The following is a 72,089-nucleotide window of genomic DNA, read 5'->3' on the forward strand; positions in this document are numbered from 1 at the left end:
AATCAAATTATTGTCCAAATATTCTATATTCTAGACAGTTGTTTATCTGTTTCATATAAAACTTCTGGAAAATTTGTTAAAATTTTTATCATTGTAAAATGTTTTTTCTAATTCTGTATTTTTTTGTTTTATATATTTCAATTATAAATTAATAGGTATCTGCAAGTTTGCTATTGAAATATCTTTTTTATAAATTTTATTTTAGCTTTACATTGTTTTTATCCATAATAATATGGCTATTTTTGCTAAAATTCTATTTTGAAAAATATTACTATTTTGTTCTAATGTATATTTTATTGTATATTTTTCTTTTTTTCTGTACCCTGATGTTTTAACTGTATTTCTTGTAAGCACAAATGATGGAATCTAGTTTTAATTTTAAAATATATTTCATGTGCTTCAAATTTTAATAGATGAGTTTGATTCATTTAGAGTTATTATGATTGCTAATATATAAAGTCTATCTTGTTGTTTACCAATAATTTATTTTTCCTACATGTCTTCTATCAATTTGGTAGTGTTTATCCCCTCTTCTTTTTTGCCCTCTACTGCAGATTATATTCAGAGTAGGCAATGGCACTCCACTCCAGTACTCTTGCCTGGAAAATCCCATGGACAGAGAAGTCTGGTGGGCTGCAGTCCATGGGGTCGCTAAGAGTCGGACACAACTGAGCAACTTCACTTTCATGTTTCACTTTCATGCATTGGAGAAGGCAATGGCACCCCACTCCAGTACTCTTGCCTGGGAAATCCCAGGGACAGCGGAGCCTGGTGGGCTGCTGTCTATGGGGTCGAATAGAGTTGGACACGACTGAAGTGACTTAGCAGCAGCAGATTATATTAGAAGCTATAAATTGCATTTTCATCCATATAATCATGTAAATGATTACCCTAAAGTTTTAGTTTGCAAGTTTTATTGCACATTTCAAAGTTTAAATGTCTCTACTTTCTTCAGAAAAAAAAAAAATTCTCAGATTATTGTTTCTTATTGTACTGGGAAAGCCTATCTTTAAAAAAGAACTCTATATGAGCCAGTCCAGGTTTGATGCACGATACTGGACACTTGGGGCTGGTGCACTGGGACAACCCAGAGGGATGGTATAGGGAGGGAGGCGGGAGGAGGGTTCAGGTTAGGGAACACATGTATACCTGTGGTGGATACATGTTGATATATGGCGAAACCAATACAATATTGTACAGTTAAAAAAATTAAATTAAAAATAAAAAAAAAAACTCTATTTCTTTTCATTTTGTTATAAACCAGACAGTAGTTGTTCATTTGCTAAGTCGTATCCAACTCTGCAATCCCATGGACTACAGCACACCAGGCTTTCTTGTTCTTCACTATCTCCCAGAGTTTTCTAAAATTCATGTCATTGAATCAGTGATGCTAACTATCTCATCCTCTGCTGCCCCCTTCTCCTCTCACCTTCAATCTTTCCCCAAATCTGGGTTTTTCCAGTGAGTTGGCTGATCACAACAGGTAGCCAAAGTATTGGAGTTTCAGCTTCAGCCATCAGTCCTTCTAATGAATATTCAGAGTTGATTTCCTTTCGGATTGACTAGTTTGATCTCCTTGCAGTTCAAGGGACCCTCAAGAGTCTTCTCCAGCACAGTTTGAATGCATGAATTCTTTGGCACTCAACATTCTTGATAATCCAACTCTCACATTCGTACACGACTACTAGAAAAAACACAGCTTTGACTAAACTGATCTTTGTCAGCACCTTCATGTCTCATCTGGAGAAGGAAATGGCAACCCACTCCAGTACTCTTGTCTGGAGAATTCCATGGATTCAGGAGCCTGGTAGGCTACAGTCCATGGAGTCACAAAGAGTGGACATGACTGAGCGACTTCACTTTCATTTTCACATCTCATCATTTGTGTTTGATGCAGTCCATGATCCATTATTCAGAGAAGGCAATGGCAACCCCACTTCAGTACTCTTGCCTGGCAAATCCCATGGACCGAGGGGCCTGGTAGGCTGCAGTCCATGGGGTCGCTAGGAGTCGGTCACGACTGAGGGATTTCACTTTCGCTTTTCACTTTCATGCATTGGAGAAGGAAATGGCAACCCACTCCAGTGTTCTTGCCTGGAGAATCCCAGGGACGTGGGAGGCTGGTGGGCTGCCATCTCTGGGGTCGCACAGAGTCGGACACAACTGAAGCGACTTAGCAGCAGTAGCAGTAGCAGAATGATCCATTATTAAGACCATTTTGTGTTTATTCTCTAGTCATCTCATCAAGTATTAAGGCTTTGATACTATCTATATACTGATGACTTCCCAAAGTATATCCTCAATCCCAAAGATCCTAAGCTCCATATTTGTTTTTTCTAACTATTTCTTTGCCATATCTACCTGTATTTCAAATAGCTTGCTGCTGCTAAGTCGTTTCAGTCGTGTCCAATCTGTGCGACCCCATAGACAGCAGCCCACCAGGCTCCCCCGCCCCTGGGATTCTCCAGGCAAGAATACTGGAGTGGGTTGCCATTTCCTTCTCCAATGCATGAAAGTGAAAAGTGAAAGTGAAGTCACTCAGTCATGTCCAACTTTTAGTGACCCCATGGACCGCAGCCTACCAAGCTCCTCCATCCATGGGATTTTCCAGGCAAGAGTACTGGAGTGGGGTGCCATTTAATGTGCCCCAATTTGAATTTCTATTTTTATTCTTTTATATCATCCTCCTTTAATCTTCTTTAGCTCAGTAAATGGTAATGTTAACCCTCAGTTGCTCATATCAAAATCTCGAAATCATCCTTGACACCTCTTTCTCTCCTACTCTACATCAGACTTATCAACAAATTCTGTTAAATCTGATTCAAACCATAGATGCAATCCTATCATAGAACCATCACTACTCTCATCCTGACTGATGCTATCAGATTGTTGCAATAGCCTTCTAACTCAGAGGTCAGCAAACTATTGCCTACAAGCCAAATTATAATTTGCATGTTTTGATATGGATTTTTTAATATTTTTATTCACTGATATGTAGGCAATAGTCAAATATTCTGGATACTAATCCTTTATCTACTCTATATCTTACAACTCTTGTTTCCTAAGATGTAACTTACTTTTTAATATTAATATTATAGTTTTTTATATATGATTTTTACATTTTTTAAATTGCCAGCTAGCTAAGTTTTAAACTTCCTGAGGGAATGTGTCTAGCTTACTACAACTTTAATATGCTACTCTGACTAAAACATCATGGGTGCTCAATCAACATTTGCTGACTGATTGATTCAAAATACTGTATTTCACTTGAGTTTCAATACACAGCTCACAGGTAACAAAGCAACAGAATTCACAGTCTATACTAGCACTGACCTATACCCCATCAGCAGTCAGAAATGAGCTTTAGACGATAAGCTGGTTTCTCATGTTCCACTGTGTCAGAACTCGGGTACACAGGCCAAGAAGTAGGAAGCAGCGTATAAATGCACAGAGGATTCCAGACAGAATCTTAAAGTAGTAAATGCACTTTCAAAAATGAAAAGGTTTACTTCAAGGTCCCAGTTCCTTACACTGTTAGAAATATTATTCAGGAAGTCTTTTAAAGAAGTTCTGTTCACACAGTATGCAATTTCATACACACAGGACAGTCAGGCTACCAGGGACTAGTTTTGTATTCTATAATTCATTTGCCACCTTCAACTGTTAGCTTATATGTATGTTTATGTAAGACTATATTTTACATTTATTACCAGATCAAATAATATATATGCAGCACCAAGAGAGAGTATTCCTACTGCCCCAGCAATAATATCATTCACTGCAAATTTAAAGAGTAGGAGAAATGCCTGCCTAGCCAATACATTTCTTTCCCTCTCTAAGAAGTAACTACACTGGAAGTTCACTAAGTTCATAAGCCCATAAATGAGTTATACAGATATAAGAAAAGTCAGGAGGGACAACCTCTGAACAAAATAAATCTGAAGGAAGAGGAGAGGAAAAAGTGTACAATGCTCCAAAAACTATGTATTAGCGTGAAGTTCACCTTGGTTTTTATAAATAAGTTTCAGTTGGCTATTGCATCTGCAGGTATGGTTAAAAAAATTAAAAATGGCTTCTGAACATCACTAAGTATACTGAAAAACTACCATATTACATAGAAATAGTAAATTTAAGAGACTACTCTGGAGGTGGCAGACATTAGAAAAGTGGAAATTGATGTTAGGAAGAGAGGTACTTGAAAAGAAAGACAGAGAAAGAGGAACAGAGGTGTAGAGAAAGAGAAGTTAGAGATAACCAGTTCTGAAATAAAAGTGAGACAGTAATAACCTGATACTGACTGATCTATATACTGAAGGTATTATTACCAGTTATTTACTGCACTGTGAAGTATGCTATGCTGTGCTCAGTCATGTCCAACTCTTTGCGACCCCATGAGCTGTAGCTCACCAGGCTCCTTGGTTCATGGCATTTTCCAGGCAAGAATACCGGAGTGAGTTCAGTGAATCATTTTTCACATTTTTTTTCCAGTTCTTTATTCCATCTGCTTATAAGGAGAAAGAGAAAATCATCTTAATTTTCATTGTTGAAAATAGTCTCTGAAATGCATCATCAGTTTTCAAAGCAATACAATTTTATAGTTGGAACTTTAGTTTACTGATCCAAAGTAAAAGGGGAAGAGAAAAATGTAAGTACATATTTCAAAAAGAATTTCATACGATTTACCAAAGAAATCTCACTATCTTATTAGCTATGTATATTTTCAAATATTTAACCTTGTTAGGCCTCATTGTCTTCACATTTAAAACTTTCACAGTGATCATTCCTGCTACATTTGATTGTTATAAAGATTAAATGTCATAATTTACATAGTATGAATACTATAGTTCTTGGCATATTTTAAATGCTATGCAAAAGTTAGCAATTTTGTTTATTCTTATTGTCAAAAAGGATAGAATTCAGGCTCTAATAAAATTTATTGAGTCTTCTCATTGCTCCCACAGTTATTCAGTACTTAATTATACATATAAAATTTATTTCAAAGTATGTATTTTAATAATTACAAAATTAGGAGGGTTGTTTTATTTTCAAACCAATAATCCTTAATATAAAACATAGTATGGTAATATAAATATATTATACCCTTTAGAAATAAATGTCAGTAAACTGTACTCAATTAAAAATATAAAAATATATTAACCAGTTATTTATTTCTCCAATAAAATGATACCTACCTTGTTGAGAATTGCATGTGGTAACAATCATCCAAACAAGAAGCTAACACAGGTCACCATGGAAACAGCTGTATAGAAATAGCCCAAGCCCACAAGGAATGGTTTGGGTTTTCTGGACTCTGTTTTTCTGGTAAAGGAACCTTAAAGACTGATCAGCACTAGCAAGTCTAAAGCCATGACCCAGAGACCAATAACATACACAGATGTGATCATAGAGTTCTTTTACATGAGAGGAAATTCATTGACATTTGTTCAGAAGAAGTTGTACCCTGATGTGATGATGGAGAAGTGTAGTAACTTGGTCTCAGTGGACCATTCCATTCCTAAGCCAGACATAATTGTGCTAAAGCAAGGAAAAGAACCCTGGATGGTTGTGAGGGAAGAAAAAAGAAGCTGGAGTATAGATTTGGACTCAAGGTATAAAATAATCAGCTATAGAAAAATATTTATATCTTGAAAACATTAATTTCTTTTTCTGCATCAGAGAATTCATACGGTGAGAAAACCCATGAAGATTAAAAATGTGGAAAGGCCTTTAGTTATGCTTCAAACCATGCTCAACATGGAAGAGTTCATACTAGAGGAGATAGCCAGGACTCCAAGATGGTGTCAGTTGCGCCACTGAAGGAGAAGTTCCTGGATGTTGAATTAAGGGAGCTGCCAAGCAGGATACTAATGTGGGATTTCATTCCTAAGCTCTGCTGGAGAATTTCAAAAAGGTCATTACAGGTATTACAACAGGTATTTTAACATAAAGGGATTAGATGTCAAACAACTCAATCTTTGGGTTAAATCAGTGGTCTCCAAAATTATGGCACCAGGGACTGATTTCATGGAAGACAAATTTTACATAGAAATGGGTCAATAGGCCACAGACCAGTGCCGGTCTTGTGTTTTTTTTTTTTTTTTTAAATCTACTCTGACAGCCTCTGTTTTTTAATTTGCACATTTAGTCAACTCACATTTGAAATAATTGGAAATACAGCTCATTAATATCTACCATGTTTACAAATGTTGTCTAATCATTAAATTTTTACTTTTAATTTCCCCTCTTTTCTGCCTAATTTTCATGACGCATTCTATTAATACATTAGTCCATCTTTTCTCATCTTTTAGCATATCAAATATGTACGTGTGTGTTCTTCGCTCAGTCATGTTCAACTTTTTGTGACCTTAAAAACTATAGCCCTCCAGGCTTCACTGTCCATGAGATTTTGCAGGCAGGAACATGGGAGTGGGTTGCCATTTCCTTCTCCAGGGGAATACTCCCCACCCAGGGATCAAACCCGGGTCTCCTGCATTTCAGCAGATTGTTTACCATTTGAGCCACTGGGGAAGCTTATCAATTATATTTCTTTTAATTTTTTTTAGCAGTTGCTTTAGAGTTTACAGCACACATTTAGAGCTAATATAAGTCTACTTTCAAATAATTCTGTACTGCTTCAAAGATTGTATTGGTAACTTAACAGAATATTTGCAATTCCTTCTTACTGTACCATATAATATATTACACCTTTGTGTTATAATCTCTCAGTAATCACCCAATATTGTTGCTACTAATACTTTGAACAAAAGGTTATGTATTAGATCAATTAAGAATCAGAAAAAAATATAAGATTCATTTTATATTCATTTCTACCTTTTCCATTTTCTTCATTTCTTAATGTACACTTGAGCTTCTGACCTGTATCATTTGTCCTCTCTGAAGAACTTTTAACATTTCTTGCAGTGCCAGTCTACTGGTGACAAATTTCCTTAGTTTTTGTTTTTCTTACACAGTAATTCTTCACTTATTTTTTAAATTGGGGGAATAATGTAAATTTTTTTATACTGGCAAAAACATAAAATTTATCATCTTAACCATTTTTAAGTGTACGATGGCTTCCCTGGTGGCTCAGATAGTAAAGAATCTGCCTACAGTGTAGGAGACCTGGGTTCCATCCCTGGGTTGGGAAGATCCCCTGGAGAATGGAATGGCAACCCACTCCAGTATTCTTGCCTGGAGAATTCCATGGACAGAGGAGCCTGGCAGGCTACAGTCCATGGAGTCGCAAAGAGTCAGACACGACTGAGCAACTAACACTAATTGAATAGTGGTAAGTATTTTTACATAATTGTGAAACAGATCTCCAGAGATTTTTTATCCTGCAAATCTGAAGCTTTACACTCATTAAACAAGAGCTTTCCCCAACCCTGATTCCAGCCATTGTTAACCACCACTCTACTTTCTGACCCTATGATTTTTACTACTCTAGGTACCTCATATAAGTGGAATCATGTAGTATTTGTCTTTTTTGTGACTGACTTACTTTATTTGGCATAAAGCCTTCATCCATGTTGTAACATGTGATGGAGTTTTTTCCCTTTTAAAGACGTGACAATATTCTACTGTATGCATATACATACTTTGTTTATCCATTCATACAATAATCAGTTCAGTTCAGTCGCTCAGTTGTATCTGACTCTTTGTGACCCCATGGACTGCAGCACACCAGGCTTCCCTGTCCATCACCAACTCCCAGAGTTACTCAAACTCATGTCCATCAAGTCAGTGATACTATCGAACCATCTCATCCTCTGTTGTCCACTTCTCTTGCCTTCAACCTCTCCCAGCATCAGGATCTTTTCCAATGAGTCAGTTATTTGCATCAGGTGGCCAAAGTAACCAAAGTATTGGAGTTTCAGCTTCAGCATCAGTCCTCCCAGTGAATATTCAGTATTGATTTCATTTAGGATTGACTGGTTTCATCTGCTTGCAGTCCAAGGGACTATCAACAGTCTTCTCCAACATCACAGTTCAAAAGAATCAGTGCTTCAGCACTCAGCTTTCTTTATAGTCCAACTCTTAAATCCATACATGACTACTGGTAAAACCAAGCTTTGACTAGATGGAACTTTGTCAGCAAAGTAATGTCTCTGCTTTTTAATATGCTGTCAAGGTTGGTCATAGCTTTTCTTCCAAAGAGCAAGTGTCTTTCAATTTCATGGCTACAGTCACCATCTGCAGTGATTTTCAGTTCAGTTCAGTTCAGTCGCCCAGTCATGTCTGACTCTGTGACCCCATGAACTGCAGCACACCAGCCCTCCCTGTCCATCACCAACTCCTGGAGTCTACCCAAACCCATGTCCATCGAGTCAGTGATGCCATCCAACCATCTTATCCTCTGTCGTCCCCTTCTCCTCCTGCCCTCAATCTTTCCCAGCATCAGGGTCTTTTCAAATGAGTCAGTTCTTCTCATCAGGTAGCCAAAGTATTGGAGTTTCAGCTTCAACATCAATCCTTCCAATGAATACCCAAGACTGATCTCCTTTAAGATGGACTGGTTGGATGTCCTTGCAGTCCAAGGGACTCTCAAGAATCTCCTCCAACACCATAGTTCAAAAGCAGCAATTCTTCGGCACTCAGCTTTCTTTATAGTCCAACACTCACATCCATAGATGACTACTGGAAAAACCATAGCCTTGACTAGACGGACCTTTGTTGGCAAAGTAATGTCTCTGCTTTTTATTATGATGTCTAGGTTGGTCATAACTTTCCTTCCAAGGAGTAAGCGTCTTTTACTTTCATGACTGCAATCACCATCTGCAGTGATTTTGAAGCCCAGAAAAATAAAGTCAGCCATTGTATCTACTGTTTCCCCATCTATGTGCCATGAAGTGATGGGACCAGATGCCATGATCTTAGTTTCTGAATTGAGCTTTAAGCCAACTTTTTCACTCTCCTCTTTCCAAAGAGTAAATGTCTTTTAATTTCATGGCTGCAATCACCATCTGCAGTGATTTTGGAGCCCCCAAAATAAAGTCAGTCACTTTCCATCGTTTCCCCATCTATTTGCCATGAAGTGATGGGACTAGATGCCATGATCTTAGTTTTTTGAATGTTGAGTTTTTTTTCTTAATTTTATTTTATTTAACTTTACAATATTGTATTTGTTTTGCCATATATCAAAATGAATCTGCCACAGGTATACATGTGTTCCCCATCCTGAACCCTCCTCCCTCCCCATACCATCACTCTGGGTCGTCCCAGTGCACCAGCCCCAAGCATCCAGTATCGTGCATCGAACCTGGACTGGTGACTCGTTTCATATTTGATATTATGCATATTTCAATGCCATTCTCCCAAATCATCCCACCCTCTCCCTCTCCCACAGAGTCCAAAAGACTGTTCTATACATCAGTGTCTCTTTTGCTGTCTCATATACAGGGTTATTGTTACCATCTTTCTAAATTCCATATATATGCATTAGTATACTGTATTGGTGTTTTTCTTTCTGGCTTACTTCACTCTGTATAATAGGATCCAGTTTCATCCACCTCATTAGAACTGATTCAAATGTATTCTTTTTAATGGCTGAGTAATACTCCATTGTGTATATGTACCACAGCTTTCTTATCCATTCATCTGCTGATGGACATCTAGGTTATTGTCCTGGCTATTATGTCCTGGCTATTATAAACAGTGCTGCAATGAACATTGGGGTACACATGTCTCTTTCAATTCTGGTTTCCTCAGTGTGTATGCCCAGCAGTGGGATTGTTGGATCATCAGATCAGATCAGATCAGTCGCTCAGTCCTGTCCGACTCTTTGCGACACCATGAATCACAGCACGCCAGGCCTCCCTGTCCATCACCAACTCCCAGAGTTCACCCAGACTCACGTCCATTGAGTCAGTGATGCCATCCAGCCATCTCATCCTCTGTCATCCCCTTCTCCTCCTGCCCACAATCCCTCCCAGCATCAGAGCCTTTTCAAATGAGTCAGCTCTTCGCATGAGGTGGCCAAAGTACTGGAGTTTCAGCTTTAGCATCATTCCTTCCAAAGAAATACCAGGGCTGATCTCCTTCAGAATGGACTGGTTGGATCTCCTTACAGTCCAAGGGACTCTCAAGAGTCTTCTCCAACACCACAGTTCAAAAGCATCAATTCTTCAGCGCTCAGCCTTCTTCACAGTCCAACTCTCACATCCATACATGACCACGGGAAAAACCATAGCCTTGACTAGACGAACCTTTGTTGGCAAAGTAATGTCTCTGCTTTTCAATATGCTCTCTAGGTTTGTCATAACTTTCCTTCCAAGGAGTAAGCGTCTTTTACTTTCATGGCCACAGTCACCATCTGCAGTGATTTTGGAGCCCAAAAAAATAAAGTCTGACACTGTTTCCACTGTTTCCCCATCTATTTCCCATGAAGTGGTGGGACTGGATGCCATGATCTTCGTTTTCTGAATGTTGAGCTTTAAGCCAACATTTTCACTCTTCACTTTCATTTTCATCAAGAGGCTTTTTAGTTCCTCTTCACTTTCTGCCATAAGGGTGGTGTCATCTGCATATCTGAGATTATTGATATTTATCCTGGCAATCTTGATTCCAGCTTGTGTTTCTTCCAGTCCAGCGTTTCTCATGATATACTCTGCATATAAGTTAAATAAACAGGGTGACAATATACAGCCTTGACGAACTCCTTTTCCTATTTGGAACCAGTCAGTTGTTTCATGTCCAGTTCTAACCGTTGCTTCCTGACCTGCATACAAATTTCTCAATAGGCAGATCAGGTGGTCTGGTATTCCCATCTCTTTCAGAATTTTCCACAGTTTATTGTGATCCACACAGTCAGAGGCTTTGGCATAGTCAATAAAGCAGAAATAGATGTTTTTCTGGAACTCTCTTCCTTTTTCTATGATCCAGCAGATGTTGGCAATTTGATCTTGGTTCCTCTGCCTTTTCTAAAACCAGCTTGAACATCATAAGTCAGTTCTATTTCCAGTTTTTTAAGGAATCTCCACACTGTTCTCCATAGTGGCTGTACTAGTTTGCATTCCCACCAAAAGTGTAAGAGGGTTCCCTTTTCTCCACACCCTCTCCAGCATTTATTGCTTGTAGACTTTTGGATCGCAGCCTTTCTAACTGGCGTGAAATGGTACCTCACAGTGGTTTTGATTTGCATTTCTCTGATAATAAGTGATGTTGAGCATCTTTTCATGTGTTTGTTAGCCATCTGTATGTCTTCTTTGGAGAAATGTCTATTTAGTTCTTTGGCCCATTTTTTGATTGGGTCATTTATTTTTCTGGAGTTGAGCTGTAGGAGTTGCTTATATATTTTTGAGATTAGTTCTTTGTCTGTTGCTTCATTTGCTATTATTTTCTCCCATTCTGAAGGCTGTCTTTTCACCTTGCATATAGTTTCCTTTGTTGTGCAGAAGCTTTTAAATTTAATTAGGCCCCATTTGTTTATTTTTCCTTTTATTTCCAATATTCTGGGAGGTGGGTCATAGAGGATCCTGCTGTGATGTATGTTGGAGAGTGTTTTGCCTATGTTCTCCTCTAGGAGTTTTATAGTTTCTGGTCTTATGTTGAGATCTTTAATCCATTTTGAGTTTATTTTTGTGTATGGTATTAGAAAGTGCTCTAGTTTCATTCTTTTACATGTGGTTGACCAGTTTTCCCAGCACCACTTGTTAAAAACATTGTCTTTAATCCATTGTATATTCTTGCCTCCTTTGTCAAAGATAAGGTGTGCATATGTGTGTGGATTTATCTCTGGGCTTTCTATTTTGTTCCATTGATCTATATTTCTGTCTTTGTGCCAGTACCATACTGTCTTGATGACTGTGGCTTTGTAGTAGAGCCTGAAGTCAGGCAGGTTGATTCCTCTAGCCAGCTTTTTCAGCTCTCCTCTTTCGCTTTCATCAAGAGGCTTTTTATTTCCTCTTTGCTTTCTCTCATACGTTAATAGACATTTGCACTGCTTCTACCATTTGATTATAGTGAGTACTGCTGCTGTGAACAAGGATCTATAAATATATCTTTAAGACTATGCTTTCAGCTCTCCATACTTTCAGTTCTTTTGAATATATTTCCAGAAGTAAGATTGCTGGGTCACGTGGTAGTTTTAATTTTCTGAGGAAACTTCGTACTGTTTTTCATAATCGTCGTATGATTTCACAATTTCTCCAACAGTGCACAAGTGTTCCAATTTTTCATATCCTTACCAATACTTTTTTTTCCCCTATTGTAGTTACACTAGTAGGTGTGTCTCCTTTATTTATGAAATTTAATCTCACTGGTACAGAATTCTAGAGTGTGACTATTTTTTCTTTCTTTCAATACATATTTCAGTCCATCCTCTTTAGTTTCTGAATTCTTATAATTTGTAATTACAAGAAATATATAATTATTTTAATAGGTAATTCTTGTACACATATGTATACATAATTCCTCTATACATAAGATATTTTTTCCCCTCTAGCTATTTTCAAGATTATCTCTTTTTCTTTGGTTCTCTGCTATTGAGCATGATATTCCTACATGTAGACTTTTGTCTTTATGGTATTTTCTGAACTTCCTGGACCTGTAGTTTTGTGTCTATCCCCAGTTTTGGAAAATTTTCATCAATTATTACTTCAGTTATTTCTTCTCCTTTTCTTCTTTCTTCTCTCTCCAGTATTCCCATTACATGTACATCATGCCTTTTGTAATCATCTCATTTTTGGATATTCCATTCCATTTTGCTCATTCTATTTTGTTTATTCTATCTTCTTTTCATTCCATTCAGGAAGTCTATTGACATACTCACTCACTGATTCCTTTGTCATATTCAACCTAAGCCAATAAACCCATCAGAGGCAATCTTCATTCAGTTACATTCTTCCCCCAGAATTTCCTTTTTTATTCACTATAATATTTTTCATTTTCTATTTACATCATCCATCTATTCTTATATGTTGTCTAATTTTTGCATTAATGCTTTAACTTATTATCAGAGCTATTTTAAATTTCTAATCTGTTAATTCTAAAATCACTATCATTCTTGTCTTGTTGCTTGCTTTATCACTTCAGATTTTGCTTTTAGGATTTCTTATAATTTTTTGTTGAAAGCTGGTGATGACATGATATATCTGGTAATAGGAATATGTACGTTTTTCTACAAATTTCTGGTTCCAATGTTATTTCCCAGTAAACTGAACTCAGTTATAATTCTGTCCTCACCTGCATCTTTAGCTTTTAAGGTGGAATTTTGTCCTGTTTCCTCAGTTCTCTTATAAAATTAAGGAAAATCAATGATTCTAAGTTTGTTCAATTTTTTTGCTTTTATAAAAGAATGGTAGTTTTATAAGCTTTATATGTTAGAACTGAGACTAGAAGTCTTGTGTTGTTTTAAGACTGTTTTTATCCGTATGACTGAGAGCTAACTTTTTAATACATATGTTCACTTCATACTTTTGATTTAAAAATATTTAGTATATAAAAATACAATTCAATAATAATCCCATCCCTTTTATCTGAGTAATATAAAATGAGAATGAAGTGCTCCTACCTACTCAGCCCCTTAGTATTTCCACTTCACCTCACTCAGAGCTAAGAGTATCTTTCCTGAGTTCTACCTGAATGTATACAGGTGCATGCACACACACACACACACACACACACACACACTTTTCAAACAAAGATTTAATCGTGACATGGATTAGTCTTTTATTTCAAGACACTGAGCTCCATATAGCGAGCTAATCAGATGAATGAAAATAATGACATTAATTTATATTTTAGTATGTAATAACTTTATTGTGATTGGCTACATTTATGCAAGATCTTTACAGCATCGGACATTGCTTCTCTCGCCAGTCACATCCACAGCTCCAATCCCAAAGAAAGGCAATGCCAAAGAATGCTCAAACTACCGCACAATTGCACTCATCTCACACGCTAGTCAAGTAATGCTCAAAATTCTCCAAGCCAGGCTTCAGCAATATGTGAACCATGAACTTCCAGTTGTTCAAGCTGGTTATAGAAAAGGCAGAGGAATCAGAGACCAAATTGCCAACATCTGCTGGATCATTGAAAAAGCAAGAGAATTCCAGAAAAACATCTATTTCTGCTTTATTGACTATGCCAAAGCCTTTGACTGTGTGGATCACAATAAACTGTGGAAAATTCTGAAAGAGATGGGAATACCAGACCACCTGATTCGCCTATTGAGAAATTTGTATGCAGGTCAGGAAGCAACAGTTAGAACTGGACATGGAACAACACACTGGTTCCAAATAGGAAAAGGAGTACGTCAAGGCTGTATATTGTCACTCTGCTTATTTAACTTATATGCAGAGTACATCATGAGAAACTCTGGGCTGGAGGAAGCACAAGCTGGAATCAAGATTGCCGGGAGAATCACCGGTGATTGCATATCAGTCACCTCAGATATGCAGATGACACCACCCTTATGGCAGAAAGTGAAGAGGAACTAAAAAGCTTCTTGATGAAGGTGAAAGAGGAGAGTGAAAAAGTTGGTTTAAAGCTCAACATTCAGAAAACGAAGATCATGGCATCTGGTCCCATCGCTTCATGGGAAATAGATGGGGAAACAGTGGAAATAGTGTCAGACTTTATTTTCTTGGGCTCCAAAATCATTGCAGATGGTGACTGCAGCCATAAAATTAAAAGATGCTTATTCCTTGGAAGAAAAGTTATGACCAACCTAGATAGCATATTGAAAAGCAGAGACATTACTTTGCCAACAAAGGTTCATCTAGTCAAGGCTATGGTTTTTCCCGTGGTCATGTATGGATGTGAGAGTTGGACTATGAAGAAGGCTGAGCGCCAAAGAATTGATGCTTTTGAACTGTGGTGTTGGAGAAGACTCTTGAGAGTCCCTTGGACTGCAAGGAGATCCAACCAGTCCATTCTGAAGGAGATCAGCCCTGGTATTTCTTTGGAAGGAATGATGCTTAAAGCTGAAACTCCAGTACTTTGGCCACCTCATTTGAAGAGTTGACTCATTTGAAAAGACTCTGATGCTGGGAGGGATTGTGGGCAGGAGGAGAAGGGGACGACAGAGGATGAGATGGTTGGATGGCATCACTTGACTCGATGGACGTGAGTCTGGGTGAACTCTGGGAGTTGGTGATGGACATGGAGGCCTGGCATGCTGCGATTCATGGGGTTGCAAAGAGTCGGACAGGACTCAGCGACTGAACTGAAATGAACTGATGCAAGATCTACTGCATGCAAGCCACCCTATTGGATATTGTGATAATAAGGGTGGTTTGAGGAAAAGAAAACACACAATTCTGAATGCTGTACTAGAAATTAAAGAAAGCATAATATTAAAAGTCAAATATCTGATGGATATTTATGATTATTCCAAGTTTCAGGAGGAATCGATCACTATCTTATGCAAGAAAAATGTCTTCACTTGGTTAGGACCTGAGGTTGAATAATTAGGGAATAAGAGACGTATGATATGGGGAAGAAATTTTAAACCAAATAAACAGTAAAACATTTTTTGAAGCTAATCTGTACTAAGCACTTGTGCCTGTTCTGTTCTAGGAACTTTCCATTTATTAACACATTTAATGATCAACAATCCTATGAGATAAATACTCATTATCTCTATTATAACTCTGAGGAGACTGAGACTTACAGAGAGAAATAACAGGCCCATGTTCATGCAAGCTTTGAAGTAAAATAGTCTCTAAAGCCAGTGCTTTTAAATTCTGCTAAATCCCACAGGTGGGCATTTAGGGAGGGAAGAAACATGGAGCTATGTTTTGCAGGCTTCTGAATGCCCGGCTAAGTATTTTGAATATTGTCCTCCAAACAATAAAAAGTCAATGAAGACTCGACCAGAGGAATAGCTTGTACAAAGAGTGTTTTAAGATAATTAATTTAATAGCAGTGTGTAGAATGGACTGAATTTGAAAAGATAAAAAGCAGAGTAATTATTGAGAAATCTGGCTCAATAGTTAAGAAGCAAAGGGGTGAATGCCTGTTTCATGGTAATAGCAAGAAATAACAAAATCAAAGGATAGACATTACAGTCATATTACTCTTAATTCTGTCAGAAGCACTATTATCACACCAAAAAGGGGGAAAAAATAGCTTTCTTGAGTTTAAAGTCTTAGATCTCAAACACAGAGATCTTACCTCTTAGTCAAGCCAAATAAAAGATTTGTGTATATCACACTTAAAGGCAGGTGGAGAAAGTTCCAATTGCCATTCAGTGCATTTACTAGTATTCAGCATTTCCTGAAAAGTGTTTTATAAAATAAAATTGTAAACTGCTATACATTCGAAAAGTTGAAAAATAAAAATACTTGTGATGGGGTCAAAGTACATATGTTGATGTACCGTATATTACATTAAGTGAAAGAACCATTCTCAAAGAGGTAAGCAGGAAAAAAATCTTTTAACTGAGGCAGCACAAATCAGGGGAAACTTATTAAAGCATAAGCACCTGAGAAAATGAAAGAATACAAAAATAAAAGCAAGATCTTAAAAAGAGATATTTTCAGTCAGAGAACAGAGCATTCAATATAATAATAAGAAAAGGCATCATAATAGAAAAGGGAGAAAGCATAAACACCTCCAGTACACACACAAAAATAATAATTGTTTTTAGCAACTAGGAGATGGGTTCCAATTTCCATAAGTTAATAAAAAGACACTTTACATGCAAAAGAGCCCTAGAAAAGATTAGAGACTGAATGACCTAAAATAATGCCTTAGAATCGCCCTTTTTTGTCAAAATCTCATATTATTCAATATAATCATATATACAAAAAAGTAATCTAGCAACAGATTAATTTCTAGGTGTCTGAATATAATAGAGAAGGACATGTGCAAATAAACCCAGCAGGTAGTTAATAGCCAGCTTCTCCAAAGGACTGATTGTCATCTTTATATGTGAAGAAAAAAATCAAGGTACTGCCTTTGGGAATATCTCTAACATATTTATACTGGCTATTTACCTTAGTGGTTAATGGACATCAATATCCTGGCACCAAAATAGAAGTACTGGAAGGAGATTGAAACGAGCTCAAAGGAAACATTTCACTTTGAGATAAATACCATGAAAATATAGCTGATTGCAGTTTCTTGGGCATAAATTGTCATGAGTACACACTTCATTAAAAATGAGCTTAATATAAAAAACTATTCTTGGTGCTCCACTAATGTATCATTCTTCCCCCTTTCTAGAGCATCTTAGCTTAGCTGATGAATTAAATGATAACAAAAATGGTAGTGCAATAGAAATGGGACCAAGAGCTGTTGGGGTGGCTTAAGGATCAGGATTAGAGTACCCAGTTTTCCTGGAGAAAAACCAAATCTAAATCCCAGTAGCAATTTCACCTTCTATTCTTTAAAGATAAATGAACTGTGTTGCAAGTAACTCATTTTATGAAAGTGCTTTAGGCAGGACTATGAACATATAACATTGTCTTAGGGAACACATGGTAAAATGTTGATTCTAATTTGAAAAACTATTTTCAAAAGATACTTCAAAGTACAAAACGTTTAAAAAAAAAAAAAAGTAAAACATGCGATTTTTTACCATTGTTCTGTCTTTTCATGGACTAATGATATAACCTCAGTTTAAAATATGGAACTTTATGATTCTATCAATGAGTGATTGTTTTAAAATAAAATATCTGGTCTTACTTAGACACTCCTGCTAGTCTCATAGGCTTTCTGTGTTGTTGTTCTTAATTAGCTCATCTGGCTGTCCACATGATTGCCACTTACCACATGTCAAAGAAAAGCCATAAACCAAGTTTCTAGTACCCGGAGAAGTGTAAAAAATTGTACCATCTTGGACAAGTTATGTTAGCTCTGTGGGCTGTATTTTGACTGTATTTGATAATCTAAAGTAGCATGGCTGCTATACTGTCGTGGTGCACATCAACATTTTCAGATTCCAAACTGACCAAAAACCTCAAGTGTGATGAATTGAGTATTTCATGGTATTCAAGCACTGAAATCTTACCAAGTATCACTAGGACAAAGTAATCCATGATCAAGCTACTTTCAACTTGTATGAAAGTGCAAGTTTTTGTATGCCAAAGTGCCTCGCAGCTTGTAATACACAAATAAAGGTGCTTTCATAAGATTCTATCAAAGTCAAATTCAACTAATGTTGATTGAGCAAAATCTGTATGCAAGGAACTATGCTAAGTCTCACCACATAATTTATTTAACTTGCTGCTGCTAAGTCACTTCAGTCATGTCCGACTCTGTGTGACCCCAAAAATGGTAGCCACCAGGCTCCCCCATCCCTGGGATTCTTCAGGCAAGAACACTGGAGTGGGTTGCCATTTCCTTCTCCAATGCAGGAAAGTGAAAAGTGAAAGGGAAGTCTCTCAGTCGTGTTCGACTCTTTGCGACCCCATGGACTGCAGCCCACCAGGCTCCTCCATCCATGGGATTTTCCAGGCAAGAGTACTGGAGTGGGGTGCCATTGCCTTCTCCTTATTTAACTTAATCCTATGCAAATTCCTAAATGTCTTATAGTATCACTATTTTACTACTGTAAAAACTGATGCTTATAGAATGAAATTTTAAACCCTAATCTTCTGGTCCATATAGTTAAAGAGACTATTGTGTGTGAATGCGTGCATGTATGTGTAGTACTTATGTACTTATGTATGTATCATTATTGAACACTTGTTATTGACTATGCATGGTGTAGCATGTGCCTGCTCAGTCTTAACTCTTTGTGACCTCATGGACTATAGCCCGCTCCTCTGTACATGGAATTTTCCAGGCATTGTGTTAAGTGGGTTGTGTGTGTGTGTGTGTGTGTGCATTGCAAGAGTGACATTATTTGACCATTAAAACAAAGAGATTTAATAACCTGCCCAAAGTAGCAAAGCTCTTAGGTGTCTAGGCTTTTTTAAAAAATTTATGAAATGGTTTTGCTTATAAAATAATGTGTCCATTCTCTTTAGAACTGGGCACAGCTCTTTATCGACTATAGCAGGGTTTATGAAGACCTTATCATTCTGCTCTTGTGATTCTTTCATATTGTTAAATATGGAGGGTGGGGCAAAGGAGCATACATATATTGTTGTCCTCCATTGTCTGATCTTTCAGCCAGCATCCAGAAGAAATAGTCTGCAGGAATAGGGCTCTGTTTAAATGCAGATTGTTTTCAGACAATCTTTTGGATGACCAGCCACACATACATGCATATTTTTTTCTCACAGATATACTCTCCAATTGCAGCTGTAATCTACCTTTAAATACCACATTTTCCCTTTGGTAAAAATACTTTCAGCTTTGAAAACTTAGCCTTAGTTCCTCAAAATAAAAGTTATCAATATCCCTTGTGTTTTTAGTACCAACAATGAAAAGAGACAATTTCTTAAATAGAGAATTGACAAGTGACAGTGATTAATGACATTTTTGTTTATTGGTTTGGCTGTAGGCCAAATATGAAGCCCTGCTTCCCTAGACCCCATGTTGGTAAATTGCAGCAAAAAACAGGTGCAAAAACATTACACATAATGTAGTAGAAAAGGGCTTACTTCCAAGAAAGTCTGCCCATATTAGTTTCTATATTTTGTACTTCCCTAAAGGAGAAATGTGGATCAAATTTGTTCCAAAACAGTTGCAAGCTCTCTATTTTCTTTTTTGATATGCATATTGTTTCAAAAGTCAGTCAAGATCAATGTAAAAGAATTATGCTAGTTCCTAGTTTATAATCATTGTAAATTCTTATGGCTCTTTTGAATTCCTCTTTCAGGCTACTTTCATTCTTATTAGGAAATATACATAAATAGTTAAAATATTTATCAAATAGCGACTACATCTTTCTTTCTTTGTGTGCTATAGAAAATTATTTCTGTCTTTGAAAACCTTCCATTCTTATCAGGAAAACTAAGCTTTCAGGATAGGCTTTTCTCTTCCCTAACTAGAGAGCAGCTCCAGGTCCATGAACATACGACTTGCTTCAATTACACTATTTATTTCCCTTCCCACCATCTCATCACTTAGATCCCAGAATTGTAGTATTTATGCATCAAATGTTCTCATTAAAATTATTGACTGGAGATGTCCCCATAGGAGGAAGAGATAGGTACTCTCAGTCTACAGACACAGATAAAAAGAGGTAAAAGACAAGGAAAACATAGTGACTCATTTTTACTGAGGGAGGAATAAAGTGAAAACTTCTGATGACAAGAAAGCCCATAATATGCAAGTACTCAAACAGGTATGCTGATAAATAAAAATTATTTTGTAAGTCAAAATAGGCCAATAAAGGAAAAGGGAACAATCATAATTTTTAAATGTATGTTTATTTTATTTGATGTTGGATATCCTGGGACCTTGAGTGTTCCTCAACAATTTCTAAAAATCATTCAAGTACTCTAGCAATTTACATGAATTTCTTCTGGCATCCTCTCTGGTTTTGGATAATATTAAAGTATTTATCCCTATCAATTAAATGAACATTTCTCCAGTGGAACCAGTAGCTAGACTCAATTTGCAACCCTCCAGTGTATATGGATATTGTAAGCAAGAAATAAAGTATTAGCAGTAACTTTAGTATGTTGAAATTTTGTTATGATTTTTAGAGGCTTTTACCCTTCAGGTACTTGAACACCATAGAAACTGAAACACACCTGTAATCCATCACCAAGTATTTAAAATGTAGTTCAGTCAAACTTATCCAAACCATCAGTGCTCATGTCATTGTCAAAATCACCTCGTAATCAAACTTGAGCTGATTGTCTTCCAACCTCAGGAAACTCAATTCTTTAGGGACATTTGAAAGGGCATTTTAAACTCTCTAGTGCAATGATTAATTGTCCAACAAAAAGATCAGTGGCACCCCTGATGAAATCACTCTGAATCTTGCCCTTTCTCCACAGATAGAATAAAAACAGAATAGAAATATTCTACAGGAGACATTGTTGTCAACCTTAGGGTAGCACATGGTATCCCCAATTATCTCAAGTGGACTAATGACAATTTTTTAGAACTTCTCAAAGTACGGTTTTAAGATCTTCTATTTAAAAAGAAAATGTTGTATTGCATATTGTGAGAAGATTTTGAGATAAGCTAGATAAAGAAACTTCAAGTTAAAAAGCCTATATCACATAACCTGTCTAAGTCTAGTGCTTAGGAGAAAAACTAGAAAATTGCAAATCAATAATTGCTGAGGCAAGGTGGAATGGTGAACTAAATGAGTGGATAGGTATTTTGCTCAATGCAAAGCGGGATTTCCAGGTGGTGCAGTGATAAAGAATCTTGCCAATACAGGAGATAAAAGAAATGTAGGTTTGATCCCTGGGTTCAGAAGATCCCCTGGAGAAGAAAATAGCAACCCATTTCAGTATTCTTGCCTGGAAAATTCATGGAGAAGAGGAGCCTAGTGGGCTATAGTCCCTGGAGTCTCAAAGAGTTGGACACAACTGGGCACACACACACATATTCAATGCAAAGTTCTACAGAGAATGTCAAAAGGAATAAGATATTTTTCTGCCTTTGTGAAGCTTTACATTGAATTGTGGGAAAACAAGTAATATTTTACAAATGCTGATGGAATGAGTACCTTTAGAAATACAGAAATCAATGGTATTGAAGACTTTTATTGAGAATTCTGAGATTCCCCCAAATGGTAATGTGACAGGTTAAAGCTTTGTTTTATTGGAACTGGTGCAAAGAAAATGGTTGGGTAAAATTTTAGATGATAATGCTGACTCATCATTTAATTAGTTACTCAGTGTAAGACTTTCTTATAAATTTATGGTAACGTTTTCTATTCATGAATCAAAGAGATAGAAATAGTGTTGACTAAAGCAGTAATGGAAATTTGATCACTAGCTTTCTTTTCTTAATGATACGAAATTGTATTGTTATTTATCTTGGGGCTTTTGGGAGGAATATTTTATTTATTCATTTATCTATTCATTCATTCATTCATTCATTATCTGTCCATCCCTAAATAAGCTTCTACTACCCAAAGTCCTGTTGGCAAAACTCTGTGCTAGACAATTTGAGAGAGAAAAAAAGGATGCATAATATAAAAGATCTATTCTCTGAAAGTTTACAACTCTGGTCCTCTTTGACTAAATAAATATAATAATAAACCCTCAGCACAGATGCTGATTTGACAGCAAAGAAATCTGTGATGATGTATTAAACTGGGTCATTTCTGTAGCTTAACATTAGCTTAGAAATGCCATTTAAATAGAACATAATAAATGTTCAATTTCCTATGTCCCATCTTGTCCTAAGTGTTCCTATGAGACCACAAATGAGACCAAAATGGCCTGATCATCTCTATTCACCAGAAAGAGTGGTGACACTAAGTTTACATAATCTCAGAAAAATGTTCATAATTCACCTTTTTTATGCTGATCCTAGGTTTCAAATAGGCCTTCCAATCTGAAGTAGTGACAAAAAACTAACACTTCAGTATTGGAATGATTGATGCTTTTATGATGTCTTTATAAGACACATTTCAGTAAAATAGTTTTCTATATGTCTTCTTATCCTTTTCTCCTATTATTCTGTCAGTTATCAGTTGGATACGAAACTTAAAATGTGTTCTCTGCCCTCACCTTTTTCCTTTTCTATGCTTATACATACCTACATGTATACCTATATGTACAACCTAAGTACCTTTTTAAGTATATGGATAGATACATACAAGGTCACAAAGAGTCAGACACAACTGGGCACACACATACATACATACATAGATTGATAAATAATGTATCATTCAGTTTAGCATATTTGCTTGTTTTGAATCTATGTTTTATATTATTGGAAGAAAGAAGAGAGGGGGAGGGAGGAAATATATCTTTATCTTGTTCAGATTTGAAGCTCAAAATTGTTAAAATTAATTTCAGATAACTTGACTCCTAAGAAAAGACATCCTTGTTCTTTCTTAATGTTCTTATACACTGATACAATTTTTTGGAAACCAACATTCCAAACTGTGTTTGCCTTAGGTCTTTGTATTTTCTTCCTTCTTCCTATGTCTGTCTCTGTATAATGCCAGAGGTCAGCACATGAATCAAAAGATTTTAAGAAAAATTAGAGATAAAATTAAAACTTCTAAATCATTTTGCCCAAAACTCTGGCAGGAGTTTGATAAGTGAAAATGTTTAAATGACAGCTGATTTGTTTCTGTTGGGGATTGCTTAATTTTAACAGACAATATATAGCCTTGACATACTCTTTTTCCTATTTGGAACGAGCCTGTTGTTCCATGTCCAGTTCTAAATGTTGCTTTCTGACCTGCATATACGTTTTTCAAGAGGCAAGTCAGGTGGTCTGGTATTCCCATCTCTTGAAGAATTTTCCGCAGTTTATTATGATCCACACAGTCAAAGGCTTTGGCATAGCCAAAAAAGCAGAAATAGACGTTCTTCTGGAACTCTCTTGCTTTTTCGATGATCCAGTGGATGTTGGCAATTTGATCTCTGGTTCCTCTGCCTTATCTAAACCCAGCTTGAACATCTGGAGGTTCATGGTTCACGTATTGCTGAAATCTGGCTTGGAGAATTTTGAGCATTACTTTACTAGCGTGTGAGATGAGTGCAATTGTGTGGTAGTTTGAGCATTCTTTGATATTGCCTTTCTTTGGGATTGAAATGAAAACTGACCTTTTCCAGTCCTGTGGCCACTGAAGAGTTTTCCAAATTTGCTGGCATACTGAGTGCTGCACTTTCACAACATCACCTTTCAGGATTTGAAAGACCTCAACTGGAACTCCATCAATATTGTCACCCTGCTTATATAACTTATTTGCAGAGTACATCATGAGACATGCTGGGCTAGAAGAAGCACAAGCTGGAATCAAGATTGCTGGGAGAAATATCAATAACCTCAGATATGCAGATGACACCACCCTTATGGCAGAAAGTGAATAGGAACTAAAAAGCCTCTTGATGCAAGTGAAAGAGGAGAGTGAAAAAATTGGCTGAAAGCTCAACATTCAGAAAACTAAGATCATGGCATCTGGTCCCATCACTTCATCGCAAATAGATGGGGAAAGTGTCAGACTTTATTTTTTGGGGCTCCAAAATCACTGCAGATGGTGATTGCAGCCATAAAATTAAGAGACACTTACTCCTTGGAAAGAAAGTTATGACCAACCTAGATAGCATATTCAAAAGCAGAGACATTACTTTGCCAGCAAAGGTCCATCTAGTCAAGACTATGATTTTACCAGTGGTCATGTATGGATGTGAGAGTTGGACTGTGAAGAAAGCTGAGTGCTGAAGAATTGATGCTTTTGAACTGTGGTGTTGGAGAAGACTCTTGAGAGTCCCTTGGACTGCAAGGAGATCCAACCAGTCCATTCTAAAGGAGATCAGTCCTGGGTATACATTGGAAGGACTGTTGCTTAAGCTGAAACTCCAATACTTTGGCCACCTCATGCAAAGAGTTAACTCATTGGAAAAGACCCTGATGGTGGGAGGGATTTGGGGGCAGGAGGAGAAGGGGATGACAGAGGATGAGATGGCTGGATGGCATCACTGACTCGATGAACATGAGTTTAAGTAAACTCCGGGAGTTGGTGATGGACAGGAAGACCTGGTGTGCTGCAATTCATGGGGTTGCAAAGAGTCGGACAGGACTGAGCAACTAAACTGAACTGAATTTTAACAGACAGCCCCAAACAAACACACCAAAACTGGTTTCTCTTTAAATTATGATATGTCTTCATTCTCTCTTTTTTAAAATCAGATTTCCTGAAAAAATGTCTCTACCCACACACCATCTCAGTTCAGTTCAGTTCAGTTTAGTTGCTCAGTCGTGTCTGACTCTTTGCGACCCCATGAATCGCAGCACGCCAGGCCTCCCTGTCCATCACCAACTCCCGGAGTTCACCCAAACCCACGTCCATCGAGTTGGTGATGCCATCCAGCCATCTCATCCTCCATAGTCCCCTTCTCCTCCTGCCCCGAATCCCTCTCAGCATCAGAGTCTTTTCCAATGAGTCAACTCTTCGCATGAGATGGCCAAAGTACTGGAGTTTCAGCTTTAGCATCAGTCCTTCCAATGAACACCCAGGACTGATCTCCTTTAGAATGGACTGATTGGATCTCCTTGCAGTCCAAGGGACTCTCAAAAGTCTTCTCCAGTATCACAGTTCAAAAGCCTCAGTTCTTCAGCACTCAGCTTTCTTCACAGTCCAACTCTCACATCCATACATGACTACCGGAAAAACCATAGCCTTGACTAGACCAACTTTTTTGGCAAAGTAATGTCTCTGCTTTTGAATATGCTATCTAGGTTGGTCATAACTTTCCTTCCAAGGAGTAAGCGTCTTTTACTTTCATGGCTGCAGTCACCATCTGCAGTGATTTTGGAGCCCAGAAAAATAAAGTCTGACACTGTTTCCACTGTTTCCCCATCTATTTGCCATGAAGTGATGGGACCAGATGCCATGATCTTCGTTTTCTCAATGTTGAGCTTTAAGCCAACTTTTTCACTCTCCTCTTTCACCTTCATCAAGAGGCTTTTTAGTTTCTCTTCACTTTCTGGCATAAGGGTGGTGTCATTTGCATATCTGAGGTTATCGATATTTCTCCTGGCAATCTTGATTCCAGCTTGTGCGTCTTCCAGCCCAGCGTTTCTCATGATGTACTCTGCATCTAAGTTAAATAAGCAGGGTGACAGTGTACAGCCCTGACATACTCCTTTTCCTATTTGGAACCAGTCTGTTGTTCCATGTCCAGTTCTAACTGTTGCTTCCTGACCTGCATATAGGTTTCTCAAGAGGCAGGTCTGGTGGTCTGGTATTCCCATCTCTTTCAGAATTTTCCACAGTTTATTGTGATCCATACACACCATATCACTGCTTCTCTAATGTTCTGTTTACACCACTTTCTATGTAAATTCTTTTCTCAACAGCCACCTGTAGGCTTTTTTTTTTTTTTTTTTTGTCAAATCTGATACCCTCCGCTAAGTTCTCACCCTGTTTTACTCTCTGTTGCATTTTCCATTCTAGACCATCTTCTTTCATTTTTTTTTTTTTTCTCTTTTGCTGCACCTAGACATGCAGGATCTTAGTTCCCTGGCCAGGGGTTGAATCCACACCCCCTGCAAAGTCTTAACTACTGGACTGCCAGGGATGTCCCTGGACCATCTTCTAGGAATGTTCTTCCCTTGTTGTCTTGGGGGAAAAAATGCCACAGCCCTCTTGTCTTCTAACCTCTCTGATTGCTTAGTGTTCTCCTGCCAAGCAAGTCAGACAGTAGGCCTTTCTCACACATACAGAGCTTTTAGTGTCTAAATCTTTAATATGATGAATGACTATGGGTTATAGGAAGTTTGAGGAAAGCCTCAATCTTGAAAAAGAGAAAGTAAAAAATATTTAAAAAGGAAAAATGAAGCTGGATAATAATGAGATTTTTTTCAATGTACAGAAAAAATACATCCAGAAGAAGAAGTGAGACATAAATATAGAGAACAACTTTATGTACAGCAAAAATAAAAGGAACAACAAAAATTACTGTAAAGTTGTTTGTTCAGTGATTTTTCCAAACAGTCTTTTAGGTCTGTATCCTTTGCCAGGTGTGGTCATTGAAGTCTTTGCTTAGTCACTCAGTGATCAGTACTAATTGGACAGAAGTTTCCTGAAATGCCTGGAACCAATAAGTCCCTGAGCCTTCTTGAAGATATGCATGTTGGGGCACATTATCCACATTCAGCCATGCAGTTTACAGCTCTGCCTTAGCCTTCACTTCCTTCTTGTGCAGAACCCCAAGCTTTATAGTACTGGAGCGCTGGAAATTTATTTGATGGACCTTATCTAGATATATATATATATATATCTGAATATTTGTACTGAATATTACTATCTGCTCAGTTGGGCAGTAAGTTCCACTAGGGCAACATCTCTTGTTCACCACTGTATCCTCACCGCTTATGCTGCTTTCTGTCATATTGTATAATGTTAAACATAAATTAAGTAATTACATCTCTAACTTCTAGACATGGAGAACCCATCTAATTCCATGGCTTTATGTGCCCTACATACACCCACAATTCCAAACATCCTTCAGAGTTCCATATGCTGAGTTACTAACTGCCTTTTGAACATTTTTCACATAGAGGTTCACTAGGAACCCAAAGCCAAAAAGACCCAAAGTCTTTTTCTTAGATATGATTTCTTCTTTTCCCTCTGCCAGTTGATCACATCACATCTGTTGAGGATAAAAACTTAAGAACATTTTTACTCTTAATTTATTTTCACATTATTTATTAATATATATTTGGAATAAGTTCTGTCTTCCTCTAACAAACTGTATTGACATCAACATATTCTCAAATATTTTGCTGGAGATGTTTTTCAAACACAAATTCTGAAGTAAACTTTGAAACAATATCTAAATTCCTTGAAAAGGGAATTTTAATTTTTCATCATTTGTCCTTCCAAGATTTTAAAAATCTTAACTCTTGTCTCCAATTCCACCCAACCCCTAGCACATCTGTAATCCTTGGATATTATGTCAGATTATTGTGTGATCCCTGAATATATTTTTACCCCCTAAACCTAAGCAGCTATATATTTTTTCATTTTAAAGTGGAATATAATTGACATGTAGCATTTATATTGTGTTCAATGTAATGATTTGATAAAAGTACATATTATAATACAAATTACCATTGTAGCATTAGCTATTACTTCAATCAGGTCACAAAATTATCATTTCTTCTAAATTCTGAGAACATCTAAGTTCTAATCTCTTAGCAGTTTCCATTGCTTAGCATTGCTGACTGTAATCATATTTTTTAGGAGAGCTCCAAAATGTATTTATCTTCTAACTGCAAGTTTGTAACCTCTGGCCAACATCTTTCTAATGACAACCCCCACCCCCAACCCTGCATCTATAAGCTTCTAATAATAATACTTTACTAGTTGGGTCCATATATATTTACAATTGTTATACCTTCTTGATGAGCTGATTTCTTTATGAGTATACATTGAACTTTGTCTCAATATTATTTTTGGCTTAAAATCTCTTTTGTCTAAATATTACTACCAAAGTTATCTTTTTGTTTCCATCTGTGTGGAATTTTTTCAGTCCATCTCTTTCCCTTGAACCTATTTGTTTCCTTAAAGCTAAAGTGAGTTCCTTGTATGCAGCCTATACTTGAGTCAGTCTTTTACTTAATACATTCATATGTGTTTTTTGACTAGAAACTCAATCATTTTACATTTCAAGTAATTATTAATAGATAAATATTTACTCATGAAATCTTATTAATTGCTTCTTGACTATTTTGTTGTTCTGCTTTTCCTTTCTCTCTCTTGCTGCCTGTCTTTGCAGATTAGTGATATTTTGATGGTGGTATGCCTTAATTCTCTTTTTATATTTTGTGAATCCTCTAGAGGTTTTTGCTTTATAATTACCATGAGACTTACATGAAACATCTTACTGATATGAGTCTATTGTACAGTGATAGCAACTTAACTTCAATCACATATAAAAATCCTACTCTTTATTCCCCCACTTTTATGGTTTTTGTGTCACAATTAACTTCTGTTTATATTGTATATTTTTTAACAAATACTAATAACTATAGTTATTTTTAGTAGCCTTTTTCTTTCATTTTTTTTTATATACTTCCAATTTTATTTTATTTTTAAACTTTACATAATTGTATGGGAAGAGGTTAATACATCATATCGCAAAATTAATTTTCCAAATATGACTATGTATTTACCTTTACCAGTGTGTTATGAATTTTTATGTTTTCACATTACTAATTAGCATCTTTTCATTTCAGCTTGAAAAACTTTCAGCATTTGTTGTGAAGCAAGTCTAGTGGTGATGGACTTCCACAGCTTTTGTTTGTATTGAAAAGTCTTCAAATCTCTTAATTTCTGAAGGGTGATTTTGCCAGGTAGAGTATTATTGCCTGGCAGTATTCTTCTTTCATCCATTTAAATATATCATCTCTCTCTCTCTCCTGGCTCATAAAGTGTCCTCTGACAAATCTAATAGCTTAATGGGGATTCCTTGTAGTTTATAATTTTTGTCTCTTGCTGCTTCTAAGATTCTTTCTTTGTCTTTTATTTTTTACTAGTGCCTTGGAAAAAATTCATTTTGAGATGAAAAAAAATAAAGTTATCTGCAAACTTCATGACCTTGGGTGTTCAGGACTTTCCCCAGTTTGCAATATTCTCAGTTATTATTTCTTTCAGTGTAGTTTTGGCTTCCTTCTCCATCTCGTCTTCTGGAATTCCAGTGATTCACATATTGGTTCTTTTGATCGTATCCTGGAGATCATAAAGGCTTTCTTGTTTTTTATTTGTTCTCCTGCGTTTGCATTATTTCAAATATCTTATTCTCTAACTCACTGGTTCTTTCTTCTGCATGGTCTGTCCTGTTGTTGATGCTCTTCACTGCAGTCTTGGCTTCACTCATTAACTTCTTCAACTCCAAAATTTTTTTTGGTTATTTTTTAATGATATCTGTCTCTTTGCTAAATTCCTCATTTTGTCCATGTTATTTTCCTGATTTGTTGAATTGTCTTTCACTGTTTTCTTACAACTCCTTGAATATTCTCAAAAAGCTTTTTGAATTCTTTATTGGGTAAGTCACAAATCTCTGTGTCATTGGCTTTGGTTACCAGAGGAATATTGTGATTTTTTGTGTGTGATGTAATTGGTCCTTAATTCTCCATGTTTCTTGAAGTTTTGTGTTGCTGTTTCTACATTCAAAACAGCAGCCATTTCCTCTCATCTTTACTAGCTGCCTTCATGTAAGAGATATTCTTTTTATTTTTTTGGTTCTGCTATTTATTCTGGGACTTCCTCTGGCCTTCTATGAATACTCTTGTTCTACATTATTTATCTTTCTGTGGCAAAATTCTTAAGCTTATGTGTTTTCTCTAGTTCTTAGAACTTACCAGGGTTGCTGCTGTAAGCCTGTTTTCTTTCCCTGATGGTGGCAGTAAAGCTCAAGGTTGTGATTTCTCCCTTACCTACATGCTGCCCCTGGACTGTTTCCTGTCTTTCTGAGCTTACTCTCCTCAGCACCCTTGGGATCATGCACCTAAAGGCTGGGGAACATGTGGATTTTGCACCAGGGAATCAAGGATGCTATGGGCCAATTAGAGGGATCTTTAGGTAAGGTTTCCCTGGCTGATTTGGAGTGTGTTTATTGCTGGAGCCCAGAACACAACAGGAACAACATCCCTTTAATGCCCTCTGATATCCTTATTGGCTTCTTTTCTGATGTTTTTCTTCCCCAAGTCATGGATGTCCTACATTAATATTCTGGGCACAGAAGGATAGAAATTAATTTCTTTAGCAGCATCCCATACAGCTGGGGGATTCCAGCACTCAGTCAATTTTTTCACTTTTCCCCTTTGGAGAGATCATGGGCCTCTTCTAGCTCTAAGTTGTACCCTCTTGTCTCCAGGCTTGTTTTTTTTTTTTCTTCCTCCAAATGAGTGCTGAAACTTCTCAGCTGGAACTATTGACTTCTACAAAGGATCTGTCATCTATGGGTACCTTCCCAATGAACTGTTTTGCAGGTGCTCACAAACCAGAGGCAAGAGAGTTAACAAGATAAGAACAAATTAACAGGTTCCTGCCAGTTCTACAGTCTGATCCAAGTTCTTTCTGCCTGTTTTTCAATGCAGAGATTAGTTAGACTCTTTATGGGTGGTTACCATGCGATGCTGGATCCCACAACTCCAATAGAGGCATTTTTGTATGTGGATAGTAGCCAAAGTTTCCTTGTTGGGTAGCAGGTAAAGCAAAAAGGAGGGACTTATACCACCATAATGCTGACATCATTTCTCATTACATTTCTGATTTTTAAATTGTGCCTACTCTTGACAGCCCATATCATGTGCTCATGATTTATAAATTTGTAAACCCTCAAGATTAGTATCATCTCTCCTTGATTTTCTAAAATTAATTTAAAATAGTTAACAGTAATATAAAAGAGAAGGGGGCTGCAGAATATGAGATGGTTAGATAGCATTATCAACACAATGGACATGAATTTGAGCAAACTCCGGAACATTGAGAACAGAGGAACCTGGTGTGCTACAGACCATAGGGTCTTAAAGAGTCAGACACAACTTAGCAACTGAACAGCAACATGATGTTCTTCTGTTTAACCTGTGTATGTGCTTGGTCACCTCAGTTGAATAGATTGTTTCCCCATCTAAACTTTGCCATGAAGTTTAACAACTATTCTACTTAATGGACATGTACAAATATATTATGTTCTACCTGCAAAAGAACACAAGTAACACCATACTTAAAATATTATTGTTTAACTTTTAAGTCATGTCCTACTCTTTTTGACCCCATGGCCTGTAGCTGGCCAGGCTCCTCTGTTCATGAGATTTCAGAGGTAAGAATACTGGATTGGGTTGCCATTTTCGTCTCCAGGGGATGTTTGCAGCCTGGGAATTGAACCTACATCTCCTGCAATGGCAGTTGGTTTCTTTACCACTGAGCCACCAGGGAAGCCCTACTTAAAACATAGTAGTCAATCAATATAGGCTTATAGACCTAAAGGGAAGAGAAAGGGAAGTCGCTGAGTTGTGTCTGACTCTTTGTGACCCCATAGACTGTAGCCCTCCAGACTCCTCCATCCATGGGGTTCTCCAGGCAAGAGTACTGGAGGGGGTTGCCATTTCCTTCTCCATATAGACCTAAAATTACATAGTAAAAGGTGATGTGTTCCTCACATCTTGAGAACTCTTATTATTCATTCTCTATATAATAATAAATAAGTGAAAAACAAGGTACCTAGTTGTCATTGCCCAAAAAATAGAACATAAAAGAGCACTGTTTTCTCAAAACTTATATCATCAAAACTGCTATGTGGTAGTCATATAGTGTTAACTAAACTGGTTCACCAGACTGTACTTGTTTCATTAATCATGAGTTTGTCATACATGTACAAACATAGATAATTTGTTAAATAAAATATATATACCTATCTTACAGATTTTATCATAAACTTATTTTACTTATTGTTAAATTAATTTCATTATTAGATTTATAATGATAAAGAAATGCAGGTACACGATTAAACATTAAAATGGAACACAAGTTTATTTTTTCAACTCAGCAGTTTCCAGTGCTTATTTCTCAGAGACTTTCAATGTATTTGTAAACTTTCACAGGTTTATGAGCACACACGCGCACACACACACATACACACACATGGATGTATATGTCTTTGTTTTCACATAGCAGTAAAGATGTAATAAACACCAGCCACAGATTCTACGTAAGGTATAACAGAAGTGTTTTATTTCTTTGAGAGGTGAATCTTGGTAAACTGGCAACAAAAATGAACAGAAAATAAGGTATGTGATAGAATAAATGTTGCTTTGATGCATTTGTGTATCTGAAGTAATTTTAATGTAGTTTTGACATCATTTTCTAAATGATGTATTGGTCACTTGAGATGAGAGAGGAATAGCGTAAGATAAATCCAATAATTGCTTATTTTTGAGTAAAATCACTTGCTTTCCAAGGAAGCAAATAATTTTTCCAGTAGTCTGCCATCGTTTATGGAGCTTCTGTCTGTCTTCACACTGAATCCCAGAACAACTTGGGAGCATTTCTTTGGAAGAGTGCACGAATAGTTGATGTGGAATAAAGTAATTAATGGGTAGAAATGGTAAAATAAAAATAACTTACAAATTCAGATAAACCCTCTTGATGATTTTTCTTAGTCTATCAAGGCAATTGCATAAGGAAAAAGAAACTGATATTTAAGTAGAATGAAAGGAAAGATAAAAGTTTTGTAAATTAATTTCTAAAAAAAATTTCAAACTATGTTTTTAATATATGTTCATTCAATTAAATGTCAACTCTTGGAAGATCAGTCCTTTTTATAGTCTTAACAAAGTTATCTGTTTTCAGCTAATAGTAAGCAATTGTTGATTGATCAAAGGTGCCATATCACTGAATTCATCTAACACTTGCGCCATGAGAGGGTCATTTCTATTGCGGCAATAAAGATCTCCCACTCCATTCAGGTTTTCCATTTTGTCTCTTTAGATCTATCTACTTACTCTTCTTTCTCTAACTTTTCTTAAAGAGGGGAAGTTTTCACTATATATTAATTTATTCTGTCTCTAGTGCATTCTGAATGTATCTTCTCCAAATCAGGTCCAAACAGAGAAATTCAGTGTCCTTTAATGACAAAGATAATCCACCAGTATCCATTCTGCATAGCTTCTTCATTAAAAGAAAAGTGAAAGTGAAGTTGTTCAGTCGTGTCCGACTCTCTGTCGACCCCATGAAGTCTACCAGGCTTCTCCGTCCACGGGATTTTTCCAGGCAAGAGTACCAGAGTGGGTTGCCATTTCCTTCTCCAGGGGATCTTCCTGACCCAGGGATTGAACCCCGTATTTCCATATTGCAGGCAGACGCTTTACCCTCTGAGCCACCAGGAAAGCCAAACACTTCCCAAAGTTTAACTGAGTCCATCCTTCTTTGCTGCTATGTTTACTTTAGATTCAGTTTGATCAAATAAAATAGGGAAGTTACATAGGCAGTTTATTTGTCATCGTCTTTAATACAGAACCTACTGTCTAAATTTTATCTTTTCACTTTTCCCTTCCCATTTTCTAAAACTCAGAAGGGGAGCTACTAAGCTGCCTTGACCAACCAAACCAGTAACATGAGCTCTTAAAATCACAGATGAAAACATATGAGGAGGATGAAGAGCCACCCTGACAAGTCGTGTTCCTAGATGACCTCTTGGACCAAGTCCTACCTTTCCTGGACTATTTCTGGTGAAAGAAAAAACTGCTAATTCATTTCAGCAACATAATTTTGGGGTTCTGTTGATACAATAGTTTAACCTACATACTAAATAAAATAATGCCAAAATGGCAATGGAAATATTATGCTACCATTAAAAAAATGAAAGATAGAGCTTTGGCTCAGTGAATAGTTAAATATATATATACATATATCAAACTGGAAAGCTATGAGCTTTGTTATGTCTTGGCTAAACATATTAAACTATCATATGAAATAACTTGGAAAGCAGATCACATGCCTTAAAGAGAATGTAATTCTGGGGCTTGGAGCTGAAAAGAGAACATTATAGTGTTTTGAATGTTCCTTAATGCTTTTAGCGAGGTATTATAAATAGATGAGTCCAGTCAAAAATTGACAAATTTGCAAGCAGAGATAGAATAGAATTATCTGGAGGCGATTTGATCTGCCTTTGGTCTCAGTTAGACAGTCTAGTAATTTTTAGTAGGCAGGGTTGGAAAAATCACTGCTTGTTTTATTCTAACACTAGAAAGTGATGCTCCAAATAGCTCTCATTATGGCTTTTCAACTAGGAAAATGGAAGTTAGCCTAGTGGTAAAGATCAAATTAAGGGGAATATCTTATTCCCTTAGCCTATTTTTTTTTCTTTCAGCTATAACCATTAAAATGAGGGAGGAGATGGATGATCCTGGAATAGAAGTCAGTATGTCTTACAGGTTTAAGGAACTATATCCAAAATATAACTTTGATATAGTTGATAGTTGTTGTTGTTTAGTCACTAAGTCATATTTTATTCTTTTGCAAACCCATGGACTTTAGCCTGCTAGGCTCCTCTGTCCACGGGATTTCCCAAGCAAGAATACTGGAGTGGGTTATCATTTCTTTCTCCAGGTTATCTTCCTGACCCAGAGATCAAATCCATTTTGCTTGCATTGGAAGGAGAATTCTTTACCACTGAACCATGAGGGAAGCCCATGGTTGATGGTACATGAAAGTTATTGAAACAAAATTACTTGAAGTCAAGTAAGTTTTTAAGGAAATTACATTGTCAAAGAATCATCTAGCCAAACTTCAAAACTCAAATGGTTGCTGGAGTTCTAAAATTATTCCTAAACTTCAAACCTGCACCAGCAGGGAGTGGGCTGCAGAAGCTGGATAGTTCTGTACTGCCCTCTCCCATACAGTCACAGAAGATAATGAACAAGGAAGACTGATCTAAAGGGCCTAGTCAGGTCAGAAAGAAGGACAATGGGTCAAGTTCTCTCCTTCCACCAAAACAGAACCAGTGTCTAATAAAAAACTTAAGCCACGACCAGGAGAGAGAACTGTGCAGTTTCTATACAGGGGGATTTCATCATTGATGTGGACTCATAAGCCCCATGTTTCCTGTTTTTTTTTTTTCCCCTTTTCTAAATGGAAAACTGATTTTGCATTTATCATGTACTACTCTCCCTTAGTGAGACTCATTTCACGTGCAGAAAGAGGAGTGAGCATGGATACCTTTAAGATCAGAGACCAGAGAATGGAAATTGCAAACCATCTTCCAGGATGCATTTCCCCACTTACCCTTTAAGTAATTACCTCTCCTCATTTATTTTCAGCTGAGAATGTATTTGCTCAACCTCACACTACATTTCCCACCCTTCCCTGAAGCTAGGGTAGTCATGTGACTACATGTTTGACAGAGAACGTTGAGTAGTGTCAACCTACCAAGTTAGATTCCTGAAAGAACTTTTAAAACAGAATCTCCCTACCTCCCCTGAACTATTATGGGAAAGAATAATATACTTTCATTTTATTTAACCCACTATATTTTAAGAGAATCTTTCTTATAGCAGCTTAGTTTATACCTTAACCAATATAATAATAGTGTAATATTATTAGGCTACATTTTCCTACTGCTTGTGTTTTGCCAAAGCCTAGACACCTCTGTGTTAAAACTTATTTGATTTCATATTCTTGGTAATTCCATCACTACTCTGTTATGGCTACTTCCCCAAGCCTACTGTGATAGTTAATTTTATGTGTGAACCTGGCTGGGCCACACTGCTTAGATATTACTGTGTCAAACATTAGTGTGGATGTTTCTATCATGGTATCATTGTGGCTGAGACTAACATTTAAATTGGTGGATTTTGTAGACCAGATTATCCTCCATAATGTGGGCAGGCTTCTTCCAATAAGTTGAAAATATTACTAAACAAAGACCTCTTTTAAGCAATCAGGAATTCCTCCAACATGATTCCCCTGGACCCTAACTGCGACTACTCTCAGAGTCTCCAACCTGCCCACTTATCCCATTCATCTTTGGATTCATCAAACCTCTGAAATCTGGTGAGCCAACTTAAAAATAAATTTCTCTCTCTCCAAACACACACACATCATCATCATCATCCTCAGACTTTAATACTGTTATAAAATCACCATTATGCTGTTGACAGCATGTATGTCAATTTTGGATTATTCTTTCATACTACAAATATCTACTGAAGACTTATTATTTACCAGATTCTAGTTTTGGAATGCAAAAGAGCCTGTCTCTCATGGGGCTTACATTCTGGTGAAGACAGATCAGTTCAGTTCAGTTCAGCTGCTCAGTTGTGTCCAACTCTTTGCAACTCCATGGACTGCAGCACGCCAGGCTTCCCTGTCCATCACCAACACCCAGAGCTTGATCAAACTCATGTCCATCAAGTTGGTGATGCCATCCAACCATCTCATCCTCTGTTCTCCCCTTCTCCTCCTGCCTTCAGTCTTTCCCAGCATCAGGGTCTTTCCCATTGAGTCAGTTCTTCACATCAGATAGCCAAAGTATTGGTGCTTCAGCCTCAGCATCAGTCCTTCCAATGATAATAAGTAAATAAAAAACATGGTAAAAATGCTGTGAATAAAAATAAAGCAGCAGAAACAGCTCAAGAACAACTAACAGGAAGTATTCCTTTGCAGAGTGTCTAGAGGGCGTGGGGATCTCTTGATGAATCGAGCTGAGCTGTGTTATGATAAAGTCAGGGAGTCAGCCATGAGGATACCTCATGAGGTCTAGACTGAGGAAATAGTAAGGGGAAAGTTCTCATGGCGAGAGGATGCTTGATGTGTTTTAGAAATTTTGTAGGAGTGTGATGAATAGAGTGGCCTGTGACTATAGCTGGAAGGGGCTTTCTATTTTTCAGATTCTAAGTTGGGAAAAAGGCAAATCTTAAGCTAAGAATAATAAAAATGCCTTAGACTCTCTGAAACTACTTTCTCTGAGTATATGTTTTGAAATTTCTAGATATGTTTGAAAGTTGGTCCAACTTTTCTAGTCAGGAAAAATTCCTATAAGTTTCTCCAAGTTCAAGATGAGATAAATGTTTTATCAGTTATGTGCAACTATTTTTTTATTTTCCTTGTAAATTTCTAGAACTTAGGTGGACTAACCTAGTCTCTGCTGCACTTAGGAACTGGGAGAAGTCAGGTGAGCTCCACTCATAGGGGACCCAGGCAGTAGCCAATGGCAGAGCTTCCTTCCCCTTGCCCCCAAGCCCAGGACATTGTGGAGGTGAAACCAGTCTTTGAAGGAACAGAGTGAGGAGCTTGAAGGCAGGTTTTCCTATAAACATGGAGATTCTCCTTAATTTATATACAGTGAGGGTCTGGATTGTATCAATATTTTATTTAAATAGATAGCATGTTTTCTTACCATGTATAGTCTTGTATTCAACCTTATGAGTCTGGCTTTTAGCCTTAGACTGACTATTTAGTCCTTTGATGAGCCAGATTTATTAGTAGAAGTGAAAACTGTAGAATATAGCTTCAAGCTAAAAAGGCTTTCCACTTTTATTAACTATTTAATAACAATTTCAGGAAGGGTGAGACCTCATTGCAAATGCTGTTCTTAAAATAAATATAGCAATAGTCCAGCTTTTATCATAAAACAAAATCTAGATCCTTTGTGTTAGCAAGCAAAAGAGAACCTTATTGCTGACAGAGGATAGACCCAAAAGGCCAATCACCTTTCTTTCCTTTCAGGAAGCTGCAAAATGACAACACTGTTGTGTCAGATGCCACATTCAAATTATAGTAATTCGAGGAGGTTTTACTTTAAAGCTGCCTGTTTACAAAGGTGTAGATTTAGGTGCATGAGCAAGTGGCCCTAAGTTTAGCAACACTGTCTATCACCATCCAAGGCCCAAGGGGCAAACAAAAGGAGAGACTATTAGAACCCAGAGAAGCAGAGTCACATAGATTAAGAAACACTGAGAACAGCAAGATTCAGTTTAAGGACAGGGATACAACCTTGTAAAGAAGGAGCTAAAGAAATGAATGTTTTTACTTCGTGCTCCTCACTTATTCTGATGCTATAGTGCGAGGATATCCCTATGGCCAAACCCAACAGTAAACAGCAGTTGTGAGAGCCATGCTGTAACATGGGATAGTGAGTAGGGCAGTGAGGGGTTGAAAATTAACCTAAAGGGAGAAATGAGAACTTTAAGGCACAATTTCCTTTCTCCACCTAGACAATGATTCTTCCTAGGGTGATTTCAACAAGTGAAATTTCTATAAATGTCAGAAAGGTAACTTCCTTTCTTCTTGTTCCTGGTAGAGTATGCGAGAGACAGCCTCATGACTGCCCCTACTGCAGTATTCTGATGGATGGTAAGCTTTCTATAAATAGATTACTTACTGTTCCCTGGGGAATAAGGATGAGGCAAAGATGAGCATGGATATTGGAAAATTTTTTTTTCAAATAAATTTTTATTAATTAATTAAAAAATTTTAAAGTTTTTGGCTGTGCTGGGTTTGTGTTGCTGCACATGGACTTTCTCATGTTACAGCAAGTGGGGGCTACTCTCCACGTGCAGCGTGCAGGCGTCTCATTGCAGCAGCTTGTCTTGTTGCAGAGCATGGGCTCTAGGGTACACATGCCTCAGGAATTGTGACCACAGGCTTAGTTGCCACACAGCACATGGAATCTTCCTGGACCAGGGATCAAGCCCATGTCCCCTGCATTGGCAAGTGAATTCCTAACCACTGGGCCACCAGGGAGGTCTCAGATAATTTTCTAACTCAAAGGAGTACTTTTTATCAGTGGGCCTGAAGAAAGAACTTGGGAAGCGAAGCGTCTCCACTTACATATCCGACAAAGACTAACATTCAAAGTTAATAATTTCCTCAACGTAAAATGTCTAGGCATGTTTACCACATTCATAAGACCTAGATTCATTTGTCACTTTTAAAGAATACTACAGTTAATATTGGAAATATGTTCACTTCCTTCTTGGGATGAGAATTTGGAGCCTGAACTTAGGCCATTCTTTATGGATTTGTAAAGTAAAGCCCTAAATGAAAAGATGAGTCTTTTCAGTTCTTTCTAAAGGTCACTGTGCTGCAGATTATGGTAACCTTTAATTTATGAGTCCCATGACACAAGAAATCCCTGTGTAATACAAACTGAGATTTTTTAAAAAAATTTGTCATCTAGTGTAGTCAATAAAGTTCACTATTCAAATGTGCACATATTTAAAATCAAAGGAAGCATGTGTATGTTTTGGCATAATTCAGTAAAATTATTCTGAAAATTTTAATTTTTATTTTCATAAACAAAAATTAAATAAATTTTAAAAATTTAAAAACCACTCAAATAGATCCTGCATCAGTGAAAAATCTTAGGGTGGAATTCCCAGATGACAGCACCATGCTATATCATATATTTTAAAAATAATTCTCTTAGATACAGAGTATATTATGCAGTAGATTGTGTAATTATATTTTAGTACCTTTAAGTACACTGACATGGCTTAACTTATACCATAAACCACAGATAGTGGTACCGTTGCTACACAATAAAAAAATTAATATCAAGAAGAGTGTTCACTTGAAAACATTATCAAAAATACTATGAATAAAACCTAAAATACTAAAAATAAAATCTCGTACCATACAGGGACCTCCCTGGTGATCCAGTGGTTAAGAATATGCCTTATAATACAGAGCACTCGGGTTCAACCCCTGATCTGGGAACTAAGACCACACCTGCTGTGAATACAGCTAAGCCTGCACCACAACTAGAGAGAAGCCCATGTGCTACAACAGCAATAAAAATCCTGTGCGCTGCAACTAAGACCCAGAGCAGCCAAATAAGTAAATATTTTAAAAATAGCATACAAAAATAGCTGCAAAAATATGACATATAAAGAATCTGCCAATCAGAAGAATTTAGAAAATTTGTTGTTCTGTCGCTAAGTCATGTCTGACTCTCTGCAACCACATGGACTGCAGCACGCCGGGCTTCCTTGTCCTTCACTATCTCCCTGAGCCTGCTCAAACTCATGTTTATTGAGTCCGTGATGCCATCCAACCATCTCATCCTCTGTTGCCCTCTTCAATACTCAAGTTTAAAAATAGTGAAGAATTAAAAAGAGTTTTAGAGCCAAAATTATACATCATATTTGTCAATAACTCCTAATTTCCATCTAATCATCATAATTTTTCTTTTTTTTTTTTTACTACAAAAATGGCCCAAGTCTTTTAGTAGCTTCTACTCTTGCCTATTTTTGAGAGATTGATTTCTGCGTATCCACATATCATCTAGAATCATCTTTGTAACACATTTATTTGATCATGCTCCTTATCCTAGCTTAAAATTGTTAATTACTTAACCATTATCTTTAGAAATAATAATTTCTTCCCTTCATGGGATTGTTCCTACAGACTATTCTAATTTTTTCCCCTGCCACTCTTTCTCCCAGCTAGCTTTGCTGTAGTAATATCAGCCTGATGTAAGTTTATTGAACACCCCAGGTTTCTTCCCAGTTTAGACTTACTCACTATCTTTGAAAAGCTCTTCCCTAACAATGACATGAGTCACTTCCTAACTCAGTTCTGGTCTCTACTTAAATATGCCAGTTTTTTCATCTCAAGACCTTTAGCATATGCTCTTAAATTTTCTTTAAATTCTCTGTCTCCTTTATTTCATATAATTGGCTGCTTATTATTCTTTTTTACCCCAATTATGTGAAATTTTATAACGTAATCCTCCATAAATGTATGTCTAAAAGATACTCTCCAGTTCTAGATTTAAAATAAGAGCTGTAATCTCTTCCATGTGATCAGTAAGAAAATAAAATAAATTTTATTTTCTAAAGTAAATGAGATATTTATACTATGGGCAGAATTTTATGATGCCCTTTCAAGACTTGTTCCCTGGTATACACACCCTGTATAATTCCCTCGCACAAATGTGTGTGGGATGTGAAAATATGATAAAATATTGCTCCCAAAGTTAAATTGCTAATCAGTTGATTTTGAATTAATCAAAAAGGAGGTTATCCTGAATGGGTCTGACTTAATGAGTTCTTTTTAAAAAGTGAGGCTTTAGAGAGACATTCTGCTGGACTTCAAAATGAAGGAGACTGCCATGCTGTGGCAAGGATGACCTTAACCTGTTACCATAACCAAACAAAGGCAATGCAAACAAACACACACACACACAAATCGAAACAATATCATTCTTGAATACTGGCTTAACCAAATTTAACAGCATATTAAATCAACTCTAGAAATAGCCTACAATGCAGAAGACCCAGGTTTGATCTCTCAGTGGGGAGGATCCCCTGGAGAATAGAATGGCAACCCACTCTAGTATTCTTGCCTGGAGAATTCCATGGACAGAATGCTCCAGTCCATGGGATCTCAAAGAGTCAGACACAACTGAGCGACTAACACTTTCACTTTTTTTCACATCAGAAACAAGTGGGAATTAATCCAAGAATGCAAAGTTAGTTCATTGGAAAAGAAGTTAATTATTTCACCTTTTTAACAGACTGAAAAAAAAAAAATCATCTCAACAGATTCAGAAAAAGCATTTGACAGAATTCAACATTTATTCATGATCAGAAAATTTCTATGCATACTTAGAATAAAATGTTCTTATTCTGATAAAGGACATCAGGAATAAACTTATCAATAATATTATATTTACTAGTTAAAGACAGTGCTTTCTTTCTAAAATACAGAACAAGGATAAGATAGTTGCACTCACTTTTTCTATCAACATTGTACTGCAGGGTCTAGCCAAAGAAATTTTAACTATAAATTTAACTTTGTAATAGATATAAAACTATTCAGGTTATCTAGGCTATTTTGTGTGATTTTGGTAGTTTGTCTTTTAAAGAATTTGTCCATTATGTTTAAGACAAGAACAAAAACTACACAGATTAAAATAGAACAAATAAAACTATATTTGCATATGCCATGATTGTCTAAATAGACAATTCCAAAGGTAAAAAATAATACTGGCATCAATAACCATGTTTACCAAAGTCATAGGAAACATGGTCAATATTAAAAATCAATTTCATTTCCACACAGTAGCAAGAAACAAATTAAATTGAAATTAAATACATATGCAAATGTGTTTATATATATAATTTATATTTGAATTAGAAACATAAAGTGCATAGGGATATATTTATAAAATATGTGTAATATCTATACATTGGAAACTAAAATATTACTGGAAAAAATTTAAAAGATCTAAATAAATGGAAAGAATGCACCAGGTTCAAGGACCGATAAGTTGTTAATTGATCAAATTGATCTACAGATTGAAAGTAAGCCTAATCAGAATTCCTATTTTTGTTTTTGTTGTTGTTAATATTGAAAATGAGGAAATACAGAAAAGGTTTTACAGAACATATAGATTATATTTAAATATAGAGCTAAATTTACAAAGAAAAATGATTAAAACTGACAGAAATTATGTGGTAAAAAGCAGTCAACTTGAAAAAAATTATGTGATAGATAATAGTTGAGTAGAAACCATTTTACAATTAGAAATTAAAATATGTCATTTACAGGATATAAATAGGTGTAAATATATTGCCTTAAATAAAAGTAAAACAAAAATAATTTACAGAGAGGTAAAACTGAGTTATAGATGAGAAATTAAATAAAAATACATCATTCTAATTTCTCTAAAGAGAATGATGAATACTAGTAGGATGAGTACAGTTTTAAAAATAGAACATTATACATATGTCATCAACTATAGCTATTCATGTATCCTCTGAAACAAAACACATACTGTGCAGATTTTAATTATGCAAAACACATAATTTGTGCAAATTATCGCAAACAGTAAGCAAAACAAATACAACATAACAAAAGTAGAAAAATAGCATAATGACAAGAAATATAACTTAAATATGACTACAGAACTCAAATGAAACATTTCTGTCATCAAAGGAAGCATTTTTAATCAAGTATTGATTGTGTTAAGTTACATTCGTATAGTGAAGTGTATTTAGAATCCCATTCACTTCTTTCAGGGAATTTATAAAAATCTGTAATCAAGAAAAAAAATCGATTTTTTCTCATGTTTGTTGTTTACAAGGCTGGCAAAGTTGTAAGCTGTATGTGGGCCGGGACCAAGCACGTCTCCTCTAGTAGAGAACCGGGTAGTCTTAGGCACTAAATACACACAATTTGAAGAAATGAACAAGCACAATCAAGTGAATAAAAGAATAGATGATTGCAGCAACCAAGGGACTGAAAGAGTCAAGTAAATTTTAAAACAATATTAATAGCAAGCAATCACATATAAGTTAAAGCCAAAATGAAATACAATTTTAGCTATTTGTGAACTGCTTTATAACGTCAGCACGTCTGGCTATGCAAATAGACACTTTCTAACATTACTGTGAAGAATGAGTAAGACCATCAGAAAAATTTCCATAAAATACAGAAATCAAACTTAACATAAAACCTAAACAATAAAAGACTGGCTAAAATAGCAGGTATAACCCTTATGATGAAATAAAAACTCTATGAAAACTCTTTCACATATTAAAAACCAAACTGTTTATATTTCTGAACAAGTTTTCCAGAAGAAAAAGCCTACACATGCACATGCATTGCAAAAACATTCTAAATGTCAGGCAGGAAGTTCAGAGTGGTTATATCTTAATGTCAGAACTATTTGTGTATTTAGATATTTTCCAGAATTTCTGTAGTGAACATGTATATTAAACTTTTAAGGATAAAATTCATAACAGAAAATGAAAAGCTTCATTCTGAACTGGCAATTCAAAAACTAATAAAATATATAATTTATATTATGACTCCTGGTTTCAAAAATAATGTTTTCAAGCATTTCTTTTCCATTTGGAGTGGCAGAACATTTCATATTTGAGCTGTGTTGGCATCTTGGTGTAACCAAAGGAACAGGAGTTTAACTCTTTCTTGTCCTCAATTCAAATATGGTTCCTCTTCTCACCAGAGCCCAGCCTGGTCTCTATGTCTCAGGGTGTCTTTATCCAGATAAACATTGGTGCTACATAGCTCTCCACAAAAATAAACTCCCTTAAAAAAAAAAAAAGAATAATTCACTGTAAAGTTCCAAGTTTCAGTTTCCATATCTGAAATGTTGAAATGATGCCAACTCCGAAAGAATTTAAGAAAGTAATGCTCATAAGAATGCCCAGGACACATTTATTTTGATGAATATATGTATACCATACATGTATAAGTTGTAATTAAGATAAACTTTCTATATGTAAATATAGACACAGATTGCATGCCCATAAAATGGAAAATTATAATCACATACTGAGAAATGGAAGTGCATTATGGAAGCTGCATTTTTATAAAGAGAAGATTAGATGTGCTTGCAAATGATATAAAAGGCCAGTATGTTTTCTATCTTCAACAGGCAATTTTAAGGGGGAAAAAAAAAAAAACAGATGGGACTTACAGAATTTGATTTATTAATAACACAGATTTTATTTTTGGTCCCAAACTAGTTTATTCTTTTAGGATGGGGAGAAATACACAAGAAAGACAGAAAGCCAAGATTTAAGGAAAGGCTCTGAAATAAAATATGCACACACAGACTTGAAACAATCTGGTTCTAGGGGTAACAAAGTAACAGGTTTTTCTCTACACATTTCCCCACCCCCCACCAGGCTCAGAGTCCCTATGCAAACAAATGGGACATATTGCAGAGGTGATTCATACAGCTGGGGACACAACAGGCTGTCCCAGACAAAACCAGCAATTAACAACGGCCTATTTGTTCAACGTTGTCCTCTCTAAATTGTTTCTCCCTTTATGAGGAAAAGTGGCATGTTTGAATACATGACATCTTCTTCAAAGTTTCTACATTTGTGCATTACTAAATGTACCTCAAAATAACAACCAACTTTCCCCTTTTTTAAAATAGAAACCCAGGTTTTCATAAATATCCGTCTGCGCTTTCATCTACATATGTACTGCTATCTTTCCATAAACTCAATCAGTTAATTTAGTCTGTATTGGTAAATGTAGAAAGGCTCTCAGATGGTTTAGAAGAAATAGAACAAAATTAATTTGGTTTTTTTTTTCTCCCAAGTAACGTGTCACAATCTGTGCATGCTATTTCTCTCATTGTTACTTTATGCAACATTCATATTCCCTTTCCTCCTTTATCCATCCCCTATTTAACATAAACAAGGGAAGGACTAAGTGGATATAATCATCTCTAAATCCTTTATAAAATTTATCCAGTAGCTAATAGATATTAATACTTGAATGACTGTTATTGATTTGCTTTTGAAATGTGACATCTAAGCAACATATCTTCTGTTTTGCCCAGGAAAATTCCAGAGTTCCAAGCTCAGGTAGGCAAGAGAGAAATTTTCCGGCAATGCTATGTTTCAGCATTCCTGAATCTGGTCTCTGTCATGATCATCCTTCAAGAGGAAACTCCATTTTAGCACAGCTCCGATTAGACTCCAAAGATAGGTATTAAAGCAGCCTTGTTTATAGACTTGTGCTTGGTCTCCTTTCTAAGGAAATATATTTGACACAGAACTTATTTATTGTATTTAAACATGATTATTTGCTATTAAAAAAACAATTAGATAAATGTGTCAAAGTCACAATAGAAATTTTTTTTTTTCATACAGCTCCAAGATAGTCTCCAAATTTTGAGGCTCCTTGAACTTTCTTCTCCAATAAGATGATACCTAGGATTTAAACATCTGTTTTTTTCAACCAGTGAAGTGTTATTAGAAGTATTTCAAGTATTTGAAATGCTTCAGTTTTCCTAGATTTGATTTATGTCTCCTTATTACGTGTCTCCTTAGGTGGCGCAGTGGCAAAGAATCTGCCTGCCAGTGCAAGAGACCTAAGAGATCCAGGTTTGATCTTTGGGTCTGGAAGGTCCCAAAGGACCCAAAGGAACTGGAAATTGCAACCTCCTCCAGGATTCTTCCCAGGGAAATCCCATGGACAGAGGAGCCTACAGTCCATGGGGTTGCAAAAGAGTTGGAAACCACTGAGCACACACATGAGCAATTTATTCACATTTTTAAAATTTTTATTTTATGTTTAAACTTTACATAATTGTATTCGTTTTGCCAAATATCAAAATGAATCCGCCACAGGTTAATGATGAACACTTTTCAAAATGAATGTCAGTTGCCCATTCACATTCTGTTTTCTCTTACTAACACTCCTTATGGAACAAAGTCTTGTCTTCCCTTCTTTCCCACACATAAAATGAAATACTGAAACATTCTTGTAATTTAATGAATTATCTACTGTATGGTAAAGTCTACAGTCACAACTCCTGATGTACATAAAATTTTTTTCACCATACTGAATTTAATTCATCTGGAACCTCCATTTGTGTTGGCATATAGATAAACATCACCATCACTTCAGGTTTATAACCTAGTCACTTCCAGTTTAATACAATTTCTTTGGGGGAGACACTCAGCTTTTCAGGATTGCTCTACACACTCCTTTGTCTTTTACTTTTCATCAGATGGCATCTGAGTTTAGAAGAGACTTGAAAAATTAATGACTAGACATTGGAATTGATAAATAAAAAAAAAATAGGGGGAAAATAGGCTATAGTGTTCCATGAGATTAGCCAGGATTCAAATCTTTTAAGATTTTTTTTTTCTTTCTAGTCTTTACAGGGTCAAAGTGTTCCAGTCCATAAGAAAGGAGAGTGAGAGGAAGTGGAATGCATGCAATTTCCTACATAAAGACATGACGTGAAAGTTGTTTACATTATTCTGCTTATATCTATTTTGCTGGAACTTAGTATCCTGGACTGTACTAGCAGAAGAGAGCACGTACGTTGATAACTGCAAGGTAGCAAAAGAAAAAATAATGTTCATAAAATGGGTGAAAATAGCATCCAGCAACAGTTGAACTAGAATTCATTCATCTTGAAGAATTAAGTAAAGCTCTTTAGTGGATGTCTTATAAATGAACTGAATGTGTTACTTTTGATTGATTGAACTACTATTTATCAAATCTCATCCATGTTAGTAATGGAAAGTGAGCTAATATGAAGGTCAACAATTCTAGTATCTTCCTTAATGATAATTACTAATTACTAAATGTACTGTAATTTTATTACTCGATGGAAGTGGAAGTCTGTTTCTTTTTTTTTTTTTTTTTTTTGAGACAGTTTATAAGACATTGAGAGTCCCATGATATAGACATATAACTCAGAATTTGATACACTTTCAAATTGACTGGAAAATTGCATGGACAGTAGCAAACCACTGTTGAGAAGAAAATTTCTGTGACTTGAATAAATTATCTGTTGGCAGTAAATAATATAAAGCATAGCTAACAGGTCTGGGGGCAGGGGCTTAACAAATAATTATGGAAGAACCTAGCTCTATCCATCCTTCAACTCTGTCATTCTCCTTTTGTTACATTTTTGTTTGTCTTTGTGTTCTTGCCTCATAGTCTTGGAGTGGCTTCCATAGGGCAAGTGTAAAACTGTCATATTTGATGTCAGGAATCAGTGTGGTAGCAAAAAGGATCTTTTGTCAATTTCTTTTTTATCAGAAAAGGGAAAACTTACTCAGAAGCTCCCTAGAAGACCTAACTTTTTTTGCTTCCTTGACCAGAACTGAGAAAAAAAAAAAAAAGTTAAGAAAAGGAGATATTCCTACAATTAATTTAATAATGATTAGACTGACTACCCTACAGTGGAGTACATTGGCACTCTAATAAAATCAAGGTTTTTTGTTTTTTGTTTTTTTTTGGCCGCACCTCGAGACATGTGGCATCTCAGTTCCCTGATCAGGGATCAAACCCACTTCCCTTGCAGTGGAAGTGCTGAGTCTTAACCTAGACCTGCAGCTGTGCTATGCTGTGCATAGGTGCTCAGTCATGTCCGATTCTTTGCAACCCCATGGACTGTAGCCTTCCAGTCTCTTCTGTCTGTGGGGTTCTCCAGGCAAAAATACTGGAGTGGGTAGCCATTTCCTCCTCCAGGGGATCTTCTCACCTCAGGGATTGAACCCTGGTCTCCCATATTGCAGGCATATTCTTTACCATCTGAATCACCAGGGAAGCCCAAGAATACTGGAATGGGTAGCCTATCCCTTCTCTGTGGGATCTTCCCGACCCAGGAATTGAACTGGGATCTCCTGCATTGCAGGTGGATTCTTTACCAGCTGAGCTACCAGGGAAGCCCTTCTTAATTTAAAGGTTATCCTAAATCTCTATTGCCCCCTCAGCCAATCACTTCACAAATGATCTCATTTCTCTCCTTAATAAACTGTATTCCTGTTCTATAGCCTCTTACTCTCAGAATTGTAAACATGATCTTGTCTCTTCTATAATAAAATTAAATAAATCTCCCTTCATCCTAGTGATCAATTCTGGCTACCTGACAACTTTTCTCTTTCCCTTCATGGCTGAGTATTTCTAAGGTGTAAGTATCCCTCATTGCTTCTGCTCATGTACTTCCCTTTTGCTCTCTAACCCCAATCAGTCTGACTTTGGCCTCCACCATTACAACTATTCCTAAAGTCAACAGTGGTCAATGGTCTTTGTATTTCAAATGGTATAGACATTTTCTATCATTGTAAAATCTGAATTCTGTGTAGTATTTAACTCTATTTATCACTATCTCTTACTGAAATTATAGCTTTCTTTGACTTTTGAGAAACTGAAATCGTTTACCTGAGATTGGGACTTGAATCCACATGGCCATGACTAAAGCCCAGCCAAAACCCACAGTCTTCCAACTGAGATTACAGACCTGGATTCAAAACCTACTAAAGTTCAGGTTCTTCATGTCTCTTCACAAAAAATTCAGAGAGAGACAAAGTGATAGGTAAGAGGTGGATTTGTTCAGAAAAACACCCTCCACAGAGTGTGGGCTGTCACTGAGGCCTCTGTGGGCTTGAAATGTGGTGTGGTTAGTTTTTATGGGTTGGATAATTTCATAGGCTAATGAGTGGAAGGATTATTCCAACTATTTTGGGGAAGGGGCATAGACTTCCAGGAATTGGGCCACTGCCCACTTTTTGATCTTTGATGGTCAGCCTTAAAACTGTCATGGTGCCTCTGGGTGTGTCATTTAGCTTGCTGATGTGCTGAAGTGAAAGTGTTAGTCACTCAGTTGTGTCCAACTCTTTGTGAACCCATGGACTATAGCCCACCATACTCCTCTGTCCATGGAATTCTCCAGGCAAGAATACTGGAGTGGGTTGCCATTCCCTTCTCCAGGGGATCTTCCTGACCCAGGGATCAAACCCAGTTCTCCTGCACTGTAGGTAGATACTTTACCATCTGAGCCACCAGGGAATAAACATATCCTGAGGATCAAGGCTAGTCAAAGTTGACTTCTCTGCCTGCCATCTTGGATCCATTTGATGCTAATCAGTTTATGTTGTGTCCTTGGACTATGTGATTTTTTCAAAGCTTGTACCCTGCCCCCTTCCCTTCTGTTTAAAACTGCTTCTTACTATTTTCTCATACCTTTCTAGCTATATCTCCTTCATCTTAATGATTTGTGTCTTCTATTTGTATACCTACTCTGTTGGTGCAAGATGAAAGAAAAGTGAAAGTGTTTGTCACTCATTTGTGTCTGACTCTTTGCAACCCCATGGACTGTAACCTGCCAGGTTCCCCTTTCCATGGAATTCTCCAGGCAAGAATACCAGAGTCGGTAGCCATTCCCTTCTCCAGAGGATCTTCCCAACCCAGGGATGGAACCCCTGTCTTCTGCATTGCAGGTTGATTCTATAGGGAAAGATATCAAAATGCTAAAAATTCTCTGCATTAAGGAACATATGGAAATTCAAAGAAATGCCATATGCCACATCATATGTTATAAATAGAATGAGATTAACATTATTAAGCCATTGTTACCCTCATCAATGGTTGTAAATTTTAAGTGAACATGAGAATCACCAGGAAATAAATTACCAGGAATCCAGAAGACCAAACTGATAAAGAGATATCGTATTTCCTTACATGAAGAAAAACTGAAAAAATTTATAATTCAAAAAGTTGTTAAATATGCAATCAAGCATAAAAATAAAATTAAATGAATCTTCAAGGGCAAGAAAAAAAGAGAAAACACAAAAACCAAAAAACTCAAAGTGCTTTAATGTGGTTCATGGGTATTTCATTAAATCTGCAAGGCTAAAATCTAACACTGTTGTGTCGATAGATAAGGCCTCCTATCCCTACAAAGTCACCTGGATGAAGCTCATATCCTTAAAGTACTGCCCTAGACATTAAATTATATACATAATATGCTGTCTACTGTCCTGGAGAAGTGTTAAAACTATGCTATGTATCTAAGATAAAAGAACAGAAAGATCACCATTAGTAAATAGAGTATCTCTCATGTGGCTCAGTGGTTCAATCAGACAAGGGTTCGATCTCCGGGTGGAGAAGATCCCATGGAGAAGGAAATGGCAATCCACTCCAGTATTCTTACCTGGAAAATCCTGTGGACAGAAGAGCCTGGCGGTGGGTGGGGAGCGGGGGCTATAGCCCATAGGGTCAGAAAAGAGTGGAACATGACTTAGCGATTAAACTACAACAGGATTATTGCATGTTCAAGTATGTAGTCTAAATATATACAGTATACATGATAATAGAGACACAGTCTAGGAAATTAAGATAACACTGTTTGAGGATATTGAAAATTCTAGATCCTTGAGAAAGCAAAATCTTCTATCATGGTTTATATTGAAATTCCACAGAAGTTCTGTCAAGCTCACAAGAAAAAAATTTACAAACTTCAAAAGAAGTAAACACCCTTAGTATCAATCTGCCAAACATGATAGAAAAAATCCATTTCTTCAGCTTTCCATTAATTTGATGAATACTTATCAGATGTCTACTATAAGTCAAAAGGTCTTTAAGGCATTGGGTATAAGAAGTGAATAGACAATTGAGGATATAGAAGATGAAAAAAGAGAAGATGAAGATGATGAGATCTTCAAGGATAAAGATATAGAAAAAGGAAAATAAACTGTAGTTGAAAAAAAAAACCAAGATTTAAAATAATAGCCAAAGCCATAAAAGAACAAAGTGAATACCTTACTTCCTGAAATTAAGGACTTAATGGACGTGTGTTCACGGCAGAGGTAAACATACTGAAATAGAACAATACTGAAAAATATTAGCCTGTCTCCCCTTCATGGCTGTCATGCAAATTTGTGAATATTTCTGTAAAAATTTTAGCATCCCTCCTTAAGTCTGAGAAAGATGGCATTAAACAGATTTACAGACTCTTCCCACTCATGAATATTGATGCAACAATTCTCAATAAGATATAATCAAATATAATTCAGCAGCTAAATACAAATATTTTAATGTAAACAGTTTAGGAATGCAAGGATAGTTCAGTATTAGAAACTCTATTAATATAATTCACTATATTAACTTATCTAAGGAGACAACTGAGTGACTAAACAACAGCAACAACATGTTTGCACTTCTGCTGAAGTGCAAACATATGTACTGCAAAAAAAAAAAATATATAGTGTTCAAGCAATGTTATTCAAAGTAATCTTAAACTGCAAAACTAGCCAACTGCCTATCAACAGCTGAATGAATACATAAATCATGGTATATTCACAAAATAATTATATTCAACAATGAAGAAGAATGTGCTACAACTGTAGGCAAGTATGGGGATGAATTTCTACAAATATAATGTTAAGTAAAAAAGCCAGTCACATTAGAGTACATAGTGTTTGATTCAATTCATTTAAATTACAAAAACAGGTGATGCTTAGCCGTGCTTTTAGAAATAAGAGTAGAATTATCCTTGGTAGAGGCAGGGACAGGACGGGCTACTCAAGAGATTTCTGACTATATCCTGGTCAGCATAGAGAAGTGCTGGTCATATTCTGTTTCTTGATTGAGGGCTGGTTACCTGGCGGCATTCAGATTGTGAAAATTCAGCACACTGTATAGTTTTGAAACATGCACTTCTGTTTATGGATATTACCCTTAATATTTTTAAAAGTCCTCCAACTCTCTTTTTAAACACAGATTTCAGTGCTATATTTTTAAAGATTCTGATTTAGAAAATCTAGGATGAGGTTAGGGTATGTGCTTGTGTGCTCAGTATGTCCAACACCATGGACTATAGCCTGCCAGGCTGCTCTGTCCAGGAAATTTTCCCAGCAAGGATACTGGAGTGGGTTGCCAATTCTTTCTCCAGATCTTTCTCTACCAACGATTGGAAACCCATGTCTCCTGCATTGCAGATAATTTTTTTTTACCACTAGTGCCACCTGGGAAGCCTAACCCAAGATTAAGGTAGGTGTGTTTTAAGAAGCAGGTGGTCTTGGCACACTTTGAAAATCACTGCTTTTGAGAACTATTATATAGTAAAAGCCTAATAATAGAGTCTGTCAAAGAACTAACAAAGAAAAAAAAAAGAAGCAGTAACTTTTAAATGTGACAAAAGGGAAAAAAACTATTGAATACAACTCTACCGACTCTAGCATTGTCAATACATTTTGTAAACAAAAAGTGTAAATTAGTAAACAATGTGAAAAGTTCTTTCCACTTCTCGTACTAAAAATCATACTATTTTTTGCAAGATTATCTTGGTCATTCATGGCTTAGAGTGGTACATCGCTATGACAACGGAGCAACAAAAATGGTAGCCTAGTCTAAGTGCCTAAATGGAGGTTAAGTAAGATGTAGCACAGATCTAACTTAAATATTTGTCGTTCCTTCACCCCCAGGAATGACTCAGCTACTCTGATATCCCTGGGAAAGCATGGCAACCCCCTCCTGTATTCTTGCGTGGAGAACCTCATGGACAGAGAAGCCTGGCAAGCTTGAGTCCATAGGGTTGCAAAAAGCCAGATATGACTGAAGCAACTTAGCATGCTCTCTTGTACCTATTTCCCCTGATGTTGTGGTCACTAAGAATTTGGCCATGTAAACTGTGAGTTGAGCAAAACAAAGCTCTTCTGACATTAGCTATACTAAGCTTCTAGCAGCTCAGGGCTTCAGTTCAGTCACTCAGTCATGTTCAACTCTTTGTGACCCCATGGACTGCAGCATGCCAGGCTTCCCTGTCCATCACCAACTCCTGGAGCTTGATCAAACTCATGTCCATTGAGCCCATGATGACATCCAACCATTTCATCCTCTGTCATCCCCTTCTCTTCCTGTGTTCAGTCTTCCCCAGCATCAGGGTCTTTTCCAATAAGTCAATTCTTCACATCAGGTGGCCAAAGAATTGGACCTTCAGCTTCATCATCAATCCTTCCAATGAATATTCAAGACTGATTTCCTTTAGGTTTATCTGGCTTGATATCCTTGCTGTCCAAGGGACTGTCAGGAGTTTTCTCCAACACCACAGTTCAAAAGCAGCAAATTCTTTGGCGCTCAACTTTCTTTGCGGTCCAACTCTCATATCCATACATGACTACTGGAAAAACCATAGCTTTGACTAGATAGACCTTTGTTGGCAAAGTAATGTCTCTGCTTTTTAATATGCTGTCTAGGTTGATCATAGCTTTTCTTCCAGGGAGCAAGGATCTTTTAATTTCATGGCTGCAGTCACCATCTGCAGTGATTTTGGAGTCCCCAAAACTAAAGTCTGTCACTGTTTCCATTGTTTCCCCATTTATTTGCCATGAAGTGATGGGACCAGATGCCATGATCTTAGTTTTTTGAATGTTGAGTTTTAGGCTAGCCTTTCACTCTCCTCTTTCACTTTTATCAAGAGGCTTTTTAGTTCCTCTTCATTTTCTGCCCTAAGAGTGGTGTCATCTGCATATCTCAGGTTACTGATATTTCTCCTGGCAGTCTTGATTACAGCTTGTGCTTCATCCAGCATGGCATTTCACATGATGTACTCTGCATATAAATTAAATAAGCAGGGTGACAGTACACAGATTTGACATACTCCTTACCCAATTGGGAACCAGTCCATTGTTCCATGTCCAGTTCTAAATGTTGCTTCTTGATCTGCATACAGATTTCTCAGAAGGCAGGTCAGGTGGTCTGATAATCCCATCTCTTTAAGAATTTTACACAATTTGTTATGATCCACACAGTCAATGGCTCTAGTGTAGTCAATGAAGCAGAAGTGGACATTTTTCTGGAATTCTCTTGCTTTTTTATGACCCAACAGATGTTGGCAATTTGATCTCTGGTTCCTCTTCCTTTTCTAAATCCAGATTGAATATCTGGAAGTTCTCAGTTGACATACATCCTGTTGAAGCCTAGCTTGGAGAATTTTGATCATTACTTTGCTAACATGTGAGGGCTTACTATCCTAATAAGTCAAACCTGAAGGTAGAGTTTTCTAACCAATAGCAGCAAGGCAAATACCCCCTGTCCCTTCTGTATGTCAGGGGGTAGCATTATCTGACCAACTGAGCTACTCAGGGCCAGAGATGACTAAATCAGATCTGGCTTTATTTAAATGAACTCTCCAATGATAAGTAAACTATGAGAATAGCTTCATAAATATTCTACAAAACCAATAATAAATATATTGTATATGACTGATGACTATTAAACACCAAAAGACATAATTTATTCCTACAGGTAAGAGGAAAACATCTATACTTACTCACTTGACTTTAGATGCACAGTTATTCTTGTTCCAACTCCTTTCCTGACTTCTCTCCTCCTACATTCTCCATTATATAATATCCTGTGTTTCTCCTATAATAGATGTTGAATTCACTGATTCACTAGTTCACAGTTTTCTGGTTTGTCTTTTGACCCAGTTTAAAGCTAATGGATTTGTGTTCGCCACTTTTATATCCTCAGATATCTTCCCTGAATCATGTGATTTTTTTCCCCTCTGTGCTGTCACTTTGGTTTTGAAAGAAGTAAATCAATACTGTGCCTTAAAAAGCCTTGGCACTATTGTCGGTAAATATATTGCATTCAGTTACTTTTGCTCACTAAATGTTGCTTGATATAATACCAGAGCATCCTCTGCTGCACCAGAAAAAAAAAAAAAAAAAGAAAGAAAGATGCTATTTTGAGCTGTGAACCAAGGATTGATTTCTTTTAAGATATAATATATATTTTATGTATTGCATCTAACCTTGTTATTTGTCAGATTTCATAGAAAGCTCCATTCTCTCATTTGTATGCAAGCTAGGCAGCCTTCTGCAGAGGTAAGGAGTTGTCTTTGTCTCTTCAGCTTATACTCTGGCAAATTCTACTTTCAATTATAAACAGAATATAGTCTGAATGCTTCATGCACATGGTCCAGAGCACAGCCTTGATAGTCAGAAAGCCTATGTGGAATCCTTAACACATTTCAACCCCTGAGTCTTCATTTTCTCACCTATCATGTGGAAATTTAATAATAAACCATTTTGCTATATTGGCAATCAAATGAGAGGAGGTATACGAAAATGCAAATTGTTAAGTGACATGCAAACACCAGTCAATCCTACATTAGAAAAAGTTAAGCAAAGTTGTGTCTAAAAAAGAGGAATTCCACAAAGATGGAATTTATCTTATAGGGATTATCAATTGGATTGGCCATAATCTTTGCACCTTTATCACAAAAGATGGCAGCTTCAGGAGAAAGCAAATCATCCTTGCTTTCTAGTGGCAAGTGGTAGATCTTGCCACTAGAAATCTATGCTTTTCTGCCCAGGAGGGTAAACTCCTTGTTTCTCAAGCCAACTTTTATTCCTGATCACCACAAAGATTTTCTGAAACCTCCTGCACACTATATGTATCCTCCCCAAATTTCAAGATCTGTATTTCTATCCTAGGTATTTCTTTTGTGCTCCAGACCAATATATCCAACTGCTATTCAATATTGCCACTTGGCAATCATACATATATTTGTCATAAATATTCTTCAGACATTACATGAAAAGACTGATGTTGCCATGTTTTCCAAAAGATCAGGCCTCCTTCTATTCTACATTTCCCCTCTTACTAAATACATTGCCATTTACTCTACTACCTAATATAAAACTCTGGGCTTCCCATGGGGCTCAACGGTAAAGAATCCATCTGCAATTCAGGAGACACAGGAGAGTCAGATTCTGTATCTGGGTTTGGAAGATCCCCTGGAGAAGGAAACGGCAACCCACCCCAGTATTCTTGCCAGGAAAATCCCAGGGACAGAGGAGCCTGGTGGGCTATGGTCCATGAGGTTGCAAAGAGTCAGACAGGACTAAAGCGACTGAGCACAGCACACACCTAATGTAAAAGCTGAAGTCTTGCCCTTGCTTTATTCGCTTTCCCCTTCTGCCACATTCAGTCATCTATTTTGTGTTATTAGTTTATAACTTTAATATCTCTTGAATCCAATCACTTTACTCCAGCTCCATCAGCATTAACCTTGTCCAAGCTACCATCCTGTCTGTTGTGGATTAAAACAGGTGCTTTTTAGCTGACGCCCATGCCTCCAGGCACAGTCTATTTCCACATTGCATCTAGAGTAATCTTTCTAATATAAGAGTCATTGTGTCAATCCTATAATAAAGAAATCTCTTCAACTGCTCTACTTTCCCCTTAGGATAATGTATAAATTTCTTAAAAATGCATATTAGGGCCTTCAAGAACTGATTCTGCTTACTTCTTATCTCTGGCTGCCCTTCCTAGAATTCTGTATCCTTTCCACAATATTCATTTTAGTTCTTCATTAGGCCCTGTCCCCACCCGTGGTTTTTAAGTCTTTTCACAAGCTGCTACTTCCCTTACATAAATACCCCACTATTCTCATCTTGCTAATTCTTAGTAATTTCTCGACAGTTAGGTCCTTTCTTTCTGCCTTCCATATAGACTTTATTGTGTTTCTGTTTGGGTTGTCCTACAATCTGAACTCTTCAGTCTACTGTATTATCTGCTCTGCCTTTGTCTCAGTCTTTTTTGGAAGACCATGTCTCTTTGCATTATTTTTTATATTGCTTCCCTGGTGGCTCAGGTGGTAAAGAATCTTCCTGCAGTACAGGAGACCCCAGTTCTATCCCTGGGTCAGAAAGATCCTCTGGAGCAAGGAATGGCTACCACCCCATTATTCTTGCCTGGAAAATTCTATGCATAGAGGAGCCTGGCCAGCTTCAGTCCATAGATGGGGTCACAAAGAGTTGGCCATGACTGAGCAACTAACACTTTCACTTTCTTTTGATGTTAAAGCACAGTTTTCTAAAACCTTTATTATTTCTAAATGAGAATACTTTCTCAGATTATACCCTCTAGTTTGCCTTTTGAGGGTATGAAGTTATATTTTTAAAGACTGTTGTTGAACTCAATGAAGCAATTCCTTGAATTCCCAGGATCCCTCTCTGTGGGGTACCTCAAGGTCATTTTATGTGGAAAGGTAATACACCCAACATGAAAACATATTTCGAGGTACCACTGCAAAAGTTTGAGCTTTGGGAATTTAAATTTGAGGATTGTAATTAAAAAGGAAAATTGTGGAACTCTCAATTAACTAATCAAAACTCAAGGATAGCAATTGAATGCCAGTAGTAAATACAATTACCTATCTGTATCTGAGGGAATCTACATTTGTTTCCTGAAATTTGGAACTTGTGGGTATAGAGGTCTGACTGTGCTGTACTGTTTTATATAAAGGACTTGAGCATCTGTACATTTTGGTATAAGATGAGGTGTGAAGGGTGGTCCTGAGAACAATCCTCCCTAGATACTGAAGAAAAATTGTATCCTTTATTACCAAAAAAAAAATGGTAATAAAGTCTACCTTTAATATGATTTTTACAATGATAATATGAAGAATTTATATATACTCATGATTTTGAGTGTTTTAAATACATCTTTGTAAAAGTTGGTCAACCATAAAATGCAAATAAAACAACAATTTTTTTCTGAACTATTTTAGAAAAATCTCCCAAGGAAAGAGAGTAATATACTGCCTATGAAAAAAATAGAAGCCTTTAGCAAGCATTAGTGCCAGGGTGAAAAACAACAAGTAAAATCAGAAATGAACACTCTGATTTCACTCTTTAGTCTAAGTGAAATAATAAAACAAGCCATGTGACTGATGAAAAAGAGACTAGACTTTTCCTTAAGTGATCCACTTTTCTGAATCACTCACATGTGACTTTTTAAAAGTATGGTGTTCTTGGCATGTAAAACAAAGTTAACAACTCGGCTTTTATCTTTTTAAAATCCACAAAAGACACATTAATGTATTCTATAATTTAATATTTAAAACTCACCATTTATTATGTAAGTCTTATATAAAATAAATCTTAATAGGGATGCACCAGGGTGTGATGGGAAGAATCTTATATCAGTGATCAATCACTGAAATTCTGGAGTAAGACTTATGACTGTATAACCTTTGACAGGTCTTTTAGCTTCTAGTTTCTCTGTGCCACATTTTTCTTGGCTGTGAAGTAATGAGTGGATTGGTCTATATGGTCTCCATGATCCCTTTCAGCTCAAATTCTAATGTAGAATAAAATTGAAAAGCAAATGTACCTCTCACTAAAATAATTACTTGTTACTGATGATGATTACTTCCTTTTGGTAAAAGGACATGCTCATTTTTGAATGCATAGACTGTTTTCTATTAACACAGTCTGCGTATAAAGCCATGTGATTTTTCTGAATAAACATAAAAGCACTGACTCTTTTAAATGATTCTATTGACTCATCTCACATGCTAGTAAAGTAATGCTCAAAATTCTCCAAGCCAGGCTCAAACATCTATTTCTGCTTTATTGACTATGCCAAAGCCTTTGACTGTGGATCACAAGAACCCTGTATACAGGTCAGGAAGCAAGTTAGAACTGGATATGGAACAACAGACTGGTTCCAAATAGGAAAAGGAGTACGTCAAGGCTGTATAGTGTCACCCTGCTTATTTAACTTATATGCAGAATACATCATGAGAAATGCTGGGCTGGATGAAGCACAAGCTGGAATCAAGATTGCCGGGAGAAATATCAATAACCTCAGATATGCAGATGACACTACCCTTATGGCAGAAAGTGAAGAACTAAAGAGCCTCTTGATGAAAGTGAAAGAGGAGAGTGAAAAAGTTGGCTTAAAGCTCACCATTCAGAAAACTAAGATCATGGCATCCAGTCCCATCACTTCATGGCAAATAGATGGGGAAAGAGTGGAAACAGTGGCTGACTTTATTTTTCTGGCTCCAAAATCACTGCAAATGGTGATTGTAGCCATGAAATTAAAAGATGCTTCTCCTTGGAAGGAAAGTTATGACCTAGACAGCATATTAAAAAGCAGAGACATTACTTTGCCAACAAAGGGCTGTCTAGTCAAGGCTATGGTTTTTCCAGTAGTCATGTGTGGATGTGAGTGTTGGACTATAAAGAAAGCTGAGCGCCAAAGAATTGATACTTTTGAACTGTGGTGTTGGAGAAGACTCTTGAGAGTCCCTTGGACTGCAAGGAGAGCCAGTCAGTCCATCCTAAAGGAGATCAGTCTTGAGTGTTCATTGGAAGGACTGATGTTGAAGCTGAAACTCCAATACTTTGGCCACCTGATGTGAACTCCTCACACACACTTTTCAATTGACTCATTTGTAAAGGCCCTGATGCTTAGAAAGATTGAAGGCGTGAGGAGAAGGGGAAGACAGAGGATGAGATGGCTGGATGGCATCACCGACTCAATGGACATGAGTTTGGGTATACTCCAGGAGCTGGTGATGGACAGGGAGGCCTGACGTGCTGTAGTCCATGGGGTCTCAAAGAGTCAGACACAACTGAGCAACTGAATTGAACTGAACTGAACTTCCATCTTAGGTGGCTCAGAAGTTACCGATTTCTACTGATGCTGAGATTCATCATTTTGAAACTCATAAAATTATCTTCTGAACTGAGATTATATATTTTTGAATTCACTTAATATATCATGTATTTATGCACTTTTCAAAGATCTCCCTAGAGCTAAATCTTAATCTTTTCACTGTGTTTTTGATTTTTCTTTTTTAGCAACAATGAAAACTATTTCATAGCCAGAATTAAATATGACAACAGATAAAGCTGGAGAATGTGGCATTTGGTTTCTAAAATGTGTCCAGTATTCTTGCCTGGCAAATCCCATGGGCAGAGGAGCCTGGAGGGCTAGAGTCCATGGGGGTCACAAAAGAGTCAGACACAACTTAACAACTGAACAACAAAATTATAATATACAGAGATGAATTTTCCTGTGTGACTCATAAAATAGTAATTAAAACAAATCTCAAAAGAGTAATTCTAAATGTGGTTTGAAAATAACAGATTTAGAATAAATACATGAAGTCATAAAAGAATACTTTAAATTTTAACATTTTTATGATTATTTATGTTCAACTATGGTTTGTTTAAATATCAGTTCCATTACTTTACAAAAAGACATATTGAATATTTATAATGAATGTGTTCAAAGGAGTACATATGTACACATTTTACATGCATATGCACACACACATATAAAATATAACTTCCTAACTTTGTAATTCCAATTTCTTCCTTTATCTTTTGCCTTAAATCAGCTTTATTTCCAATTTCCAGGATAAATAAATGATTAAAGGGAAATTTTATAGATTCAGTATCAGAAGTATCTTTAAGCTTCATGTTGCAATTGGTGCTTAATGGAGACTTATTCCTGTGGCCTGAATATTGGAGGACTCCAGCTTCTTGTCAGTAGTGGGGGCAAGCTCTTCACCACACTGCACTAACCTGCTCTTGAAGGCAAAGCCACACTCGGAAAGATAGGCAAACATTACGATTTACCATGATATATTGTTTATTCCATGGATCTTCTATCACAGGACATGAATTGAGGGAACATATCTCTATTAAGTCATAATTTGTGTTACTTTTGACAACTATTATTTTCTGTGCAGATGTCTTTCCCCCAGTCATATGAAAAATGACATTAAATTCTACCACTTCTACAAGGTGTGCACACTGGTTTGACAATAAAGATTGCTATCACTAAACTCTACAAATTTTACTATATAAAAAAGGGGGCTTTTAAATTTCTGAGAAAGGGAAGAGAAAATATTTTAAAAAATAAAAAGTATGGCTGAGTTATTTTCCTAAATTCTCTCTTTTCATATGATTCTTTATATTCTTTTGTCCTTTATTCATTAATCTAGATTTATTTTACATTCTACATTCTATCATGTTGTCATTTTTCACACAAAATACAAATTATTTAAAAATAAGTTTTGTTTATCATTTTTTAAAGCATGATTTGTTAACACATTCCACTTGAAAGCTGGTTGAAGAAAAAATTGGCAAGTTTTTTTTTTTATTTGGGTTTGCTTTTACATTCCTGTCAATCTTGAATCAACATCCTGTTATGAACTATCATAGGTCTGCAATCAGTTTCTGATGGAAATTTTAAAAATAGCTGTAGATAAGTTGGTACTATGTGTCATATTGCCAACTCCAAGTTTGTTCTTAAGCCTTTGACTGTGTGGATCACAATAAACTGTGGAAAATTCTGAAACAGATGGGAATACCAAACCACCTGACCTGCCTCTTGAGAAACCTGTATGCAGGTCAGGAAGCAACAGTTAGAACTGGACATGGAACAATAGACTGGTTCCAAATAGGAAAAGGAGTTCATCAAGGCTGTATATTGTCATCCTGCTTATTTAAATTTTATGCAGAGTACATCAGGAGAAACACTGGCTGGAAGAAGCACAAGCTGGAATCAAGATTGCCGGGAGAAATATCAATAACCTCAGATATGCAGATGACACTACCCTTATGGCAGAAAGTGAAAAGGAAGTAAAAAGCCTCTTGATGAAAGTGAAAGAGGAGAGTGAAAAAGTTGGCTTAAAGCTCAACATTCAGAAAACTAAGATCATGGCATCTGGTCCCATCACTTCATGAGAAATAGATGGGGAAACAGTGGAAATAGTGTCAGACTTTATTTTTTGGTGCTCCAAAATCACGGCAGAAGGTGATCGCAGCCATGAAATTAAAAGACGCTTACTCCTTGGAAAGAGGGTTATGACCAACCTAGATAGCATATTGAAAAGCAGAGACATTACTTTGCCAACAAAGGTCCATCTAGTCAAGGTTATGGTTTTTCCAGTAGTCATGTATGGATGTGAGAGTTGGCCTGTGAAGAAAGCTGAGAGCCGAAGAATTGATGCTGTTGAACTGTGGTGTTGGAGAAGACTGTTGAGAGTCCCTTGGACTGCAAGGAGATCCAACCAGTCCATTCTAAAGGAGATCAATCCTGGGTGTTCTTTGGAAGGAATGACGCTAAAGCTGAAACTCCAATACTTTGGCCATGTCATGCGAAGAGTTGACTCATTGGAAAAGACTCTGATGCTGGGAGGGATTGTGGGCAGGAGGAGAAGGGGACGACAGAGGATGAGATGGCTGAATGGCATCACTGACTCGATGGACGTGAGTTTGAGTGAACTCTGGGAGTTGGTGATGGACAGGGAGGCCTGGCATGCTGTGATTCATGGGGTTGCAAAGAGTCGGACGCGACTGAGCAACTGAACTGAACTGAACTGAACTGAAGGTAGCAAAGTCTTATAATCATTTTTAGGACACAAGTTCCATCACAAAATTCCTTAAGTTCGTAATGTCCATGAGTCTAAAGGATCCAGAATGAGCCATGTACAACGCCATTCAGAGAACAAATGAAAAGTGCTTTTCCAACATGAGCTCCATCTTCACTGGAAAGTTTTTTCTATGTGTATTTAAAGCAGGTTTATAAGCAGGTTATGTATGTATTTCTTCTTCCAATTATTCCATCAACTAATGAAATATACTGTTCTTAGTCCATGAAAGTGTAAGTTAATGGAAGGATCATTCTGTGTCTTATAAACTCAATGGTCTTCCTTAACCAACTCCCTCCCCCCACACAAAGACATGGAAAGGAGACACCAGATCCCAGAATCTATCTTTCCATGTGTACTTTAGCTCCCTGTGATTCATCCTTCATGCACACTCAACTGTAAGCCTTTGTACAGGCTCCACCTTGACTAATCCTACTGTCTAGATAAATTTTTATGCAATTGTAAGGTCTGTCTCAACATTATTCACCTAGAAAGTCTTCCCTGGTTGACCATCTAACACCAAGTAGAGTGATAACTCTTTATGCCCCCACATCTTCTTCCACTATTCTTCACCAGAGCATTCACTGAGTGCATTACAGTCTCATTTCCAGGTGTGAGTCAGATCCACGTTTTACTGTTCACTCTATAGCAATTCACTCTATAGTTCTTGGTACATACTGGGTGCTTCATAAATGGCCTCTTGAAGGAATTCTCAATAAAACTCTTTTGCCATTCAATTTTACCCTGAGAGTAGTATCTAATCATACATAGCTTTCCAACCTCATGTTGATCCTTGATTATAGTTTCTCAAACAACAGGTCAGAAATCAACACTGAAAATAAGTTTCTAGAATCACAAACTTGTTCATGACCCTACCGTCTTCAATGACCCCTCCTTCATGTCAACTCAACTCATGTTGCATCAAAATACAAACCTTTTGGCCCTGAGATAGAACTTTAGTGACCCTAAAGTTTGGGAACTTGCCTTTCATGCTTCTCAGCCTGAATTTATCAGTTATCATTCAGACTTGGCCACTCTGAAGTACTCTTTGAAACAAAGCAGCAGGATTTAACTCTTGCTTTAAAACTTGGCTTTGCCTAGGTTTGTCTTAGCCTTTGTGGACAGGAATTTTACAATATTAATATTTGGTGTGGCTTTGTGTTCATGACACACGTTACGACAACATTGCTCTTCTAATTTTACTTTCCATTTCTGTAATATAATATTCTTCTTATCATAAGACTTCCTTAATAATACAAGGATTAAAAATTTTAACATGCCTAAAGTGGATATTTCATTTTAATCTTATTCAATTATTAATATTTTAATAAGCAACATTTAATGACTATGAATGTGTGTAAACATACAATATACATAATTTCTCAGTTCAGTATTTTGATTTTCTTATAAAATAAAATGGTCATCTACAAATCGTCCATATTTTTGTGGTAATCCATGCCCTTGTTTCCACATATTTACCATTAAAATGAAAGTAATTATGCTTAGGTACATATGAATGACTGATAGCAGGCTCCTCCCACCATACCTCTGCAAATTAGTTCCTAGAAGAAAATAAGGGAAAAGTCTCAAATATTTATGACTTAGCTTATAGCATTATGCACTAATAAATATTAAATCCACTACTTCACTTTATCCTTTGCTGTATGCTATTATCTCACCAGTGGTATCAAATGTGAAAATATTTGGGTTTACATTTAACCTGAGAGTATTAAAAAGATATTAAGCATAAGCACATGAAATACATTTGATAAAAATATACTAAATACATTTATTCTATAATTTAAGGATAGATAAATAGAGAAGAGTTTACTCACTTATTTTAAATTTCTGAAAAAAAAAAAAAAAAACTACAACTCACTAAAAATGAAACTTCAAATGTTATTCTGACTTACATTATTCTGAGAAAAACATTCTCAATTCAGATTCTAACATATTTTTCCCATAAAAATACTCATTGATGGAAGGGATAGTTAGGGAGTTTGAGACTGACAAGTACACATGACTTTATTTAAAATGGATAACCAACAAGGACCTCTTGTATAGTACAGGGCACCCTACTCAATGTATAGTACAGGGAGCTCTACTCAATGTTATGTGGCAGCCTGGATGGGAGGAGAATTGGGGGAGAAGTGATATAGCTATATGTGTTGCTGAGTCGCTCTGCTGGGCACCTGAAGCTATCACAATATTGTTAATTGGCTATACCCCACTATAATATAAAAAGTTAAAAAAAATAGCCATGCTTGAGAGCAACAATGAATACACAAAGAAATAAGGAAAAGAGAAGAGAAAATGTTCAGTAGTAGAAAAAAAGAAAAGAAAAGTAAAAGAAAGGTAAAATTCAAGGATTATCTGAATGTAACAACTACAATGGTCTCTTCTTATCCTTGGGGAAATGTACCAAGATGTTCAGTAGACACAGGAAGCTAATCCATAATGCTTCATTTTTCCCTATAGGTGCATACATATGATAAAGTTTAATTTATAAATTAGACACAAATATTAACAGCAATAACTACAATAGTAAAATATAAACAATAGTAATAAAAATAGAACAATTATTGCAATACACTGTAAAAAAACTTATGTGAAAACGGTCCCTTTATGTCCCTCTCTCTCTGTCTCTCAGAATGGCTTACTGCAAAATGTAATGCCTTTTCCACTTCAACCATTTATCATGCACCATGGCCATACTTTCTGCAATTTGAGATATGACGGCAAAACTAATGTAGATTTCTTTTTCCTTCTATTAATACATAATTTCATGAACTGAAGATTCATTCTTATGGTAGATCTTAGCAACCTTAGCATATATTTTTTCTTATTAAGTTGAAAACTTTCACTTTTTCACTTAAAGTAGGCACTTCACATCTTTTGGCGTATCTGAATTGACAGCATCACTATTCTTGTGCTTCAGGGTCATTATTAAGTAAAATAAAGGTTACTTGAACACAAGCACTACAATACTGCAATAGCCAATCTGATAACCCCGACAGCTACTAAATGACTAAAGGGTATGATATGCTGGGCAGAGGCATGGTTCACCTTCAGGGGAAGGATGGAGCAGGATGGCATAAGATAAAGTAAAAAAAAAAAATTTTTTTAATAAATTAAACATAGATATCTTCATGCTGCTCAGAACAGGTCTCAATTTAAAACTTATGAATTGCTTCTTTCTGGAACTTTCCATGTAATATCAACCACAGTTAACATGGATAACTGAAGTTGCAAAAAGAGAAGCCACTGATACGAGAGGACTAGTGTAGAACCTTTTTGTGAAGTTGCTTGAGTCTGCATTAGTCAAAAAATATTAAAGGCAGAGTCTGTGTAAGCAGAACACATTTAAAACCTAAAGACACCATGAGTTCCCTAAGGAACATTTACATGGTGTTCACAGAGCCCCTGAAGTTCAAGAAGCCACAAATATCTTGGTTTAAAGCCTCCTATGAGACTCTGAAGGACTTGTTGGCTGTGCTGTGGGCCTTGAGCTGTGGCAGTCTGCTGCTGATCCTTTTCCTGTTAACACTGAGCAAGGTGTTCAAGGTCTCCCAGCTGATCTGCCCTCTTGGCCACCTGAGGAAAATTGTGGCTGGAGCAATGGAGAGACCACTTTCTGCTGAGACTGATGGAGTGTCCCAGTCTAACACCAAGGAACCCAGGAGACAGTAGGCCCTTCAGGAGAAAACTTGGTATTGTTGTTATTGTTGTTAAGTCACTAAGTTGTGTTCAACTCTTTGCAACCCTATGGACTGTAGCCTACCGTTCTCTTCTGTCCATGGGATTCTCCAGGCATGAACACTGCAGTGGGTTGCCATTTCCTACTCCAGGGGATCTTCTGAACCCAGGGATCAAACCTACACCTCCTGCTTTGACAAGTGCATTCTTTAGCACTGAGCCACCAGAGAAGACCTCAGAAGACAACTAAATAACCCTTATATCTTCAGACAAAATATTTTCTATTTCTCTGGTTAAAAAAAAAAATTATTACATTACTTAAATATTTGGCCACTTCATGCAAAGAGTTGACTCATTGGAAAAGACTCTGACGCTGGGAGGGATTGGGGGCAGGAGGAGAAGGGGACAACAGAGGATGAGATGGCTGGATGGCATCACTTATTCAGTGGACATGAGTCTGGGTGAACTCCGGGAGATGGTGATGGACAGGGAGGCCTGGCGTACTGCGATTCATGGGGTTGCAAAGAGTCGGACACGACTGAGTGACTGAACTGAACTGAACTACTCCTTGGAAGAAAAGTTATGACCAACCTAGATAGCATATTCAAAAGCAGAGACATTACTTTGCCAACAAAAGTCCGTCTAGTCAAGGCTATGGTTTTTCCAGCGGTCATGTATGGATGTGAGAGATGGACTGTGAAGAAGGCTGAGTGCCGAAGAATTGATGCTTTTGAACTGTGGTGTTGGAGAAGACTCTTGAGAGTCACTTGGACTGCAAGGAGATCCAACCAGTCCATTCTGAAGGAGATCAGCCCTGGGATTTCTTTGGAAGGAATGATGCTAAGCTGAAACTCCAGTACTTTGGCCACCTCATGTGAAGAGTTGACTCATTGGAAAAGACTCTGATGCTGGGAGGGATTGTGGGCAGGAGGAGAAGGGGACGACAGAGGATGAGATGGCTGGATGGCATCACTGACTTGATGGACGTGAGTCTGAGTGAACTCCAGGAGTTGGTGATGGACAGGGAGACCTGGCGTGCTGTGATTCATAGGGTCACAAAGAGTTGGACACGACTGAGCAACTGAACTGAACTGAAGTAGCATATCTGGGCATCTTGTGTGGACTGATCTAAAGGAAACTGATTTATAGAGATTAAGAAGGCTTCTGGAAAAGCATTTAAGTATGACTTCTAATGGAGTTTGGACATGTATAGGCATGCTTTGCAGACAGTGGAGTACTCTGGAAGAAAACTATTTGCAAAGGAAGCTATCCTCCAAGGAAAGAATGTTTCTTAGAAAAAGCAGGAGTTGCTGTGCTGAATTTGGACTCCGTGGGAGGCGGAGGGGGCATGATTTGGGAGAATGGCATTGAAACATGCATAATATCATATAAGAAACGAATCACCAGTCCAGGTTCAATGCAAGATACAGGATGCTTGGGGCTGGTGCACTGGGATGACCCAGAAGGATGGCATGGGGAGGGAGGTGGGAGGGGGGTTCAGGATTGGGAACACGTGTACACCTGTGGTGGATTCATGTTGATGTATGGCAAAACCAATACAATATTGTAGAGTAATTAGCCTCTAATTAAAATAAATAAATTTAAATTAAAAAAAAGAAACTTTCAACTATTGGAAAGAACTGGAACTCTGAAAAAAAATGGAGTTGCTATTATTTGAATCTGTCCTCAGCTTTTATATCATGTCTTGGTTCTAGGTTGAAGTACAAACATAATTTTGAAATCCTCAAGGGTCAGATTTGTTCCTGATAACAAATTATTATGACTAATGGGGACTGTAGAATAGTAGCAAAGAAAGACAGTTCCTACTGGTCCTGGCAGGAATGTGATGGCCATTGTCAGGCACCACAGTGTGAATACCAAAGAAACAGACTTCCTAAGCACGTGGGAGATTCTCTCTGGAAATTCTAAGAAATGTTTACATGAGCAGAAGAGATCTACACATACAAAAAGGTAACTTGAGCCAATATAATCTATAGTATCATATTTTCTAAAATAAAAACAGGATTGTCTCTCCTTCTATAAGATCTCTAGGAGCATCAGTTCCCTAATAAGATATTGATTTTAAAATATTATTGAAGTGACATCAGCAAAATGGCAGAATAGGAGTTTTCAGTCACCATCATCCCACTTAACATCAAATTTTGACATTTATCCATAGAAAAGAGTAATTTTATGGGAGCCCAGAAGTATGCAGGTATGTTCCAGCATACCACTAGAACAAAAATTCTGAGAACACATTGAAGAGGATTAAGAAGAAAAGTGTCAATTTACCTGTGTCATCCTTCCCCCAAGGCAGCACAATTCAGTGCCAAGACAGACTCCTTCAGCCCATGACTTCTTCCACAGGGAAAAGCGAGAATGTAGTGAGTGAGTGCCTGGTTTCCCTCTCTGTATAGGTTGCAGCCTGAGAGGTTCAATATTTTCTCACCTCACTCAGAATTCTCAGGTGACTGGCACAGTTAAACGCTTGGGAGAGGCTGAGAGCAGAGAAGTGAAGATTTCAGACATAAGGATTTGGAACTCAAAAAGGGCCATTGATGTTAATACTTGTTTCATGAACTCCATCAGGGAACCTGCCCACAAGCCAATTGGGATGCCATCTGTACACCTCTGGTTTGTGGATGCCTCAAAACTCTGACAATCTCACCCCCACTTTGACCCTCTTCCCATGCACATCCCCCGCCAATGGCAAGTGTGAGCCTTTGCAGATGACTTTGCAGGATTGAGAGATGGCATACAAATTAGAATATTTCAGGGCACTACCATAGGGAAAACAAATGAGATTTTCAACACCCAGCCATGCTTTGCAAGATTGTGAGAAGGCAAACAATCTTAAGAATTTCCCCCTTAAGGGAACAAAATGTGTGGAGTCTGAACACCCAATGGAAAAAAAATCTGAGAGCCTCATAATCCCTAGCCATGACTCTGACGGGTAAAGGTGTTACTTTAGTGAAGCCAATCAGTAAAGACTGGAGAAAGTATCTTCTTCTTTGTGAAGAAAGCAAAGCAAGACTTCAAGGCACCCAAAAAATCAAGAAAGCATGACACTGTGCTGTGCTTAGTCACTCAATCGTGTCCGAATCTTTGTGACCCCATGGACTGTAGCCTGCCAGGCTCCTCTGTCCATGCGGATTCTCCAGGCGAGAATACTGGAGTGAGTTGCTGTGGCCTCCTCCAGGGGATCTTCCCAGCCCAGGGATTGAACCCAGGTCTCCTGCATTGCAGGTAGATTCTTCACCAGCTGAGCCATAGCACTTAAAGGCATGTAGTCATAAACTTCTCACAGGTGGCCAACTATAAGTAGTTATTAATATTTATTTTTAAATTTACTATGTACATATGTTTCAAGCATCTATGTGTATCAACTTTATCTTTGCCACTACAAGTTGAAATATGTTATTATAGTCCACATGATGTAGATGAGAAAAGTGAGGCATGAATACCATTGACCCATCCTTAGAAAATGGAGGATATGTAATTAGAATCCAGGTGATCTAGTGCCAAGGATCATATGCTTAATCTCTAATTTCTGGCTAAATTTCAAACCCTTCCACAAACATTATGTCAGCTTCCCTACTTTTTCTGTGGAAACACTATTTGACTTCTGTTTTTAACCAGCATCTTCTTTAGAGAAGGTAATTGCAAGATATTCAAAGATTCTTAACAGGCAGAGAAAAGTATTGTTCCTAATGGGAATCTCCTCTTCATATTTCATATAACACTTTGAAAAAATTAATTGCTTTAATGAAGGGTTATGCAAGGAGATATGTTTGGTTTTTTTTTTTCATCCCTTCCTAGTTATTTAACTTTAGATTTTTAGAAAAAGAAACTACATTTGATCTTTCCTTCACAGAAAAAATAATTCTCTTATATTATTGATACAGAAATAATTCCTATACTATCAACAGTTGTGAGGCACTTTAAACCAAATAGTTTCATGGTTGGGAAATTCTCCCCTCCCCCAAGTCTGTAAACTTTCAGAAACAAGGAAGAAATTGCAATGTTTTCTTGTTAGACTCCATAAAGGTTACTTTACTAAGTCACTTAGAAGTTACAGACACATATTACTGTTGAGGGAAAAGTAATTTGTTATAATCATTTTTAATTATAGTTATTTTTAATTATCTGTTCTGTATGTGTAAACATTAAAAATACAAACAGAGCTGCTATAGCACAGATGGTTGGTGCTTGTTACCCAGGCTGTCAAGCATCATTTGAACACCACTGCCTCCTCTTCTCTAATTGTGAGGAAAAGCAATAAAGTTGCTTCTTGGAAACAATTTTCATGTTTGAGAAAACTGGCTGTTACTAAAGATGGGAGAACCAATTTATGGAAAATTTCGTCATCCTTTCTCTCTCCCTCAGCAATGCCCTTGAACTCCTCTCACTTGAGGCCCTTCTCACTCTTGTTTCGGGTTTGCCCAGTAGGCAACACAGACATACGCACGTCTGATTTTGCTCTAACTCATCAATCAACTAATCAGCAACCTGGCATGATTAAAAAAAAAAAAAAAAAATCCCCTTCTGAAACTTGAGTTGCTGCTAAGTCACTTCAGTCATGTCTGACTCTGTGCGACCCCATAGACAGCAGCCCACCAGGCTCCCCCGTCCCTGGGATTCTCCAGGCAAGAACACTGGAGTGGGTTGCCATTTCCTTCTCCAATGCATGAAAGTGAAAAGTGGAAGTGAAGTCGCTCAGTCATGTCTGACTCTTAGCAACCCCATGGACTGCAGCCCACCAGGCTCCTCCATCCATGGGATTTTCCAGGCAAGAGCACTGGAGTGGGGTGCCATCGCCTTCTCCAGAAAACTTGAGTATGTGCATTCAAATAACAATACGAAATGTGCAAATGGAACCAGTGTTCCAAATATCTGGTTTTATGAACATCCACACACAAAAACCAAAGTAAAACTAAATGATATCCCAAGATTTTGACCCTAGTAGTTCTTGGGTATCAACATATGATTAAAGAAATTAGCTCCATTTTTTTTTTCAGCTATTAATATGAGAACTGTTTTATCTGCCACCTGGTGGCCACCTCTGAAGTGGGTCAAACTCCAGTTTGAATACCCCTCACACAGAAGATGAATTTGCTCTGTGAGCTTAGAGCCAAAAGTCAAAGGCTACATCATAATCCAAATGTTAAATCTCTCAGATCAATACAAAGAAAAAAAACTGCTCTTGGCTTAGCATGACATTGGTCAATACCTATATTTCCATTTATTTTTCTAACTGTTGTTCAATACTTAATGTTGTCTATATAGGCATGCTGGACTGCAGCCATAATAAAAAAGAAAAAAAATTTGATAATCAGTTTTACACAGAAAGAATATTACCTCCAAACATGGAATTATAACCAGAAGAACAATTAAGATTCCTAGGCAAGGGATTTCACCCATAAAGATGAATATGGGTATAAAATATTTATATATTTGTAAGGTTCAGGGGCTGGGCAGTCCCTATCAGCTTTTTTGGTAATGAATGAGACAATGGCTGTCTGTACTGACCCACAGCTACCAATTGTTCTGACAACCTGTGAAGATAAGAAAGACCTGCAAAATAAGGTAAAGAAAATAAGCATAACATTTATTTCCTAACTTTTTGTATTTCTATTAATATATATCTTAAGTCATTTATAGTACTCATCAAGTCATTTTACAGTACTCATCTGTAGAAATATACACAAAACACAGTATATGAATATGTAGGTAATCTCTTCTCATATCCAGACACATGAGATAAGTTAATGAGATAGAAAACATGTACTCAGAAGTTGAGGAAGAAAATTCTAAATTGAAAAAAAAAGTTACATTTGTTTAGCCCCAACACAATTGTTAATGATGGGTATTGAGATAATTAAGAACCAAAATTTAATTCATCACTGAGGGTACCAG

The sequence above is a fragment of the Bos grunniens genome, chromosome 5, assembly GCF_055505025.1.
Source record: "Bos grunniens cultivar Pamir isolate PY7600 chromosome 5, Bosgru_T2T1.0, whole genome shotgun sequence".
Lineage (NCBI taxonomy): Eukaryota > Metazoa > Chordata > Mammalia > Artiodactyla > Bovidae > Bos > Bos grunniens.